The 72,089-nt window shown below is 38.4% G+C and overlaps 1 protein-coding gene across 1 annotated transcript; it reads right to left on the reverse strand.

Annotated features, from left to right (window-relative positions):
- Positions 1-19,767: 19,767 nt before the first annotated feature.
- Positions 19,768-39,670, reverse strand: GALR1 (galanin receptor 1). Its single transcript, XM_070749126.1, has 3 exons — positions 38,957-39,670; positions 24,037-24,102; positions 19,768-20,085 (listed from the first exon to the last, which is right to left on the reverse strand). Exons 1-3 carry the CDS (start codon positions 39,668-39,670, stop codon positions 19,768-19,770), a joined length of 1,098 nt encoding a protein of 365 aa, XP_070605227.1.
- Between the last annotated feature and the right edge of the window lie 32,419 nt (positions 39,671-72,089).

Consider the following 72,089-nt stretch of genomic DNA (forward strand, 5'->3'; position numbering starts at 1 on the left):
CCATATCCCATGGCAAGTTAGGCTCTACCGCCATCCTCATACGGAAACCCTTATCATAATGGCGCCATATGGTGCCCTTATATTCGAAGTGGGCCCTAGCAATCAAATCTATATACTTAAACATGGCAGAGGCCATAGCCGGCTGCCTTTGAATCACCACAGACCCATAAGTAAGAAAAGCATACAGCCAGGAGCTGAAGCATTTCGTTACTTTGGTCTTCTTCGCTTTCTCCCCCGGGACAATCTCTTTCTCCTGCTTAGGAACCTCTCGGTTCAAAAGCGAAAAAAGATCCACGTATTCCCCCCGCCATATAGCCTCCTTCACCGAAGGGTGAAGGTGGCATCCTAAAGGGGTGGATGGCAACCCGCACGGGATAGCCCCTGCTTTAATACAAGCGAACGGGTCCCATACCGAGTTGGCCGCCACACCAAAAACTCCCGCACCGTGGGGGTAGGGCAAGACGGGGAGCGGGGGCATGACAGCAGGGGCCTGGGGAACCCACCCCCCTGCCCCAGGCACCGCAGGTATCCCCGTAGGACCTGTCCCGGGCAGCGGAGCAGGGCCGGCCGCCAGCGGCCCCGAAGGAGGAACCGGCTGTGCCCAAACCTGCCCGCAGGTGCCCGTGGAGGACCCCAAAAAACTGGACCCGCTCCCAACCCCCGCCGGGGGAAAACCCGGGGTGGGGGAAGGAAGAAAGGACAGCGGTGTAGTGTGTGGTGCAGCCTCACCTGCCCCGTACGGGGTTGAAGACATCCACGGGGGGCCCATCGTTGCAGGGCCCGGGAAAGCCGCCATCGGCCCCGCCGGGGCCTGTTGTCCAACCGGAGCCATCTGCCCAGCCTGGGCCGCCGCAGGATCTCTCCCCAACGCCGCAGGAACTGGATCAAGGGACCCTCCGGAGCCCGCACCGCTTCTCCACTGCTCGAGCTCGTCGAGCCTCTCCAACACCCTGGCCCAAGACATGGCAGGAGAAAGAACAGGTTGAGGGGCAGGAGGCAACGAAACCACCCCCCCTTGCTCGGGGACCACCCCCGTAGGCCCCTCCCTACTGGCCCGAGCCCGGGCAGAAGGCCTAAGGGCCCTCCTGGGCCGCGCAGCCGGCGGAGCCGTAGGGGCAGTGGCAGGCCTCTTTTTTGGACCCATCCCAACTTCACAATTCGAGTATGCAGGGAACCACCCAAACTACCTAGGATTGACTCCCCACCCTCTGAGTGGCAAGTAAAGGTCCCCCACCACTGGGCCCTACCTAGGGCCAAGTACTGGAAAGGGAAGAAGCCCTTGCCGCCCCCAGGCCCCCTCCCTCAGGCGCTAAAGAAAAACCTCCCCTCACAGGTAGGCCTTAAAGGCCCGAAATCCGGCCTCCCACCAGCACTGGGGACCCCAGAACCAAACGCCCCCACCGCGCCCTCCTCCCGGCCGGGAGGAGGTTACCAGTCCCCCTCGGGCCCGAGGGGGGATCCTCTGAAGAAAGCTCCACAAGTCCTGAGGATTGGAGCCTCCAATAGCAGATTCGGTGAAGAGCCAAGAAAAAACTTTTCGCTCCCTCGGCAGGCCACAAAATGGCGGCCGCAACACGAGGGCAACCTAAAATGGCGTCAGAGCAGCACTCAGCCGAGTGTCTGCTCTTCGGCTAGGTCCGGGGCGAAAAGGCTTTCTTCCAGGCCTGCTGCCCTTAAATAGGGCCAGCAGGCCCCGCCCGGACCCAACGTCATGCCCAGCCACGTGGGCAAAGCATTCTCGGCCGAAATCTCGCCTCGCGAGATTTCGGTCGAAAACAAGATGGCGGCCGCCATCGGAAGGGTCCGAGTCTGCCCGGCCCTTCAGCAAAAGCGCCGTGGGGCCGGTAAGTCAGCCGGCGATATTCTGAGATTTGAAGAATTAAATGACTTGGACTAATGTAGATAAAATAATGAGGACTAATATGAGAAGATTTATGACTTCTTAAGAAAATTATGAAAATGAGTGTTGATCTTTATGGGGCATTTGGTTTTGATAAAATAGGAGACAAGAAAAATGAATGATGAATAAAAAGATTAAGAAAGGTGAGGAAGCAACATGGTTTAAAATTTAAAAACAAGAAAAAGAATAACTATCTTGGTAAATTAAGCTAATGTGGTCAATTTGGGAAAAACATTTTTTAATTAATTGGTAGAGATCTCAGAACACAAAATTAGATTTTTTTTCTTTTTTCTTTTTAGAAGCAGTACTATGGAATAAAGTGTTATATATTTTATTTTATTTATTTATTATTTGGATTTGTATGCCGCCCCTCTCCGAAGACTCGGGGCGGCTCACAACAAGTGAAAAAACAATCCAATACATAATCCAATTAATTAAAATATTAAAAGTTTTTTTTAAAAAAAAACACCCTATACTAACATACACACAGAGAGAATTTATGAATGATTGATTAAAATGTATAACTATTTCATTGTAATATTGTAATACTTGAAGATATATTGATTTATGTATGGAGTGATAGAGAAAAAATAAAAAAACTTTTTGCAAAAAATGCAATTTGGATGGACACGACCTTGTAGATGACCTGTTAAGGACCTTGGAGTACTCATCTCTAATGATCTAAGTGTCAGAGCCCACTATAACAACATTGCCATAAACATTATAAGTTGTTAACCTAATCTTGCATAGATTCTTCTTTGGTAATATACTTCTAACTAGAGCATACAAAACATTTGCTAGGCTAATTCTCAAATACAGCTTATCTGTCTGGAACCCGCACTACATATCACAGATAAATATAATTGGCAATGTACAGAAATATTTCAGAAGAGTCCTCCACTCCTTTGTTCGCAACCTTCGGTCGGACCGAAGCATAGCACATAAAATTATCTGCTACAATGCCTTACCTGTCAACTGCAGCTTCAACCATAACAATAGATGAGTATACAATCAGTACAATTTAAGGTAAACCGCTCCAAACTTGATTGCAGAAAAATAACTTCAGCAACAGTGGTGTCAGTGCTTGGAATGCACCACCTGACTCTGTGGTTTTTTTACCCAAACCCCCAAAACTTTAACCTTATATTTTCTATTGTGAACCTCACCCCATTCCTAAGAGGTGTCTAAAGGGCATGCACAAGACCTCCAATGTGCCTACTATCCCTGTCCTAATGTTCCCATGTATTTGTAACCATATTGTGTATTCATAAGCATGTTTATTAACTTTCTCTGTAATCTTATATATGCTTGACAAAATAAATAATAATATTAATAATAATAATAATTGTTATTGTCATTAAGTGGCATATATAAAATGAACTTATTCTGTTCTTGCAAGTTACAATATTGTAACTTTTTCCCCTTAAAAAAAAGCAAACATGCCACTCCAACAAAATAATAACAATCAACTATTTTGTCTCAAACTGGACATTGTTTCAGTTTTTCATCTGCATTTCCTCTGTCAGTCAAATTTTTTAACCCACATGCTTCAAGGAAGTGAATAGAAAAAGGCTCTAAAAAGAATAAATATGACTCACTAAGCTGGATTTCTCCCAATATTTTAATTAGCTTATTAAAATGCGGTGGTTCAGAGCTGCCTGTGTGGTTGATAAGATGCTTTGCTTGTTGTTCATTTGGTGAATCTGTGTTAAGCAAGATATGTAGAAACCAAAAAGATGCCTTTAGAAAAAGGAGTTTTGAGGTATTTATGATTTGTTAGCAGGAACGGGCTACCGTTCACTCCCCCCCCCCCCGAGCGCACACCTGCAAGCAAAATTTCTGGGTTTTTTTTTCATTTCTGCGCATCCACAGAAGCTAAAAAACCTGGAAATGGGCAAACAAATAAGTGCCCACTTGCCAATGCCCACCGCTGTTTGTCCACCACCACCCACTTGTCACCATTCACCTTGCTTGCCTCTCGCTCTTGGAGCGAATGGCGGCAGCGTGGGTGGAGCCGGAGTGAGAGGCAAGCGAGGGGCAAATGGCGGGGGAAGGCAGTGCTCACGACAGGGCACGCATCACCAGAGCTTCCCCAGACCTATGCCTGCCCTGCACGAGGCCGCCAAGAGCAAGAGGCAAGCAAGGCGAATGGTAGCAAGCGGACAGTGGGGGGGGGCAAATGGCGGCAGGCAGTGGCGAGCAGGCACTTACTTGTTTGTACATTTCCATGTGGGTGGTGGGGGAGCCGGTGCAAGTGGCGAGTCAGGGGCAAACGGCAGGGGAAGGTAACGCTCACGGCCTGGCAGGGCAGGCGTAGGTCCGGCGAAGCGCCGGTGGCACATGCATGTGCATGCATATGCATGCACACCCAGCATTGCCACTGAAGCTAGGCTATGTGCTACATGGCCGCCACCGGAACCATGTTCCCCACCATTTAGGCTGGGGCCCACCACTGCTTGTTAAGTACCATGAATATAGCAAAAACTCTATATCCTATACTGTAGTATTCTTCTCATAGAAGGGGACAGAATTATAAGACTATGAAGACCCCTAGGCAGACAATTTTGTTTGCGTGTGTGTGTGTGCAAATATATATATACACACACATTAGCATTGTGGACTACCTGCAGAGCTCTAACAGCTGGGAATATTACTCTAGTTTCTTTTTTTTACTTGATAAGACCTTCACATGGCCAAGTATTCAACTTTATGCATAGTCCCAATAAAGGAGAATATCTGTAACTCAGGGTTGAAATGAAGGGGTCCTGGGTCCTCTCTGAGCTTGCTTATTTTCTTGCAGACTTTTCATTGCCCTAACTAGCATTGATGACTAGCACTGATGATGTTACCTAGTTAGCGTAATGCAAGAAAGCAAGCAAGCTCCAAGGATCCCTCATTTATGTATAGTTTTTATGCAGCTATTTGAATAGCATACAAAAAAATATTAAGATTGGGGTTTTTTTGCAGGTGTACCATAATTATCTCTCCAAGATGGTGATGACGATGGCTGCCTCAGTGAAATGCTCCTCCAATGCTGATACTGTGTGCTTTCTTTGGCTGGGTGCAACAGAGAAGTAGATGCTCTTGCAGCTCGTTTGAATATTGGGAATTTCTGCATAGTGATGATGGAACATGGACTCTTATGTGTGTGCGCCATATTACACTCTGCTCCATGACCTGCGTTGGTTGCCAATCTGCTTCTAGTTCCAATTCAAAGTACGGTTTTTGACCTTTAAAACCCTTTATGATATATTAAATTTAAATTTACCGACAAAGAAATAAAGGGAGACTATTATAGCTATTTTGAACTTTTTACCTCTCATCAGCTAGCTTTCTGTGATTCGAATCTGAGCCACTTGCATATTAGGCAGATGTATTAACTTCTAGGCCACAGGCTCCTCTCTCAGCTGTACTAGGGGGGAGATTAAGTGTTTTTCCAGTGAGACTAGTCTATCAGGGCAACCTGGTCTACATAATTGTGAAGAAACAGAAGGCACAAGCAGTGTGCTCCATCCCATATTTGGGTAGACCAGGTTGTCCTGCTAGACCAGGGTTACTGGAAAAACATGTTTATGACATGGGATTGATTTATTTGAAGGGGCCACTTCTACCTGATCATATATCCCTGTCCACTCTTCTTAACACTTTGTATGCAGATTCTCAACCTGGGTTTGGGACCCCTTTGGGGTCAAATGACTGTTTCACAGGAGTTGCCTATGACCATGGGAAAAGACAAATTTCCCATAGTGTTAGAAACTAAAGCTTCTATACTGGCGCCTTGGAACATATTTTTACAATCTGACCAATCAGGTTTTACAGTGGGGGTGTTCCTCTGGCTAGTTTAATAAAAAGCAGGACCAGGAGAGACATGATAGCAGTCATCCAGTATCTCAGGAGTTGCCACAAAGAAGAAGAAGTCAACTTGTTCTCCAAAGCACCTGAGGGTAGAACAAGAAGCAATGGGTAGAAACTAAACAAGGAGGCAAGTAACTTAGAACTAAGGAGAAATTTCCTGACAGTCAGAAGGATTGATCAGTGGAAGAGCTTCCCTCCAGAAGTTGTGAATGCCCCAACACTGGAGGTTTTTAAGCAGATGTTGGATAACCATCTGTCTGAAGTAGTGTAGGGTTTCCTGCCTAAGCAGGGGGGGTTGAACTAGAAGTCTTCCAAGGTCCCTTTCAACTCTGTTGTTGTTGTTGTTGTTGTTGTTGTTGTTGTTATTATTATTATTATTATTATTATTATTATTATTATTATTCCTGCCAATCAGCTTAAAGCTCTGTTGGAAGACTTGGCTCTAGACTTGGGAGTCCCCACAACATGAGTAACCATATTATGGGGTCATGGCATTAGAAAGTTTGAGAACCACTTCATTGATTGAGAGTTGATTGGGATTGAGAGTTGGGTTGATTGGGAGCATCCTGTCATATGGCATTACTGCCTGTTTTGGAAACATTACTGCTTCAGACAGGAAGGCGGTACAGAGAGTGGTGAGGGTGTCAGAAAAGATTATTGGCAGTTCACTCCCTTCTATCCAGGACATAGCATATAAGTATTGCTTGAGCAAGGTCAATAGTATTGTCTAGGACACTACCCATCCTCTTCATGACCTATTTTCCTTACCTTCTGGAAGGAGGGTCCATGGTATCTGGAGAACATGAAGATTCAATCACAGTTTTGTTTCATACAATATCAACCTTGTGAACTCTTAAGCTTTCTCTTTCTGCTATGTATTCAAGATGGACAGTGATTAATATTTTATTTGTTTGTTTGTTTGTTTGTTTTATTTGTTTGTTTGTTTGTTTGTTTGTTTGTTTGATTGATTGATTGATTTTTATGCCGCCCTTCTCCTTAGACTCAGGGCAGCTTACAACATATTAGCAATAGCACTTTTTAACAGATTATTAGCATGCCTAATCAAAGCACTGTCGTCTTCAGAAGACCAGCGGAGACGTTTTTGGGGCAGAGCGTCAACTCTTAGGGTGTTCACCTCTGCTGGATACATGTGCTTTTTATGCATCTCCAAGCCTTGTTTGGTTCAGAACTGCTCGCTGCATTGGCACGGGAACAAAAGCTGAACCATCCTAACTGAACTACTGTCTCCAAGGCAGTCGGTGTCCATCATCCAGAGGTATTAGGACTATTCAATTTGTTATTTTGCAACCGACTGTAAACCTCTCCCAGTTTTACACCAGGCAGAGGGGTTGCTCGACTCTTAGCTCGGGTATCGTAAACGAACCCTCCCCGGTGGTCGCCACTAGGAGGTGCTCGAGCCCTGTAACTATGCCAGAAATTTTAAGTCTTAGCCAGATTAAGAGAGTCATAGTTATATGTATTTATATGTAAGGGTGTAGATATATACTGTAGATATGTATGTGTTTAGTGTGTCTATGTGTGTGTTATGTATGTGTACACTTTTGAGAGCAGATAACAGAATTTCATTTTTAACATGTGCCAGTGTGCCCACAGTTTTTTAAAAAATGACAATAAAGGTTATTTTATCTATCTTATATCTGCCCATCCTATCAGATCCATCAGAAGATGCTACAGATCCCATCTTCTAGGAAGCTATATCAGCAGGCCTCAGGAGGCAAGCCTTTTTTGCTCTAATGCCCCTTATGAAACACTGAGAAAGGCTAATTCCATCCCTGTAGATTTTCCCCCAAATCACATAAAATCTAGTTATGCCTTCAGGCCTGGAAACAGTGAAGTACTAAGGTGGCTCCATTGTTGTTAACATCTGCTGTCCTCTTTTAGCCTTTGTGTTTTTATTTTTTAAATATTTTCAAATCTTAAATATTTTACCATCCTATTGTAAGTTGCTCAGAGAGATTGGCAACCATATAAATTTGATTAATAATTAAATCAATAAAAGGTATGTTACGTTATCATTGCATTATCATTATGTTTTTAATATTTTTTCCATCGATGGACAATTGAGAGGAAAAGAAGAAAGGATGGCAGAGAAGGAGGTGGGTGGTGTCAAGCCAGGGGATAGAGTCACTGAAGCAGTCAGCGTGAGCTTAAATGGACTTAGGGGGATGGTCGAGGACAGAAAAGCCTGGAGGAATGTTGTCCACGGGTCTCAATGGGTCAGTCACGACTTCGCAGCTAACTGCAACAAAATGTTTTAAATATTTTTTCCATTAATGGAGAAGATGCTACGAAGGGAATATAGAAACACTTTTATGTACACTGGTTGGTCTCCAATGAACTTCCAGCACTTGTATTTATATAAAAGATGTAACACCATGAAAATAATGAGGTGATCTCAGACTGTATATGTATTTATAGTTTTTTAAACAATCTAGAAATTAAGCTGTACTCCTGAACTACAGCGTATTTTTAAAGCCCTCTCAAAGGGCTTGATTAGTATAAGTTATGCATATTCTTTTTTGTTTTATATAGTGAGCCACTTAAGATAGAGAAAAGCAAAAATTGGTACCATATTCCTCCTTAGATAAATGGATATGCTACAAAATGTGGCCTAATTAACAACAGGTACATATTAGATATTCAGGCTAATTGCAAAATATCTACTTTTTAAAAAACATTCTCCCCCCAGTGGGATCAATAATGTTTTGAGGCTTTGGTCATTTATTCACAAACTCTTCCTGAGTGATTTAATTTATTTTTATTTTATTCCGTTTCTATGGACATCCATCTCAAATAAATAACTCTGAAGGAAGTTATATCAATATAAACCAGTGGTTCCCAAACTTTTTCAATCCATCACCCCCTTGGTGCTACAAACTCATCGTCAGTGCTGTCCACCCCCATTCCCTTCAGGTGGGCATGGCTTGGTGGTCAGGTGATGGGGTGGGTGTGGCCAATTTGTAAAATGTGCTGAAACTTACTTTACAATGCTCTTGCTTAGCAACCAAAATTTTGGGCTCAGTTGTAGTCATAAGTCTCTTTCTTTCTTTCTTTCTTTCTTTCTTTCTTTCTTTCTTTCTTTCCTTTTTTCTTTCTTTCTTTCTTTCCTTTTTTCTTTCTAGGCCAGGGATGGAGTAGGTGAGCCGGAAGTGTCAAGTGGCAGGAAAAACATGGTGGGGAAAATGGCAAGTGGTGATTGGGTGGACATGAGCAGCAGGGGCATGGCGACTGGACCAGTTTGGGGGTGTGGTCCTCCAGCTGTCACCACCAGTATGGCAAACCACCTGCTGCCCCCTTGCTTCTTAGCATGCCCCTGCCACCCCCTCTTAGCCGCTCCGAGTCTCTGGAGAGGGGTGGCATACAAATCTAATAAATTAAAGTAGCAGCCCCCTAAATCATCCCACAACCCCCGGGGTGGTACCAGCCACTTTGGGAACCATTGCCATAAACTGAACATGAAAAATGAAAATTCCCAATTAAGAGTAAAAGGGAAAAAATAATAGTCAAATAAAAATATTAACAATATCTTGCAAGCTCATCTAAGCTCATCTAACCCACTGCCTAGGAGCTCATCATAGTGACTTTTTGGGGAGATTTCTATAGTCTCAGTAACCCTAAAAAAGAGGGGGCTCTTGGTAAGGTCAACATTGCTAGTAGGATATAAAACAGTGGTTGGGGAAGACAGATTCAGAAGACAATGGCAAGCCACTACTACAAGATATTGCTATCTAGAACAGTGATGGTGAGCCATTTTTTCCTTGGGTGCCGAAAGGGCATGCATGTGCGCTATCGCACATGTGCGAGTGCCCACACCCATAATGCAATGCCTGGGGAGGGTGAAAACAGCTTTCCCCTCCCCCTGTAGACCCTCTGGACACCGGAAATGGCCTGTTTGCCAACTTCTGGTGGGCCCAGTAGACTCATGTTTTGCCCTTCCCAGGCTCTAAAGGCTTCTCTGAAGCCCATGGAGGGTAAAAATGCCTTCCCCCATCCTCCCAGAAGCTCTGGAAGCCAAAAATGCCCTCCCAGAGCCTCTGTGCAAGCCAAAAATCATCTGGTCAGCACACACATGCACGTTGGAATTGAGCTAGGGCAATAGTTTGTGTGCCAGCAGATATGGCTCCACATTCCACCTGTGTCACCCATGCCATAGGTTCACCATCACTGATCTAGAACATTGTTCCGAATATGGTTGAAAATGTTAAGAGAAATTTGGGTAAAACATCACTTAGACAAATAGTTCCAGAGACTACAAGAAACTGGTCACTGACAGTAGAACCGAAAGTGGACTGATAGAATATGAAACACTTATGAACCAAGGAAAACTCGACACTGACAACATACCATTTACCAGATTGGATATTTTAAGAGAGTTTAGGCGAAGTGGAATAGGGACTTCAAATCAAAGGCTTTCATGGATTATCCAGGGCATAAAACAACATGAGAGAAAGAAGTGGCAGAAAGTTTATTGGTTCGTGATTGTTCAATTGTCAAACAGATGATGAGCGAATGGTGCAAAATATACAGAGAAAAATGTATAACAATAAAGTATAATGGAAGCTTTGACTTGAAAGTTGTCCAATCCAATAATGGAACCACACTAAGGAATAGATTCAGTAGACTTAGAAGAAGGGGGGAAAAAATCCTGATGAACCATGGGAAAAGGTAAGGGACATTGTGAAAATAGAAGCAGGGGAAAAATATTCTAGCACTTCAGATGAAAAGAATAAGCTGCAACAAAAGCAAAATGAAAAATAAAGGCCTTGGGAAACAAACATTCGTGACTAACAAATTAAAATTTAAAGTGTTATGCAATGAAAAACAAGGACAGACAGCTCAATCAAGAATGTCAACAACTAAATAATAATAACAATAACAGAAGAATGAATTTCATTAGAAACGTTATAAATGAAATAGAAATAGGAAAGAATAATTACGGAAGAGATTTAATAAAAGCAACTAGAAAGAATAAAGGAAAATGTAAAAACTACTGAAATCCATACCAATGGGATTATAGAATGACAGAAACATTTGTGCATTTTAAGCAAGTCGATACTCAGCATTATATCTTACCAGGTGGGAAATGGACATCAACAAAATAATATCTGGATTTCAAACCCTAACTTGCATAGGGTATCCCTAAAGTGCTTTTCAAAAGGCAACTGGATTTTTGTTTTTTTCGTTGAAGATGTTTCACTTTTCATTCATCACTTCTTATCTTGAAGCTTCTTGGATGAGAAGCAAAAACATTTCAAGGAAAAAAACCCCAAAAGAAAGTCCAATTGGTTTTTGAAAAACACCTTTGGACAACATATGACCTGGATGACTTAATAGCTCCATAGACACCTGCATAGGTTGGTGGGAGCACACTTGGGGTAAAACTGGGCTTTAGTGCTGTGCTTCCTCTTATATTGTTAAAGATACTCTCATGTTGACCTGTATAGTCCTTATAATTAGCAAAAAATAATGGACACGGCACAGGTTACACTTTCTGTAAGTTAGCAATTAATAGTATTATTTTAAAGCCCAAATTGACAAAGACTATAATTATGGGGCACAAGCTGTTCAATAATGTATATGGAAAGGTCGCACTAATGTAGGTTATACTGAAACTGACCAGGAAATATATCAACTCATTTGCTAAACATACGGTATATGTTGAGGACAGAGAGGTATTGAGTTGATTGTCAAGTATTGTAAATGGACATACAGAATATTTCTTCGCAGTGTTACTATCTTTTCATAAAATTTTCTTCTTATGTGCATTTTCCTTGTTTCCTTTTTTCTCTTCCTTCCTTCCTTCCTTCCATCCTTCCTTCCTTTCCTTTCCCCTTTCCCTTTATTTTTTTCTCTCGTGCTCTCTTGCACACACAACAGACCTCCTGTGTTATCCAAATTGAACCACATTCCAGATTTGCCTCGTTACAACTATAACTCCAATAAATTCTGAGAGTAAATGTAGAAAATACCCTCCTCCTAATTAGCATCACTGTTCTTGGTTTTGTAAATTATAATTTATAGTCATTAATCAAAGTTTAGTTGGGTTAATTCAACCATCATTTCCATTCTTTATCAAAGCTAAAATATTCCCATATTTGAAGTGAGTATCAATCATATCATATCCAGTAAATATTTACTGCTACTCAATCATATCCAGTACACATTTACTACTACTACTTCCAAAGTAATATGTAACATCTCTATTGCATCTTATCACATTTAGGTCTACAAGCATAATTTAATATATTTATCATTTTACAAAAATATTTTATTTAGCTCTTCTAGTGTTTGTGAACTATTGACATATATTAATCAGTATACAATTAACCTATCCATTCATGAGAATGATTATTGGCAGTAAAAAGTTAAACTTTTGATGATATTTCTAAGTAAGGATGGCATCTTAATGGAGAAACAAAGTGAAGTACCATATTTTTCAGAATATAAGATGCACTCCCCCCACCCTAAAAGAGGATGGACATGTTGGTGTATCTTATACACTAAATGCAGGCATTTTTGACCCCCCAGAGCCCCGCCCACACATCTCTGGAAGCAGGTAAGAGGAGATTCAGAGACCAGTGAATAAAAATTAAATATGATAAGACATATTCTGAAATGGGGATTAGTTTAGCACATGATTGACTGGCACTGGAAAAAAGAACAGCTGTATTCATGTATTTATGTATTATGTAAGGCAAAAGGGGAGGGAGAGAGACAGATGTGGTTTTCAAAAGGCATATGAAAGAGGTAAAGGTAAATATCCGTCAAACACCAATTTATGTCATGATGCATGATAGATAGATAGATAGATGGATGGATGGATGGATGGATAGATGATAGATAGATAGATAGATAGATAGATAGATAGATAGATAGATGATAGATAGATAGATAGATAGATAGATAGATGATAGATAGATAGATAGATAGATAGATAGATAGATAGATAGATAGATAGATAGATAGATAGATAGATAGATAGATAGATGATAGACAGAGTTTTTAAATAGGTTTATTTATCCTTTTATCAATGAAGTTATTACAATACAATTTGATGGCTCTTATTTATTTCCCTTATTCTTGGAAGCAGAATCTTCCACAAACAGTATAGCAATAATAGTTGACACTGTTATTGTACTTTAAAAAGTTAGAGCAATTAGGAATTTCAGCTTAAAACAATGTTCATCAAGTTCACCTCTCTCTCTCTCTCTCTCTCTCTCTCTCTCTCTCTCTCTCTCTCTCTCTCTCTCTCTCTCTCTCTCGTACAGGATAGGTAATTGTCACACATCATAGACGGAAAGCCAGATGTTTGTGTGATGTAGAAACACTTCTTTCATTGGTGCAAATGAAATTATGATTATATGCAAGTGCTGTTTGAGTCTCAATTTGAATTGCATCATTGGGCTTATATTACCTAAATCTAGACACTAATAATGTTGGGCCATGTAAGTAACAGATTACCAGGGAGCACCAGACTTGTTGGATACCCTGGGAAATCAAATCAAGTATCTAGAAGAGTACTGTGGCAAAGCAGTTCTGTATATAGTGTACACTACCTGTATGCACTCTTATACTACTGTGTTACATATATGACTGCATCTATATCAGGTGTGAAATCCAGCAGGTTCTGACAAGTTCTGGAGAACCAGTAGTGGACATTTTGAGTAGTTAGGACAGTAATTGGGAAACTTCTTTTTGCTCGGGTGCCAAAAAGGTGCATGAATGCACAATAGCATGTGTACATGTACCCACACCTATAATGCAATGCCCTCCCTTCCCTACATGCATGCACAATTCCCCTAGTCTCCCCCCCCCCCTGCGATACATGAGCACAGGCCTCACTGAAGCCTCCGGACTTCCAGTAGGCCCATTGGGCCATTTGTTGGCTTCAGGAAAGCCTCAGGAGCCTGTGGATGGTGAAAAACACTTAGCAACAAACTTCTAGTTGACCCATTTGGCTGTTTTTATCCACCCACAGGCTCCAGGGGCTTTCCTGAAGCATGGGGAGGGTGAATATGGCCTCCCTCCATTCTCTAGAAGGCCAAAAATCAACTGGCCATAGTGCATATGCATGCTGGAGCTGACATAGGGCAACGCCTTGCATGCCCTCAGATATGACTCCATGTGCCACCTTGCCATAGATTCACCATCATGGAATTAGGAAAACGGTAGTGGAAATTTTGAGCAGTTCAGAGAACCAGCAAATACCACCTCTGGCTGGCGGCAGAGTGGAGTGGGAATGGAGATTTTGCAGTATCCTTCCCTGCCTTGGCCACGAAGCCACGCCCACAGAACCAGTAGTTAAAAAAAATGGATTTCACCACTGATCTATATATATAAAGGAAGTCCCCAGGATTCAACCTTGATAAAGAGATTTTATATCTTCGCTATAACAGAACTGCTGCTTTTGTACAAATACACACATCGGCTAAGAAATTTTAGGCCAGTAAGATAATGCAGAAAGATGTATCACTACATAGCTTTGTATAACCAATAACCAGTGAAAGGCTACCAAAATTTTACTACCGCACTGTGGCCGTGGCTTGTGCAGGATGCCCTGCATTTTTTTTCAACATCTTTCAGTGCAAATTGGGTGCTCTGGGGTGGAGCTCCATTTTCACTACCCCTCTACGTCCCCCCCCCCATCTGGGCAGTAGTCCACCCCTGCCAATAACTAAGTAAACTAAAAACTAAAAAGACAACAACAACCCAATGCCTGAGACATTATAAATAAACGCAATAATAAGACATACATGCAGTATCAAGCAGTGTTTATATTTTGTGCTATACAGTCAGGTACAGAATTACATATGATTTTTTTTCAATGGAAAAAACAAAACACCAGGAATTAAACAAGTAACACAATCTGCTTAAAGTCATTGCTTTGTGATATTTTGTGCACAGCTCTGAATTAAATTCAGTCTTGGCAGCATCCATTTCTTCTCATTCTTTACTTGTCATGTTCGGGATGCTTCTTTTTTCAGTTTGCACGAAACACAACTATGAAAAATATTGTTTTGTAAGTATCCAAAAGAGAGTAATGTTCATCAACATGCATTTTATTTTGCTTCAGTAGTTCGAATCACTGAATCATTCAAGGTGGAAAAGAATTATACATCTCTTCATCTTTAAAACATACTTATAATCGGCATGCCTATTTATATATCTATTTTAGCAACAAAAAAAAAATTAGGCACCTAACTATGATCTCTCTCTTTAAAAAAGGCCATTTTCCTAATGCTTCCATAAGACAGCATCAACTATCTGCTCTGAAGGTGTTAATTGAGATGTTCTCATTATCACATTCAAGGATATGTGGAATGTTAAACTCATGCAATATCAAGCATTAGAGAAAAACAGTACAGGGCACAGATTTCAAAGGGCTAAAGTGCCTTTCCCTGCTCCCATTTATTGGATGTTGATGATTAATTGGTAGAGTATGATAATGAAGTAATCTTGAGTACCTAACATTTTTATAAAATCCTTGAGCAAAATGGTATATGATAAATCTGCAAAGAAATGAGAGAATGGGATGTGTTGTTGCAAATACCTAATAAGTCACTTTTTTCTTTTTTTTAAAAAAGAGAAAGATGCTTTACCAAAAATGTTTTATCTCACTTTAGATTTAGTTTTAGATTTTAAATTGGATTTAAAATCTGGCACAAGTAGTCATTGTGCTTAACAGCTTTTCCTGACAAATGTCTTTCCATATCATGTGGATATATCAGTGAGATAAATATCCACCTAAATTTAAATATATTCACAAGACATGTCCATCACCTATGGAGACAGTTTGGACTAGTGTTTAAGACACTAGGCTAGAAACTGGGAGAATTTAAATTCTAGTACCACCTTAGGAATGAAAGTTGACTAGGCGATCTTGGTTCAGTTATTCTCTCTCTCTCTCTCTCTCTCTCTCTCTCTCTCCCCAATTCACATGGTGATTGTGATGGTGAAAATAGTGGAAGAATAAGTGTTAGGTATGTTTTCCACCTTCAGTTATTCATAGAAACGATAAAGGCAGGAATAAAAGAATGTTTAAAAAATAGTCTTTTATCAATAATCAAATATGCATCAGTGAGAAATACACTTACACCATGATTGATGTGGGCTGAGAATAGTGCACCAGTGATATGCAATAATTCCTATGTGCTGAAATTAACAGATTAAAAACACATCTAATTAGAAAATCCCTAACACTAATCCACCCAGTGGGGTATATACAGGCTGTTTGCCTAGCGAGTTCACTGCTCCCAGCTCCAAACATGCTTGGGCTACAAGCACCACAGCATTACTTGTGATATGTATTCCCCACTGGGTGGCTGCTTACTCTCTTGTAATTTCTTCCTCTTCAATAATTCCATTCTACAATGGGATAAAAACAACAATAGGTTAGGCACAACACAACGTATACAATGTAGATCACCACTGCAGGATGCTGCAAAGTTCACAAATGCAAGTATTGGTTGTAAAGTTATGTTTTAAGCATTGTCATAACTTCAAGCAGTCAGTGAATGAGGCCTTCATTAAGTGGGGCTTACTTATGTTTTTAGTTCTGCATTTTTTCTTTCTAACACTGCCTGTTGTCATCTCATCCTTCTTACAGTTGGGCTTCTGGCATCTGACTTGCTTTGTTATTATTCTACAATCTTTGGAACATTTTGACTGTTTGTTTCAAAATGATCAGAGGCAAGGAACTCATCAAAATGGAGAAACAGCATTGTGTAACATGCAGCAATGAACTAGGTGCTCCCTCATTCACAGGGGTGGGTTCTAACTTAGCTAGCTGCCAGTTTGCTTCTTCCTATGCCACATGACCACATGTACATTGCCTGCCACGTGGGTGCATTCTTTGCAGACATGGGCACACATGCACAGTGCTGGAAATTCAGGTTCTCTGCATGCACAGAAGCAAAAATTTGCTGAGCACCCATGGACTGGCACAAACAGAACCAGCTCTGTGACATCATCACCAGTTTACCAATGGCTCTAAAGAACCAGTTAGAACAGGTAGGAATCCTGTTGAACGATCAAGAAGAATCAGAATTTTATAAAATTTGGCAGAAGGTCTATATTTGGTGGAACAAAAAAAAATGCTTAATAATATCACACTGTTTAATGATGTTAAAATAATAGTTAAATGTATTACACATATAAAGCCCTTTATATGTTAAAATAATAGTTAAATGTATTACACATATAAAGCCCTTCATGGCACCGGACCAGATTATCTCAGGAACCGCCTTCTGCCGCACGAATCCCAGCGGCCAGTTAGGTCCCACAGAGTGGGTCTTCTCCGGGTCCCGTCAACGAAACAATGCCACTTGGCGGGACCCAGGAGAAGAGCCTTCTCTGTGGCGGCCCCGGCCCTCTGGAACCAACTCCCCCCAGAGATTAGAACTGCCCCTACCCTCCTTGCCTTTCGTAAGCTACTCAAAACCCACCTCTGCCGCCAGGCATGGGGGAATTAAGACTTCTTCTCCCCCTAGGCTGATACAACTGTATGTATGGTATGTTTGTACGTATGCTGGTTTTATATATTAAGGGGTTTTAAGTTAGTTTTTTAGTATTGGATTTTTACTGTACATTGTTCATGACTGTTGTTAGCCGCCCCGAGTTTTCGGAGAGGGGCGGCATATAAATCCAATAAATGAAATGTTCTTAGATAGAGTTTGGTAATAGATGAGTTTATTTTTCTGAATTGATCTAACCTAAAATAGTTTTTCCTTTTTGTATTAAGAAGACCTCTATCCTGAGCAGAGCAATTGTAGCTCCTTTTTATGTTATGTGTTTTGTCTGGTCTTTTCATGTTTGTTTGTAATGTTTTGTCTTTTTATTTGAAAAAAATAAAAACATATTTAAAAAGAGCAGGTAGGAATCCACCTCTGCTCATTCAACTTGTCAGATCTGTAGAACAGATTTGAAGTTTTTTAAAAATGTAATTTTTTAAAATGCTCGATAGGACCAGTTTTGCATTATAATTGTATTTCTTTCAGTTCACCACAAACTGTAAAGGAAGCAGTGGTGGGTTTTGCTGGTTCGGACTGGTTTGCCCAAACCAGTGGTGGTGGAAATTTGCCCCCGCTCAATGAAGCAGCAGCAATGGCCATCTGGCCATGTTGCCTGAACCAGTCCTCTGGTCACTGCTCCTTGAAAGCAGCTGGCAAAGAGGGTCATTTCCACGATGTGACACACTTCAGATGCAATGCAAACTAGTAGGGAAGGTAAGTGGAACCCACCACTGACAAGAAGGTATCCCATGTCTTTGTCAAGCACACTTACAGTAGAAGTAACTGGTAGATCTGAAACAGGGGTGGGCGGCTATTACCAGCTGCTATGGGTGCACTATGCATGCAGCTTCAGTTGTCTTGAGCACATGCATTCGTTCCCAGCATGTTTTTGCTTCTGCACATACACAGGAAGCGTGCTGAAATCTTGCAAGAGGACACAGGCATGGAAGCAAAAAATCACCAAAATCTCTCTCATGCCTGCGTCCCCTCATAGGATTTTGCTTCTGCACATGCACACAAAGCAAAAAATACAAACAAAATGAAGAAAAAAGATGGTGGCGCCCATAGGACTGCCACCAGAGCAGTCGAATACAAATTGCACAATTGGCAGCCACTACCAGTGTACAGTCCCCTACCACACTGGTAGCAACCCACTACTGGTCTGAATGAAAGCCGTTATATATCAGCTCAATATTCTAGTCCTCCTATAAAAATGCATATGAAGCACCTTCGTTGCAATTATAGAAAATAATCAAGTTCACCATCCTAATTTGTATCTCTGGCATTATACACTTTATGCAAATATCAAGTACCAGAAAAAAATCCACTAGTTTGAAATCCAATCTAATCATAAACCAGGCAGAGAAATAGTTACCGTGGATCCAAATTACAGAATATGCATAAAATTATTGACAGAGGCAAAATGTACTGCTCAAAAGAAATTAAGGGAACACTCAAATAACACATCTTAGATCGGAATGAATGAAATATTCTCATTGAATATTTCATTTGCACAACTATTCCATTTGCACAACAGCATGTGAAATTGATTGTCAATCAGTGTTGCTTCCTAATTGGACAGTTTGATTTCACTGAAGTTTGATTTACTTGGAGTTATATTCTGTTGTTTAAGTGTTCCCTTTATTTATTTATTTTTGAGCAGTGTATAAATTACAATACTATTAATTTTTAATTAAAGAAACAGATTAACAGAGTTAGAAGAGACCTTGCAGGTCATCTAGTCAACCTCCTGCCCAATCAGGAGACCCTACATCTGCCTCTACCTAGGATCAAATTCACCCCCTCCTGATTGTGAGGCAAGAGCTCCACATCTGTGCCAAAGCAACTTGTAACTTCCGATGGTCACTTAATGTCAAATGTAATTTTGATAGATAGAGTCATTCCACAATTCATGAAAATAATAGGGGTCCTCAAACTTGGCAACTTTAAGACTTGTGGACTTTAACTTGCAGAATTCTCCAGCCAGCTGTGCACAAGTCTTAAAGTTGCCAAGTTTGAAGACCTCTGATAATAGGATATTCCAGTTCAACTATTCAATTTCCCTTGTTTCAATTTGAACTCCATTTCATTTGAGATGTAGGCAAACTGAAATATACATATTGAGAATAAAAATGTCTTAAGTGATTTACTTAAGCCATTTGTATATTTATACAGGAAAGAAAATAACATTTTAAACATAACATAAAATAACTAGAGCAATATGAATTTTATATTAATCTTATTTGATTTCTTTTAAATTTAAAACAACTCTGGTATTAAAGTATTTTCTCTATGAATCAGATTTTCCAACTCTTTTCAGTAATAAAATAAATTGAACTTTGATTAGTTGCACACCAATGACCAATACAGAACTTGAAACATTTGCTCATTTTGGGAATTGCCTTTTTTAAACAAATAAAAGCAGCTAGAGCAAGTCCATTCCCATGAAACTGCAGTGGAACAGCGAACCACACTCATTCTTCAAACATGTGTAGAATTAGTAAATGGAGGTGTGTCTATATTACTTTTATTATCTTTCACTTCATTCAGAGGTGAATTGTGACCAATCTGACACTCAAACACTTGCTTATAGGCTTTCCTAAAATTCTCAGAAAGGAATGCATATATAATAGGATTCACTGAAGAATTACTGTAAGCCAGGCAATGTGCTGTTATTCTGAAGAAAAATGAAGCTTGAGTTAACGGAAAGTCTCCAAATTCAGCCCAGAGGTGGACAATGTGATGAGGCAGCCAGGATATTCCAAAAACCACTACAACCACAAGGACAGTTTGAGCTGTCTAAAAGAGAGAAACAATAAATAATGTGAAAAGGCTGTTACACGATTAAGTTATACAAATAATTACTAATGCACCATAAAAGCAATGAAAACAGAAAGGATATGTGGTAAGCAAATGCTCCAGTGAGTTGAGAGGTTTGATAAGAGCAAGGTATTATTTTATGATAGGAATTGATACCTTCAAATCCACAGATAACAATCCTAAAAACACTTGAGTTGAAGTAAGAGCCATTCAATTCTGAATTATATCCTTAGGAGTGCTTTCCAAATTATCCATTGGCATGATGAAGTTTCTGTATTAACCTTGTCAAAATTTTTAAAACAAAAAGCCCCATGTAGACTCCTAGATCTTAACTAACCATGAAGAAATTTCAAACCAAGATATTATAATCACTGGTGCAGAAACCTTTGAAACAAATGTCTATGCGGATAACCAATAGTCAATTTTCCATAGATTATTTGAAATGATGGTTGGTATCACTATAAAATTGAATAAAACTTAATTTATCTTTATCTAAAAGGCTCTGATTGTCATTAATTGAACTAATGATTTTTTTAAAAAATCAATCAACTTGTGTGGTATCATCAGCTGATAATATGGAATCATAATTCTTTCTGTCCATCAACCCAGCTAAAACAAAATATATACTGCTCATACAAATAAAGGGAACACTCAAATAATACATCCTAGATCTGAATGAATGAAATATTCTCATTGGATATTTCATTTGCACAACTATTCCATTTGCACAACAGCATGTGAAATTGATTGTCGATCAGTGTTGCTTCTAAAGTGGACACTTTTATTTCACAGAAGTTTGATTTACTTGGAGTTATATTCTATTGTTTAAGTGTTCCCTTTATTTTTTTTGAGCAGTGTATATTACTTACATTTAATTTATAGGTATCTTTCCTTTGTCCTTTTTTAAAATCCTGAGGTATATATGTTATAACCGATGACAGTTTAAAAAATGAGAAATGAGCCCTTTGAAAGTAGTAATTGCATATAATAGCTAAGAATCTCTTGCAATATCTTATTACATTGCAGCCATTATAGTCATTATACTGTTGTTGACAGGCAACCAGAGAGATTCTGCACTACTGTTGTTTATTTATTGTAATTTTATACATTTTCCTTAAAAAGCAAATTATGTGAAGAATAATTCTGCCAAACATGAAGTACTGTACATTTTAAAATCATTTATGTTTACCTATCAAAGCCAGGCTGTGAATTCTTTTTTTAATCAAATCTTGTAAGGACTCCAACATCTTATATATTATGTAAGATTTCAGCCAGTTGTATTATTCTAATTTAATTATCTGAGATTAAGGGGCGTGCATAAGTGCACCAGTGTGCCTTCCTTCCCTTGTCCAATTGTCTCTCCTTATCTCATTTATCTTTTCTTCCTTTCAAATATGTTCACCTATACTTTTATATCTTATCTTCTATTTGTTTCTTTACTTATATTATTACATATCTTTCTCTTCAATGTGTATTATGTATTGGACTGAATAAATAAATGAATGAATGAATGAATGAATGAATAAATAAATAAATAAATAAAAACTATCTTGTTGGGACTCTATTCCAGAAATGAGGTTAAATCCATATGTTAAAAACAACATATGGAGAAACTATTAGACTTTTTTTATGAAAGTGTTGATGGAGCATTAAAATGGAGTGTTCTGCCCACAACTGGACAGGATTTCTGAGAAAAATACTGAAATTACTAAAAGTAAATTATCAAGTTGTTTTTAATTTGATGGACTACTCATATTTTTTGGGGGTATAACACACATGGAGTATAAGAGGCACCTTATTTTGGGGGGAGGAAAATGGGGGGGGGGAATCTACCTACCAGGTATTTAACTGGCTAGTGTCCTTAGTCTGTTCAGCTTCAGCACATTATTTTATCCCCTGGTTGTTCTGTCTGGGTTTTCCCAGACCTCCACACCCACTGAAAAAACAGCCAGACACTCTGGTAAAATCCAAAAGTAATTTATAGCAGGAAAAAATAAGCACAAAGGAAAACCTGTCTTCACAGCAGACAGGTTACAATACTTTACAACAGGGTCCTGATGTCCAGTCAATTCCAAAAGCTTCTTGCTGGCACACCCCCCCAAGGTTTCAAGAGTCCAAGGCACAAACCAGGATTGTAGCCACCAAAGTTCACAGACAGGTCTCACGAATCTCCAAGATAAAACTCCACAAGCCAGGAAGGGTGGGGCCGCCTTTTATCCTTTCCCAAGAGCACCACACCCAAACCCAGCTGTGACCTCTAATGCTGGAAATATCTAGCCAATTGCGTTCTTCTCTCGTTAGCTCTCCTCTGTCGCATATCTATGAAGTCACTAGCATCTTCCCCCAGGGAATCCAGGCTGCTTGCTGGGGAGAGCTCCCCCTGGTGGAACTCTGGCTGTCCTTCATCTTCAGCCTGGGATTCAGCTTCGTCGTCAGTCTGCCCCTCCTGGTCCTCAGCCTCTGAGCTGGACACCGACAGCAAATCAGCCATTCCCGGAGGGGTCCCAGGCTGAACCACAACACTGGTTAGGGCTGGAAAAAACTTTTTCAGAGGGAGTAGGAATGAAAACAAGTCTGCAAAGACTTAGGGCTGGAAAAAACCTTCTTCAGAGAGAATAGGAATCTGGGAATATTATTAGCACCTAGTTAGGGATGGGGGGGGAAGCTTCGAAAGACCACATTCTGAGTATAAGATGCACCCAAATTTTAGCGGGGGGAAGGTACGTCTTATACTACAAAAAATATAGTATTTATTGTTAGCTAATTTAGGGAGGCAAAATGGCTAGTGACAAATTAGCTAACATAGGACGACAAAATGGCTAATAAAGTGGCTAATATCGGGAAACAAAATGGCTAATATAGGTGTTGTGTTTGGGCTTGGGCCAGCTGTTGCTCCCACAGATGGGAGAGATGCGGCACAAAGTGAGTGCGAAAGCCTGGCTGACAGCCAGGAAGACATGGCAGACAGCCATGAGGATGAGGCCACTGGTTCAGAGGAGTTGGCAGGCAGCATTTCAGGACCCAGCAGACATCCCAGGGGATTTGGCAGGCAGCCACTCAGTCAGTCTATCCTCCTTGGATTCCACTGCAGACCAGTTCATAGACATGTGTAGCCGGGTAGCCATGCAAAGGAGGGCTCAATTAAAGGACTATTACTGGTGATCAGAGTAGCACCTGGGCTGGGTGTGGTTCTTATACTGAGGGCTGGGTGTGGTTCCCCTAATGAGGGCTAAAGGTATAAAAGGGAACAGAGGCAAAAGGCAAACTGTGGCTGTTTATCAGTATGACTTTGTGGTTCCTGCTCTGAAGCTTCTGTTCCGTGCCTTTGAATTTCAACCCAGCCTTTTCAGGCATGTGGGAGGTGAAACCTCTGGGACTAGCTGTTTGCTCTCAAGACTCCAAGATTCAAAGGACTCCTGAAACGTTTCTGCTCCGTGCCGGTTGTCTTTGTTTGCTTTTTAATGTGCTTTGTATTTGGCTGACTTACGTATTGCACTATAGTTTATTCCTGACAATAAGGACTGTTTTGGTTAACCCTTTTTTGTTTGTTTAATACAAGTTTGCTGATTAGAAAAGCATGTGTGTGTTTGATTTCTTTTCCTTAGACTGTTACTAATCGCCTGAGCCCAGTCAGGCAGAACAATAGGGAGACAAAAATGGCATTTCAAAACAGTATACTTATTTTTTAACAATTCTAGTACACCCTCAGAAATCTGTAAAGCTTAGTATCTGTTACCTGTTGTTTAACTCATACAGTAATTTGAACTGGCAACTCCAATATAAGCTATCATTTTTCCACCATTTTTTCCCTTTTTTAATCATAGTATGATGAAGGGAACTCAAACACATACAAATTATTTTGTGACATACTAATTGGTTTAATAAAGATATTGTTCAATTATAGTTTGTTTTATAAGAAAAGCTTTCTACCTTCTTCTTGGATGCTTCTGACTTCTTTGATATGTTCCTCAGCTTCTTATGCAGATGATTGAGGACCTGAAAAATATAAGTACCTTTCATATAATTAGTTTATTTGTACTTTTTTGGCATTTTCTTTTAAATAGGTATTAGTTGATCTTCACAGCAGAAATACCTGAACTGTATTCTACAACTTGCTAAATATATCTATTGTCCTCAAATGCAGACAAATGATGTTTGAAGCACATGGTTTGCAAAAATCTATTGAAAAAAATAGAACTATTGTTCATGCAATTATTGTATAAAACATAATTAATCAAATCAGTAAATAAATCATGTTTTAATTTGATTCATACCATAACATTCACACTGTGTAATGGCAACACCTTAACATGTGATTGTTATTCACCTTGATTAAAAGCATATATGCACAGACCTGTCCTCTGAAATATTGGTCTGATCCTAAATCACCTTATGAAAATCCTGTTCAGATTGGCATCAGTTTATAAGTATTCATCTCATACTTCAGGCTACCATTTTATCCCATTGGACAATTTCCCTGTTGCTATGCCGACCAACTTTTATCTTTCAAACTACCCCTTTTTATTTCTATGGGTGGATCTTCTTGGAGATCAGTATTTTTATGTCTGTAAGAACGCGCGCACACACACACACTCTTATACATACAGTGCAGACACATATAAATGATTGATATAGGTATAGATAACATAAAAAGTTAAGTTGAATTTATATATGCAAAATTATCAAAATCCACATAGATGCAATCATTACTTTCTTTAAAAAAGAAATAGCATCCCATAGCAATAGCAATAGCACTTGGACTTATATAGGTACTTCTTCACAGTGCTTTATAGCCCTGTGCAATTTACAAAATATTGCCCCCAGCAATCTGTGTCCTCATTTTACTGACCTTGGAAGGATGGAAGGTTGAGTCAACCTTGAGCTGATGAGAATCGAACAGCTGAACTGCAGGCAGCCTGCAATCAGCAGAAGTACCTTCCAGTATTTCATTCTAACCACTATGCCATCGGAACTCATGGTTACGTCTATATCTGCTTCATAGAGCTGTTTTATTTCTATTATACTCGTAGAATAGAATAGTAAGTAAAACTCTGTTTTATATAAGGCCAGCAAATTTTGTTAATTAAAAATCCATCAGAAAAATGATTTTTAAATTATTGTTTTTCTTGTTGCTTTATTTAATAAGTGCAATTCCATCACTCAGTTTTCTAAATACCTGAGATAGAACACTCACTCAACTTCCAGACAATAGGGTCCTTGGTTTTTGGAGAAACTGAGAATGAAGTCTTTCCTTCAGGTAACTAGAAATTGTTGATTTGGTGGAACTGCATTTATTAAGAGGAAAAAAAGGAAGAGAAAAGCTCAGAAATTATTATTAGTACAATTGTTAGCACAGTCAGTTAGATGTTTAGATCCATGCTGGCTGGGGAATTCTGGGAGTAAAAGTCCACAAGCCATAAAGTTGCCAAGTTTGGAGACCTCTGGTTTAGGCTGAATTTGAGATTTTTATCCACCTAGCAATCCCTTCCCAAGAACAACATCTGCGATAAGCAGATGTTTGATAGTTTTGAATGTATTGTTACAGGGTGTAAGCTGTTCCAAGCAAAACCACCGTTTGCAATTGACATGTGATGATTCTCTGCAGAGCAGCTATTGAACTCCTGTAATTGGCTAGACTGAAGCAAACTGTAAACAGTCTGGAGATGCAGTGCTCATATTTTTATTTGAGGATAATGCATAGTACAGATGTTTCACAGCAACTTCATGATGGTTAGTAACACAAACCAGACTCATCAGCCACTTTAATAATTTTAAAACTGAAAAATATTGGTGTTTACACAAATAGTTTAAAGCTAGCCAAACCTTTTAGTTTTAGTTTTTAAACATTTTAGTTCAGTGTAAAAGTTAAACATTATATCAGGGGTGGGTTCCAACTTATCACGCATGAGCATTGCCAGAAAAAATATTTTAAAAAATATTTTAAAAGCCATAAACAAGATGGCAATTATTATTATTATTAGTATTTATTAGACTTGTATGCTGCCCTTCTCCGAGGACTTGGGGCGCAATGCATGCACAGTGTCAGAAACTCAGTTTCTGCACATGTGCAGAAGAAAAAAAATCCCTCCCCCAAAATTTCCCCCCAAAAAAGATGGCAGCGCCCACGGATCGGCACCGACTGAACCCATTCCGTAACATCATTGTGACATCATCAGTGGGTCACTACCAGTTCAGACAAGCTGGGCCAAACCGGGAAGAATTCAGTTCTGCATTATATGTCCGTTTAGATCCCTTACCTTTCCTATAAAATAAAATCAGAGGGATATATTTCCTTCTTTTAAAAAAAAATCTTTAACCCCAAACCTACATCCCCCCTCTATAAGCTTAACATATTAGAAATGTGTGCCCATTGTTTATTATAGTGACAGAGGAAAATGTCATTTATTGTGGTTATTGATGTTGACAGAAAGATGAATACACTATGCAAAAATTATCTACATTTATTCTCTTGAAATAGAAGCAAATCCTTGTTTTAAGAATAGATGCAGGTTTTTTGCTAGCATGACTACTGCTAGAAATAAATACTATTATAAATTATTATACCTGTGTACAAGAACATAGAACTGTAATTTGAAGAATACACGCACTGAATCCTATAGAATTTATATTCAAGTAGACTTATATAAGACTGTGCTGTTAGAGAATCAGAAAAAAAAATGATTTTTTTCAGTTGACAAAAGAAGATTTTACCATACAAAAGAATGGATAACATAGAAAATTAAGAAATAATATATAGGTGCAATTCTCAAATATTTAGTAGAATCATCAGGTTAATTTTCCATATTTTCCATACTTTACCATAACCATTAATTTTTTTAAGGTATAGATTTTCATTTTGTAGAAAAAACTCCTTCTTATAGATCTTTTTTCTATAAATGCATGATTGATGCCTGTATATGTATACTACAAAGTTAACATGCTCCTTTGTTGAGATTGTTTTTTAGAAAAAATATATGCAGAGATAACTTAGATATGTCTCATTGTAGATCACTGCAAATCAATATAACAAAATATTTCAATATTCACTTCCTTCCTACTCTTTGAATTTAGGAAAACTTGAGGATAATTTCAATATGTTATTTTCATACATAGTAGTGGATGAAAATAGATTTCATTAAAAGACAGTCTTCTCTTAGAAGGAACTTATAATTAATAGAGAAAATTATTCCACTTATAAAAATGCTGCTTAAGTTTCAATGTAATGTTCTTTAATGTTGTAAAACTTTATTACTGGAGTGTTAAGTAAGGAAAATATATAGAGAAGGCAGAAGAACTGTTGGAATTTTTGTCAGGAAGCAAAAATATTTTTCTTGGAAATAAGATTAAAAAAATATAGTGCTGGAAGCCATTAATAATATTTTACAATTAATTATTTCAAATTACTAATTTTAAAATCTGTAAATTCAGCAATGTTTTTTTAAAATAAAAGGATCATTATTCAGAATTATTCTTGTTATGATTTATAAGTTGCGCCATCACTTACTGCTTCATTACTTCCATTATAGACTACATTACTGTACTGGACATAATAGCTTCTGTTCATGGACTGAGTATATTGAGATCACAGCCAACTCTAATAGTTTCCAGCACAAAATATGGTACAATACCATAACATTTCCAAGGAAAACAGCCTAAATTTCCCTATATATAGCAATTTATCTATTTTATTCATATACAAATCTCTTTGGATCCAGTTCTCATTTTGATTATTGAATTAATCCTTCTGTACCATTTCAGCATTCATACTAAGAAACTGCTTTTGGAAAATATTTTTTTCTGCAACTTTTAAATTGTTTGTTGAGATTATGAATCAGTGAATGAATGGGGATTAATTGTATAATGCTTTTTTCAGAATCAAGAATAAATAGAAATAAACATAAAATGTTTTTATCTCTGGAAAAATGTAAGATAATAAATTATATATAAATTGCCTAATTAGTATTTAAATGCTACAGTAAAATTATCATAATCATATCTAAATAGTATTGCCTAAAATGTCCAAAAATAAAGCATTGTCTCACAAGATGTCACCAGTGGTTTTAGATAACTGCTTATAATTAAAAAGAGTAGGTATCATTTAAACATAGCTAATAAGTTAATATTTCTGGAATCAATAGGATAAATTAAATGGAACTGTCTATCCATCTATCCATCCATATTCATTCCTTTCTTCTTTCCTTCATTTATTTAATAGCAGAAAGGAAAATGATAATTGAAGACCATCCTCAGGGAAACAAGTCAGACTTTTGCAACTAATCTGTCCTTCACTGCGATATAAAGATAGATTTTTTTAAAAAAAAATTCCTGTTAACAGGCACCTAAAGTAATTTATCACTGCTTGCCCAGTAAGATAAGAAAAAAAGATTGTTTCTTAAATGAAGAAGAGGGGCGGAGATGGGCGGCATATAAGTCTAAATAATAATGATGATGATGATGATGATGATGATGATGATGATGATGATAATTGGTGTTTGAAGCAGAATCAGCTATTTTCCAGTTGAGAAAAATTCACCCCAGTGTAAGAAGGCTTTCAGATATAGGACTGATTCCTAAATTGCCAATTTTGCCATCCACCTTTATATATCAGCATTAGAAAAAGATCTCTTTGCAAAGTTCCTAAAAAGGTACAATATCAGGACACCTTACAATACTAAAAGAAACGCTGATGTAAAAATGTCCTGATAATTCTAACTGAATTTGGAGAAAGGATGGTAAAGCAAATTAAAAGAAAATGGGATAAAGAAATGGGGAAAGAACACTACTTCTATTTTCTCCATGTTCCCAGTGATGTTAGTAGTTAAGGCAAAGAGGTTATAAAGCTCTCTTTGAAGGAGGTAGTATCATTTGCTTTGAAAGAAGCTCTAATGTCCTTTCTTGAAGATATCAAGGCTGGAACCAGAAACAGCCAGCCAGTTTGATATAGTGGTTAAAGTGATGGCTTAAAACCTAGGAGACTGTGAGTTCTAGCCCCATTTTATGCCTCCCAAACTGACTGTAGCTTTAGGCCAGTCACTATCTCTCAGCTCAACCTACCTCACAAAGGTCGGTGGTTGTTGTTGTTGTTGTTGTTGTTGTTGTTGTTGTTGTTGTAGTGAAAATATGAGACCCAGCTGTACATCTCCACCCCATGTCTAGTCAGTGAAGCAGTGGAAGTGATGTGCCGGTGCCTGGAGGCTGTTGGGGTCCTCCTCGATCCACAGCTCACATTAGAGAACTATCTTTCAGCTGTGGCGAGGATGGCGTTTGCCCAGGTTTGCCTGGTGCACCAGTTGCGGCCCTATTTGGACCGGGAGTCATTGCTCACAGTCACTCATGCCCTCATCACCTCGACGTTCGACTACTGCAATGCTCTCTACATGGGGCTACCTTTCAAAAGTATTCGGAAACTTCAGATCGTGCAGAACGCGGCTGCGAGAGCTATCATGGGCATTCCCAGATATGCCCATGTTTTGTCATCACTCTGCAGCCTGCACTGGCTGCCGATCAGTTTCCGGTCACAATTCAAAGTGTTGGTTATGACCTATCAAGCCCTACATGGCATCGGACCAGAATACCTCCGGGACCACCTTCTGCCGCACGAATCCCAGCGACCGATTAGGTCCCACAGAGTTGGCCTTCTCCGGGTCCCGTCGATGAAACAATGCCGTCTAGCGGGACCCAGGGGAAGAGCCTTCTCTGTGACAGCCCTGGCCCTCTGGAATCAGCTCCCCCTGGAGATTAGGACTGCCCCCACCCTCCTTGCCTTTCGCAAACTTTTGAAAACTCGTCTATGTCCCCACGCATGGAGGAATTGATATATCCTTAGCTGCCTTTCATTTTATGGATGGTATGTTTAGGCTGTATGACTGTTTTTAATAGGGGTTTTTTAAAGAGTGTTTTAACATTGGATTTGTATATGATGTTTTATTGTTGTGAGCCACTCCGAGTCCTCGGAGAGGGGTGGCATACAAATCTAATAAATTATTATTATTATTATTATTATTATTATTATTATTATTATTTATTTTATTTATTTATTATTTAGATTTGTATGCCGCCCCTCTCCGCAGACTCGGGGCGGCTCACAACAAAGTGAAAAACAATTTACAACAAATCTAAATTACTGTTTAAAAATATTTAAAAGACCCCATTTTCTAAACACACATACATACAAGCATACCATTAATAAATTGTATATGCCCGGGGGAGATGTCTCAGTTCCCCCATGCCTGACGACAAAGGTGGGTCTTAAGGAGCTTACGAAAGGCAAGGAGGGTAGGGGCAGTTCTAATCTCCGGGGGGAGTTGGTTCCAGAGGGCCGGAGCTGCCACAGAGAAGGCTCTTCCCCTGGGGCCCGCCAACCGACATTGTTTAGTTGACGGGACCCGGAGAAGGCCCACTCTGTGGGACCTAATCGGTCGCTGGGATTCGTGCGGCAGAAGGCGGTCTCGGAGATATTCTGGTCCAGTGCCATGAAGGGCTTTAAAGGTCATAACCAACACTTTGAATTGTGACCGGAAGTTGATCGGCAACCAATGCAGACTGCGGAGTGTTGGTGAAACCTAGGTAAGCCCATGACTGTTCTCGCAGCTGCATTCTGCACGATCTGAAGTTTCCGAACACTTTTCAAAGGTAGCCCCATGTAGAGAGCATTACAGTAGTCGAACCTCGAGGTGATGAGGGCATGAGTGACTGTGAGCAGTGAGTCCCGGTCCAGATAGGGCCCCAACTGGTGCACCAGGCGAACATGGGCAAACGCCCCCCTCGCCACAGCTGAAAGATGGTTCTCTAATGTGAACTGTGGATCGAGGAGGACGCCCAAGTTGCAGACCCTCTCTGAGGGGGTCAATAATTCCCCCCCCCCAGGGTAATGGAAGGACAGATGGAATTGTCCTTGGGAGGCAAAACCCACAGCCACTCCGTCTTATCCCGGTTGAGTTTGAATCTGTTGACACCCATCCAGGCCCCAACAGCCTCTAGAAACCGGCACATCACTTCCACTGATTATTGTTGTTATTATTATTATTATTATTATTATTATTATTATTATTATTATTATTGGAGGATGATATATGTTCACTTCATTGATTTATTTACAAAATAATAAAGAAAGGATAAGCATCTAGTAAATAAAATAAATTAGAATAAAATGGAGTGGAACGGAACAGAACAGAACAGAATTCTTTATTGGCCAACTGTGATTCGGAACACAAGGAATTTGTTTTTGGTGCATATGCTTTGATTATACATAAAATAAAAGATGTATTTGTCAAGAATCATGAGCTACAACACTTAGTGGTTATCATAGGGTACAAATAAGCAATCAGAAATCAATCAATATCAATATAAATCGTAAGGATACAAGCAACAAGTTACAGTCATATAGTCTTAAGTGGGAGGAGATGGTTGATAGGAACAATGATAAATGATAAAACAATGAATAGCTTGACAGTAGTGAGGGGATTATTTGTTTAGCAGGGTGATTTTTTGGGGGGGAAACTGTTCTTGGTGTGCAGTGCTCTATAATGACATTTTGAGGGTAGGGTTGAAACAATTTATGTCAAGGATGCGAGGGGTCCATAAATATTTTCATGACCCTCTTTTTAACTCATGTAGTATACAGGTCCTCAATGGAAGGCAGTTTGGAAATAATTGTTTTTTAAGTAAGCTAGTTGCCAAAACTATTTAAGGCCAAAAGAGTAGACTGCATGGTGCTCACCAACTCAAGTCATCTCTTTAACTCCTGAGAGAAAGGTGCAACATAAATCTAGAAAATAAATAAAATTGGCTACTCATTTTGTTCAAATTTGTATAGGCCTCTTGGAAAATGCTGCACCTGATTAAACAGAGTATCTTCTGATGAACTATAATTAAGTAACAATGCATGGATCTGCCCTTAACTGTCCTAGTCCATAGCATTCACAGACATGCAGATGAAGTCTTGTATTTTTATTTAAAAAGTTTTCAAATAGAACTCTTAATGGTAAAAAGAGTGGAACATAGTCCCTTACACGCAAAATATCAAGCCCATAAAACTCAACCAATTTAAATTAAAAACAAGAGGGTCAAATAAATATGACTTGAAGGCCTAGGATCACTACTTGAAAAGGCAGGTTAAAGAAAACATATTAGTGAAATAAATAGAGAATTGCCTCCAACGGTTCTCCTTATATAGAAGTGGCAAAACCCTAATTTCTTTCTTCAGAGGAGCAAAGGTCTCTTTGGCCAATAAGCTTTTGTTCAGCCATCCTCTCTTCAGGAGCTAGAGTGCAGTACTGCAGGCTACTTCAGCTAACTGCTAGCTGTATAGTTCAGCAGTTCAAATCTCACCACTGGCTCAAGGTTGACTCAGCCTTCCATCCTTCCGAGGTGGGTAAAATGAGGAACCAGATTGTTGGGGGTAATATGCTGATTCTGTAAACCACTTAGAGAGGGCTGTATGTGAGATGAAGCAGTATACAGTGTTCCCTCGATTTTCGCGGGGGATGCGTTCCGAGACCGCCTGCGGAAGTAAATACACCATTTTTGGCTATGGACAGTATCACAAGCCATCCCTTAACACTTTAGACCCCTAAATTACCATTTCCCATTCCCTTAACAGCCATTTACTCACCATTATTACTGGTACTCACCATTGAATAAAACAGTGATCTTGATATTTATAAACATAATTATTTATTAACAATAATTATTATTTTTTGTTATTTATTTGCAAAAATTATTAGTTTGGCGATGACGTATGGCATCATTGGGCATGAAAAACTGTGGCATAGAAAAACAATTGCGAAGTATTTTTTAATTAATATTTTTTTAAAAACCGTGGTATAGGCTATTCGCGAAGTTTGAACCCGCGAAAATCGAGGGAACACTGTATACATAAGTCAAAATACTATTGCTATTGATTGGGGGGTGGCCTTTAGCTCCACTCTTTTGATCTCAGATGCTTTTTCTGGCTGCTAGGCAAGGATGGTTGAAATTTTTCCAACTTAGTCCCTTCAGACTGAACGACCTACTATAGCTCCTCTTCATCTGCTGAGTGTGATATTAACATCCACACACTTCAGAAAGAAAACATGATCAAGCTGAAAATGAAAAATGCATCAAAAATTAAATAAGATAAAATCGCCTTCTCATCTATTCCTTGCTGAAATTGGGATGCTTCTGAACTGGAAAAAAAGTATTTAAAGTAAGCACGTATAAATTGTGCTCAGAAAAACCTTTCCATCTGGGAAAAGCCCTTTGAGGGTTTTTATGCAGTAATAGATCAGATAGATCTTGTAAATACACCATCCACTCACTGGCGTTACAACTTCCCTCCCAGAATCCTGGGACCAATATATTATATATGTTGGTGTGATTTAAGGGAATTTAAAATGATGAGATGGTCTCAGATATATAAACATTTAATTTTGAGTCAGTGGATTCTATGTAGGCCAAGAGATTGATAATTCCACTAAAATATAACTAAGTATTAGTAGAAAGAGGTGTTTTACTTCCTTCAAGGTTTAATAAGGTGCACAGGGCCTAATTGGAAGATGGTAATAACATACTATATAGTAAGCCTACCTAAATTATTTCCAGTCATACCACTTCCAATAGAAGAGAATGGAATCAACAGCTGTCCGAAAGTTGCGTGGGGGCGGATGAACTCGGCCACGGTGCGCTCAATGGTTTGTTTATGGGCAATCTCGCAAAACAGCTTAGTGATCATGTGACTAGGAGGGTGTGGCCAACTTGATCTCACTCATGTCAAGGGTTAGGATTAGGGTTGGGGTACCTCTCTTCGCATCAAAGGCCTCAGCAAGATACAATTTCTCCATCTATTTGCTACTACTGTGTATCCAAAATATACTATTTAATCATATGTATATATGCCATATGTGTACATACATATTAAAAACAGGTACACAAAAATATAAACTGTCTACTAAATATACTCTGTGTCTATTTGTACACACACACACACACCTCTTCTAAAACTATACACATTCAACCTCACTTACTGCGTTTGGAAAACACATCCAGAGTCCACTTTCTGCTACACATTTAACCAGTACATTAGAACATTACTTATGCCTTCAGATGCATTGTCCTAGTTTGAACATGATTGTTAGAGCCAGGAGATGTCATGGATTGAGTAAAAGTGGTGAAACACACTTAACAGTGTTCTTGCTTAGCAACCAAAATTTGGGGCTCAATTATGGTCATAGGTCAAGGACTATCTCTGCCTTCCTCTGCATGGCAGCTGCCTTCTCCTTTCTGGAATTTTTCCTCTCTGTTAGAGGCACCAAAATAATTGAGACAATGTAAGGTTTCCTTCTAAAGCAGGGTGTTAGGCTAGATGAATTCTCAGATATCTTCCAGCCCTAAATTGCTGTGCTATTTCAAGGTGTCTTCTGAAGCCACGTCTAGTGCCAGGGTTTGTAATGCCCTCTTCCTCTCCTCTCTCTCTCTCCCTTCCTTCCTTCCTTCTTTCTTTCTTTCTTTATCTTTTTCTTTCTCTCTCCATTTCTTTCTTTTTGTTTCTGTCTCTCTCTCTTTCTTTCTTCTCTCTCTCTCTCCCTTCCATCCTCCCTCTCTCTGTCTCTCTTTCCATTTCTTTCTTTGTCTCTTTCTCTATCTCTTTCTCTCTCTCTCTCTCTCACACACACACACACACACACACACATACAGAGAGAGAGAGAAACACAAAAACACACCCCTACCTGGTCTGGGCACAAAGTATCTGTTGTTATAGAAGTTTTCATTTATCTCTATAATACATTTTATATTAATCAATACCCTATCTCTCAACTACGTAAAGCCTATATACATTTATTTGGCAGTAAGGCTATTCTCTTTCAGTGGGATTTACTCCTAATAGATACATGTGATTGCAGGCAGGCAGCTAGCTCCGATGTTTAATAGGCTCTAAGTAAAATTTCTACATTAACAAAATTATAGAATGGACAAACTAGTTTGATTTAGCTCTGGGTGACATATTCAGCTAAAACACATCTTTATTTTACTTGGTTTAGACACAAATGTCACTCTACCTCCATGGTAGAGAAATATTCTAGAGGAATTATTTCTACTTCTTAAGCCATTCTTTCTGGGAAACTGAAGAAATTAATACCACCATAGCTATTCATTTTATAACAAGCTTATCAGAACAAGTAGAAAATCAATACACAACATGAAATGATGTTTCCTCTGTTGTTTCCTTGAAATCAGTTTCCTCTGACTTCAAAATTACCTTAATACAATTAAAAGTTTCTTTCATATATACTTGGTTTTTGATTCTAGATCAACTGCTTTGCATTAAGACTGCATACCTTCTTAGTTATAATCACAGCATGTGCAATTTATCAACATAATCTACAATTTCAAACTTTCAGGCTGAGGATTGGATAAGAACAATTATTACAAAAATCTGAAAATATTGCTTTGTGTTGATATGTATTGTTTGTTAATATTTGAATTTCCTTCTCCTTTTCCTTTTTTTTACAAATGGAGAAATGAATGACTTTCAAACTATGTGATTGCTGACCAAAATTCTGTTTGTTAAAATTTTCAGGTCATCTCCTTCTTTTTCCATTCTTCCTTCCCCCCCTCATTAGCTATGATTATCCATTCAATGGCTTGTTAATCATTTAATGTTACATTTCTACTCATCTTAGTTTTCATGATAAATTTACTGTGCAAACTAATAAAATACAGTTATTATGTCTCATATCCCGCCTGTTCACCTTTTGATACCTTACTGACATCTCAAGTGCCCTAATGAAGACATCCGTTCCAACAGAAGAGGGTGACATTCAGTTCTCTCTTCTAAGGACACTGTCTGTGATGGATTGGAAGAAAACACTTAGATGTGGCAACCAACCAAAATCATAGGACATCATCTTTAGAAGTAATGAGGGAATTAAGGCGAAGTGGAGAAATTCTGCTACTGTAATTCCATTTCCCACCAGTATCTACCTTATACTTTTCCTAATGGTAAAAATTAAAAAAAAGATCCTATACAGTATTTAACTCTAAATATACAAAATACATTTCTTATGATATATTTTATGGGTTGAATAAAATAGAACAAATTACTACTAAGTATATAATTCCTTTTGCTTCTGGAAAAATAGCAAAAAGAAAAAAAATTTTTTACGTACCTTTAGATCTCGTTCTTTTCCTAGTTTTTCTATAAAACAATGTTATTTCAATGAACTTTTTAAAAATAGTAACAATTCCAGATGTTAAGATGGAGAAAACAGAAGTCAGCATGGATGTTATTTCCCACACCCCCATCCCACCCGTTCACAAACAGCTACATCAGGTCATAGCACTGAAGAAAAACTTTTGTGGCCAATCTGCGCATAATGGTTGTGTAATTCAAACAGCGGAATTTGAGGATATCTTGTGCCAGCAAGTAAAAAGGGAATAGGCAAAACAAGCAGTATTGCCGGAGCATTCCAGCCAATGATATTTGCAAGTAGTATTAATATTATCTAAAAATAGATAGCTGTTGTGTTGATCTTTCACAAGACTTTTCATTTGCTGAGAAGAAAGCTTGGGCTTGGTTTTAATAGATCTTAAAGGGAAACATCTAACATTCAAATCATTTTCTCCCATTATGAATGATATCCGTAGCATTGCTACATATAGTAATTTGGAAATGGTGGCCAAAGGCTGTCCTGGGTTACAAATTGAGTCAACAAGAATAGCTTTGTGCTTTGCTAATCAGATAATCCTCTTTTAATTCTAGCATGCAAAGGTATCCAATACTAAAGAATATATGTAGCTCCGGGTTGGAACCGTTGAGTTCTTGGTGTTCTCAAAGCTTAGTTATTTTCCAGCCAAGCTTAGAGAATGCCAAAAAACCAATACATCAAGGTATGTGCATGGAATTCCCACTCAGAGGTCACATACTAGGTACTAACAGTCTCACCTCACTGAACATTAATTAAATATAGATATGTCCCCTGAACAGGATACAGAATTTTGTTCCATTCAAGCATTCCCCATACATGTATCTTGAAGAGGATATACAATTAGCCATACTTTCTATTATCCACACATAAGGCAGGCAGCTATATAAGGAAAGATTTGCAGACTTCTAACAGCATAGACATCCTGCTACATAAATAAGACTGCAGATAGGTCAACAGAAGTGACCCATTGCTTAATTATCCATTAACAAGATGTGAATGGGCATAGTGCATTCCCTCTCCACCTCCCAAAAATATTGTTCTGGTATTTCTGGTGTTTAAAATGGAATATTTTCCTATTTCATTTTATTTTTCAGCTTTCCAGCTATTTTTCCCCCCATTTAATGCAGATGATAAATCAGAACAGGTGCATGGTATTTAACATGTTTTTGTTTTTGGAAAACTTGGACTTACAGGCATTCCAAGTGAAACTTCTCACTGTTATTCTGAAATTAACAGATGTTTCATTAGGCGGTTGAAATAAACTTTGTCTTATCTTCTCTGCATCCTTCCAATTTTAGTCTTTGTGAAACTGAAGCGAATGCTTCAAAGATAAATGATCAATATTACAAACTGGGATGGTTTCAAGTAGGTAATAATTTATTTTCATGCCAGCAACAAGTACTAACTTTAGAGAAAGAACTGTGTGAATTGTTCCAGATTCAAGGGAACCAGATTCAAGATTCAGAGAAAGCGAATCGGAATCTTGAGTTCTCAGGATTTCTGTTGATTCTCTCTCATTCAGCCAGATATATAAATAAGTTCATCATTTAAGGATTAAAATCAATAGCAGATTTTTAACTGAAAGTCATAGTGCAACATTAGGATCAGATAGACCAGCTGGCTTTCTTGGGGTCACAATTCATACTTTACCAAACATAACAGAAAATTTCCTTTGATAATAATAATTTATTCAAGGCTCAGTCAATATTTCATTCATCTAGCCACTGATGGCAATTCTGGGATATATTTCAAGAACCCTTACTTATTGTCAGCTCTTAATAGATGATTCAGAAAAGCAGAGGTTCACAAGCAACTTAAAGGAGGAAATCAAATAAAACAAAAAGCAAATAATCCTGATTAAATACCTGTATAGGCAAATAGCAAAACTTGCTCTGGGTACTGCTTCTTCCTTTAATGGGCAACTATAATACTGTACTACGAAGTTGAATAACCCTATACTGTATATAGATTAACATTTAATTAGTGCTACATTGATTTCTTTTTCAAACTTAATTCTAACAAATCTCTGGGTTTTCACTTTTAAGGAAGAACCTGACATAAATTCATTGATCTTTTGAGAGATCAGAGTGCTACAAAACTTGAAATCTCCTGCTCCAAAATATCCTCCAAAATACTTCATCTATAACTTCCTTAAGCATCTATACATCTGAAGGGGAATAGAATAGAATAGAATAGAATAAGAATAGAATAGAATTTTATTGGCCAAGTGTGATTGGACACACAAGGAATTTGTCTTGGTCTTGGAATTTGTCTTATGTACTCAACAGAATATCCCCAAATGTAACTTTAACCCTGGTCACTGTTGTTCAATATATAATAATCCTGCATCAGATTATGTGCTGGAATTGAAAAGCACTAGAAAGTGTGGTTAAAACATTGAACAGTACCTTGTACAATCCTCTCTCAACTATTCACTCAAGTGTTTGTTATTTACTTTGGCATTACAGAACAACACACAAAAGAAATAGAAAGAAGCACCATTAGAGGTAAGATACAAGTTGCACATTTCTACATTATCACCTTGTATAGACACTGGACAAACTACAGTACTGTGTATTCTTGCTGCATCAGGTTTCTGTGATTCTGGGAGAGGGTGTCTCATGTATTTGTAGGTTAGAACCTCCATCCTTATGAACCTCACTTACCTTAGCATAGCAAAAGGAGATGAGCAGCAGAGGTAGCAAATAGCCAAAGATGAAGGTACACAAGACATACACTTTCTTGTGCTGGTGATTGGGCCAGACTTCCCAACAAAAGGTCTGGTTGAGGAATTTTTCATGGACAATGCGTTGGTGGTGAGCCACAGGGGAAGCCATGGCAATAGAGAGAAGCCAGATGACCCCTACCCCCAGTAGTGCGTTACGGGACACCCGCACGGATGAGGAGCGCCGGGAATGCACAATGGCCACATAGCGGTCCACAGACATAGCCGACAGGGTAAATATGCTGACCAACATGGAGACCGTGAAGAAGTAGTGAATAAACTTGCAGATAAAGGTCCCCAGAGCCCAGTTGGGCAACATGTACACGGTTGACTGGAAAGGAATGCAGAAGAGCAAATAAGCCAAGTCAGCGATGCTCAAGTTGAGCACAAAAATGTTGGTGGTGCTCCGGGGTTTGCCCGGCTTGCTCCTGGCCAGCACCGTGATGACCAAAGAATTGCCCAACACGCCCATGGTGAAAATGAGACCGAAGGCAATCAAGGTGACAAAATTCTCGACGCCGATTGCAGAGAGCAAGCTGGCTTGGTCCTTCTCCGAGGACCGGTGGAGGGAGGACCCGGAGGCATTGAAGTCCAGCCAGGGCGAGTCCCAGGTCTGGTTCCGTTCGCCGGGAAGGGCAGGGGCTTCGGCTGCCATGCTCCGCTGCGCCGCCCTTGGGAAGGAAAGCAACCTCGGGAGGCGACAGGGTCCCGCGCGTGGCTCGCACCGAAATCCACTCGGAAGGATGCGCTGGCCAACCACCTCCGCTAACTCCGCGTGGAGACTCTCCCGAAGGCTGAGCCCTCTCTTTCCTCTCCTTGCCCCCTCGTCCCTGCTCCCCCGCCTACTAAGTAGCAGCTCCAAGGAGGGAAGGGGAGAGATGCGAGCCGGCGCTGCTCCTGGCTTTTCAAAGAAAGCTCCGTGCGCACCCAAGACTGTCGCTTCCCCACGACCCACGCTGCCCTCCGTTCCAGTCCGTCCCCAACCTGCTTTGCTCCCTTGCAAATGGGAAACTTCCCACTACTTAGCCGGGCTGAGCTTGGAAAGACTTCTTTTTCTGTGTGTCTTTTTTTTCTCCCCTGAGAACGACTACCAGCCCTTGGACACACTCCTGAGCTTCCCAAAACCGACGCGCTTTGGGTGCCTTTTTTCCCCTTTGCCTGCTTTCCTGGCTCCCAGCGGCCGAACGCGGAGCTTAGCCGGGGCACTGACTGTCCAGCGGCAGCCGGCAGTGTGTTGCCTGGCGCCCTCGCTGCTTTTTTTTCTTCCCCCCTCCTCGTTTCTGCCACTGTCACGCTCCTCCCTCGGCTTGCTTGACGTAGGGTGAACTCTGGCAAGCCAAATTCAGGGGCCAGGTCGGCTTCCCACGTTTCCTACACCCACGTTCAATGAGTAAAAAACCCGGGTCTCTTACTATCTCCCCACTCACCCACCCTCCTCTAGGAAACGCTGCCCTTTTCCCCTGCCTGGAATTAGCACCATTTAAGAATCCGGTGGGATCGATGTCCCTTTTTATGCTGTTCCTTTCCTTTTTCCACTTCATTTTGGCGAAGGCCACCTCAACCTAGCCATATAGTAAATTACACTCAGGATAATGGAACACTCGGAATAATGTAACTGCCGTCTGGACATTTGTTATTATACTTCTAATATGCCTTTTTTCTCAAGGAGCTCAGAGCTGCAAGTAAGCTTTCCCTCCCATCATAAGCTGGGCAACCCAGTAAGGTAGGTTGGGTAGAGAGACAGAGGAGCCAAACAAGCTAAGCATGAAAGCATCCTGGTTTGGTTTGGTTTGGAAGTCAGATTTGTAACTCTCTTTTCACACCAAGCAAAGAAAACAGCCCCAGTTCAAAAAAAAAAATTCAACCAAAGGTCAGTTGTTAGCTCAAAACTAATGGTGTTGTTTTGGCTGAAAATTTTAAATTATAATCCTTTTAGCATACAGAAAAATGCTTGGTTGTAATGTAAAAACAACGAAAGCAAATAAAAAACCCCTCTCTCTGCGATTGATGTCGCAGACAAATACCGTAGGTAGGAAAAAAGTTTGCTGTTCTAAATACCTTGTTATTCCTATTCTATTAATCTGCTTCTACAGTAGAATATAGTAGTAAAAGTAGCGGAGAGGGGCGGCATACAAATCTAATTAATAAATAAAATAATAATAAATTAGTTGGATGCTGCATTTTCCTTTCAGTCCATGCTCTGTATTGTAACTTATCTCAATTTGTGGATCTAAATCCTTTCATTAAAAGAAAATGCATTGTTAGAAGATTATCTTCAAGCGGCTTCCTTCAGTTATTTATAAGAAATGTGAACATAAGTAAAAATATCTTAGAAGATTATCTTCAAAAGGCTTCATTAGTTATTTACAAGAAATGTGAACATGTAAAAATACCTTCATCTTTTGCATCCATGTTTTCCTGCATAAAACTTTACCTTGCTTATTTTTTATCAAGTTATTTAGTTCTTTGTAGTGAGTGTCCTTCTCCCCTCAGAACACAGTGCCCTTGAATTTGTTTTCTCTCTTAAAAATGTCACCAAAGTTCCATTTCCTGTCTTCAATAGCCGGCAAAAGACAATCTGTGTCCATTAGCACTCTACACATTACTGTCATTTTGCAACTGTTTGTTAAGTACTAGAATATTTTTTTAAAAAAATCTGTGTCTTTGATATATCGAAGTCTACATCAGTATCAATATCAAAGACTAACACGAGTCAGTACAATTTGGTTCATCATTCTTGCCGACTGCTCAAGAATATGATTTAATTTGTACAGTAATATTGAATATAGCATTAAACTGTGGTCATGAACTGAGCCCCAAGATTCTATGCAATAAATTATAAATAGACAGAAAATATAGCTTTCTTTTAAGTATTTTTATTTAATCTTTTTCTTCTTGTCATCTCTTCTTCTTCTCCAAGATCGAGTTATACTCTTCAATTGTGAGTGGCATGTGAAATACAGTAAATAAATTTGTATCTGTGCATGTATCTATCTCTAATCTGTATGGAAATTATCACTAAAATATTCTGCTATAAGTGGGATTGTATGACTGCTAATCTATTCCAATATTCTTATCAAAATTGTGTTAAATTCTATGTGTTTTGGAATTTGGACAAATAAATCAAAAGTACTTTACATTTTTATTTTCTTTCTTCAATTATATTTAAAAGCCAAGTGCTTGGCTGTAGTACTATAAATTCTCAAGTACTGTAGTTAGAATGTCTACATTTTCAGGGTAAGACCCATTTGTAAGGCAATTCATCAGGAGCATTTTTAAATTGCAATTGGTTGCATCATCTGTACAAGAAGCAGGATTATAATCAAAGAGAGGATCAACCTAGAAATAAAGAGAAACTTACTAACAGAACAATTAATTAGTGGAACAGCTTCAGAAGTTGTAGGTGTTCCAACAACTGGAGGTTTTTAGGAAGAGATTGGACGACCACTTATCTGAAATGGTATATAAGGTCTCCTGCTTGAGTAAGGGCTTGGACTAAAAGATCTCCAAGATCCCTTCTAACTCTGTTATTCCATCTGGTAATGAAGAGAGACTTTCATAGTACAGTAAATGGCAAAATCATTGGAAGTTCGATAGCATACAAATTCAATAATATTTTGTAAGACATTTTTTATGGGAAATCTTTAAAAAGGAAATATAGTCAATAGAAAAATGCTTCCTTTGGGTAATCTGACAATCCCCACGTACAAATACTGTTTGTTTCTTCCCAAACTCAAATCATTCATCAAATTCTAAAATTGCTGCTTCTGTCACCTACTTTAGTGAAGTGCATCAAAAACAAGGCCTGCCCAACTAATTAAAACCCAACCTGTGGAATGCACATTAGTGAATTTGCACCTCTATAGAGTTATCTATAGACCCCAAGAACAATTATTTCCAGTACAGAGAAGACCAATATTTGGAAGGGCACCAGTAACTTCCAAACACCACATATACTGTAAATATAGCGCCGGCGGACTTACCCGCTGGCGGAGTTTGCAGGAGGGGCCGGGAAGACACCGGACCCCATGGCGGCCGCCATCTTGATTCTCGGGCGGAGTCTCGCAAAGCGAGACTTCGCCCGAGAGTCAGGCCTGCATAGGCCTGGCTGCTGATTGGTCCGGGCGGGGCTTGCTCGCCCTATTTAAGGGCGGGCAGGCCCAAGGCTCTGCCTTTTCGCCCGGACCATCGCCCCGAGCAGACACCCGCCCGCCCTCCCTATTTTGCAGTGTGCTTGGTGGGTCGCCCCTAGGGGAGCCGAATGGGAATTTTTTGCGGTTCTGCCTTTTAGCCGGGATGTTTTTTCGCCCATTCCACACTGGGGAGACGGATGTGCGGTTAGGGGGTGCTTGCACTTATTAGGCTGATTGGCTTACCTTTGGTCATTTGGGTAGGCAGGTTAGGGGCGGAAAACTGGGTGGTGGTCTAGCAACTGCGTGTTCTCCCTTGGGCATCTTTGGGGATGATTGACAGGTTCTCTCCAAGCTTGTGGTGGAAGCGACCTGAGCAGTTGGGGGGAACCTGTCTTTGGGTCACGCACCTTTAAGTCCCCTGTTAGGGGTTAGCCGGCGTGACCCCCCTCATGCAAGTGCATGGCAGGGTCTCAGGTGAGGGAGGGGTCCCTCACCTGGGCTAGTATGGAGCTACGCCCATAAGTTGCCCAGGAAGTTTATGTGACGTAACTTTTCCGCCCCGGAAGCAATTGTTTGACCCTGCAGGTCCATTGTTTGGGTCATAGTTGTTTATGCTAATTTTATGCTAATTTAGTTGAATAAATTATGCTAATTTAATTTAATAAAAAATGACCCAGTTAAATCCAGCTCTTGTGTCCGTGTCGTTACTCCACCTTTCCTGCAAAGGCTAGTCTGCCTTTCTATGTTCCGGTCCTATTCACACCATCTTGAACAGAATATGAGTAGTATATGAATACTGTTCTAATTCAATGAAATTTGTCAGTCAGGTATCCTTCGGCACATGCACAAAGCCAAAAATGTGATTGTTTTTAAAAGCCAATAACAATTAGCAGAGAGGAGTTATAAAAAGCTCAGAAGGTCAGTGTAATTTTTTTTTTTGTCTTAATATTTAGCTATCTGAAAATGAAAACAGATCACATTTCTGTTTATTTTATAATTTCCCCTTTCAAAGCAATTGATTGTAGATTTTATTTTTTTAATTATGTTTTTTGATAGTTCTTTGAAGAATATTTAGATATGGATAATAATCTAAGAATGCTTTTGCTTTTATTATTTTCTTGTAATTTTTTTTAAAATCTTCCTTTATGGTTTTGTATATTCTTTGATAATTTAAGAAAGCTCTGGACCTTTTGTTGCTTTTTAAATTTAAAATGGCTTTAGTATCGACCTTTATGCTAATGAAATTATACCTAATTTTGGCTAATGATGTTATATCTAATTGTCTAGTTTGCTTTCTGAATAATGCATTGCCAATTTTACAGACAAATGTAAGCCTAACAGATTGCTTTTTAAGAATCGAGTTATTTGCCTCAGTTTCCTTCTTCTGCAGTAGGGTTTGTTAGGCTCGGTAGCTATATTCATTCACAAATGATACATAATATATAAATATATAGATATATTATTCAGTAGCTATATTACTCATAGAAGAAATAAAGGAGGTCCAAAGAACCATGAAAATCATCTACCAACCAAGGCTTTTCTATAGAATCAGTCATTCCTATGCATTTAGAGAATTATTTTACGTGGGTTGCATTTTTAAAATCTTTACTCACACTTTTAAACATTAATATGGCAGACATTTTAATACTGAGCTTTATTTTAAAATCTGGACAAACTCTCTGACAGTTCAAGTACCCAGCTTAGTCCAAGCAATGGTATAACTAACAGTTGGGCTACATTGGGATGGCTATAATGGTTATATAGATTTAGTCCTTCCAATGCAAAAGCTAGTATGACAATCAACTTGTTGCTATCATAACACAAATCTTACTTGGTTTGGGGATCTTACAAAAGAGGATGATAGTGAGATCTAGTTGGCTTCATCTATATTGATATTGAGCCCCTTGAATCCAAAGAATCACTCAAAATAACCCACCGAATGATTGCGTGCCAACTGCCACTGTCTCCAAGTTCTATAAGATATATTATTTACAAAAAAAGACTTAAGCAATTATTGATCTGCTTAATTACTACAATTGTGCTGAGATTTAATTGGTTACTTTGATGAAATGTAAATGGAATGCCTCTGAGAAACAAAAACATTAGATCACTCACTCTCTCACACACACAATTTCTAAATAATTGACTCCTTGAATCTCTACTTCAACTGACCAAAGGTGATGCAATAGCTCCTCACACACTCATACTTCAGGAAGAAACAAGCAAACCAATTCTCAACATTTACATATTAAAATTGGTTTACACAGGATTGTGGATCTGCATGATTCATGTATCATAATTGTGCATTAGTATGGGCTATTATTTGGTGTGAATATTCTGCTACCAGGACGATCCTTTCCTACTTTACGTTTCTCAAAGATCTACCTACTTTCTTTGAGAGACTTGTCATCAATGAAGCATGGATCAACCACAACAAATCAGCAAATACTGTATGTTTGAGTTTCAAAATCTAAAAATCCAAAACACTTCAGTTTGCTTCTCATGTCTATCCTTCAGTTCTCACTCCTCTCCTGATGCTAGGATTCTATATATACATTTAGCCAATAAGTTGTCTCACTGATCTTAACCTTCAGCCTGGCAGAATTCAGAAAATGTGATGTGATTTCATGACATTTTAGCTGTTCCTAATAAAGAGAGTAATCTGACGTCTGGACAAGAATAGAGCTGTAAATACACTTCTACAAAAGCTGATGGAATGTTATTTTTTAAATAATAAAGATATAATCATTACAAACACTTTAAAATTGGCTTTTCCTTTTTTTTTTTTGTTTCATAGAATATTCATGTAAATGGTGAAGCAGCAGTATTTGTACTCATTTTTCCAGAAAAGGTGTCTCATTTCAAGATTCCCAATGGGATGAAATATGACAAGCAGTATATACATATACTGCTGTGAGTCTTTATAAAAAAAGATGCACGCACTGATAAAAGGATTTATTCAAAGTGAAAATGTATATTATGTTAATAAGATAGTAGGAAGGGTATGCAGAATCTTTCAGGATAAAGAACCATCATTTTAGAATAAAAAGTTAAAAAAATAGATTTGGAGCATCCTTAAAAGTCAGACTTTAAAAGACACTGTTGAACATAGCCATTATCAGCTTTTTTTTAAAAAAAATGCTCACCATCAATCTTTATTTAAATAGAAATGCATGGATGAAGCAACCAAAGTTTTAACAAAAATAGCATTTGATGATGTTTTTCAAAGAACGGATGCGTATAAAAAATTCAAATGATATATATTTGATTGAGTAAAAATTACTGGTAATAATATTCATAAAACTGATGAGATAAAGTAAATATTCAATTTTAATCCAATTAATTGAATATTAATCAAAGTACATTGTTACAGATACTCTCTAATAGGAGTAATTGTCTGTAAAAATTTAGAGAATCATATTTTATCCAATTTACTATTCATCCTTTTTTTCATATAAGATGTTCTTTTCATTCTATTTATCACTAACAAATGTTTAAAAGTTTAACTCAGAAAATAGTTTAACTCAACAGTTTATAGAATAGAATAGAATAGAATTTTTATTGGCCAAGTGTGATTGGACACACAAGGAATTTGTCTTGGTGCATATGCTCTCAGCATACATAAAATAAAATATACATTTGTCAAGAATCATATGGTAGAACACTTAATGATTGTCATAGGGGTCAAATAAGCAATGAAGAAGCAATATTAATAAAAATCTTAGGATATAGGCAACAAGTTACAGTCATACAGTCAACATGGGAGGAAATGGGTGATAGGAATGATGAGAAAAACTAGTAGAATAGAAGTGCAGATTTAGTAGAAAGTCTGACAGTGTTGAGGGAATTATTTGTTTAGTAGAGTGATGGCGTTCGGAAAAAAACTGTTCTTGTGTCTAGTTGTCTTGGTGTGCAGTGCTCTGTAGCGACGTTTTGAGGGTAGGAGTTGAAACAATTTGTGTCCACGATGTGAGGGGTCAGTAAATATTTTCCCCGCTCTCTTTTTGACTCGTGCAGTATACAGGTCCTCAATGGAAGGCAGGTTGGCAGCAATTGTTTTTTCTGCAGTTCTGATTATCCTCTGAAGTCTGTGTCGATCCTGTTGGGTTGCAGCACCAAACCATACAGTTATAGAGGTGCAGATGACAGACTCAATTATTCCTCTGTAGAACTGTATCAGCAGCTCCTTGGGCAGTTTGAGCTTCCTGAGCTGGCGCAGGAAAAACATTCTTTGTTGTGCTTTTTTGATGATGTTTTTGATGTTAGGTGACCATTTTAGGTCTTGAGATATGATAGAACCTAGAAATTTGAAGTTTGATTTTCATATGATTATTAATATTTACTTCAAAATAAACTCCACAGGAAACATTATAATTTATAGAAAACAGACCTTGGAGGTCTTCTAGTCCATTTCAGACAAATTTTTATCTAATATCTTCTTTAAAATATCCAGTGTTGGACTGCCAGGCTGTCATTTACATTCATAAGAGTATGCATGAAATGCAATTTTAATAATGTCCCTTGTATTTCTAACCTCTTTTATATTATAACAGCATTTTTTCTAGCTGACAATATTGATGTGTCTCTGCTATATGGTAGGGCAGAACTGCAGGTCTATCGATATTTTTCATATCAAAACACAGCAGCATTTGAAGTGGGGCATTTATTTTCTTAACTACACAGTAACTCCTTATTCAATCTTCCTATTTTTCTCTTACCCAGAAATGTAGATTAATGGAGTTACTTCTCATCTATATGCAATGTATTTGCTTTTCAATAACATGCACTACACAGCTGTGTTAATAAAAGGTTTCTTTTAGCTGGCGTATGTGTTTGCGTGTGTATGTGTAAGATAGTATTATATATCTTTTTATTTTATTTTGTGTAAGCCGTTAGTTAGAAGTCTGTTTGGATTGGGATGGGGCATAAATTTGATGAATGAATAAATGTAAAGATGCTAATTACGAAGCTTTTGAAAGAGTATACTGAAGGTTTGAGTTGGGGGAGTGGCTCATGTGCAGAATACTCAACATGCTATTGCTGTTGATTTAGCTATTTAAGATCTACATTAAAACCTGATAGTAAAACTTGAATAGTGCATATACATGTAAAAAATCTGCTACAATCTGTCACAAAGCCAAAAGCATGCCCTAAACAGTCGAGGTGGCGCAGCAGGTAGAGTGCAGTAGTGCAAGTGACTGATCTGCAAGTCAGCAGTTCAAACCTCATCACCAGCTCAAGGTTGACTCAGCCTTCCATCCTTCCAAGGTGGGTAACATGAGGACCCAGATTTTGGGGGAAATATGCTGGCTCTTTAAAAAAAGTTCTATTGCTAACATGTTGTAAGCCTCCCCGAGTCTAAGGAGAAGGGCGGCATAAACAATTGAATGAATGAATGAATGAATGAATGAATGAATGAATGAATGAATGAATGAATGAATAAATGCATTCATTCATACGTACGTACGTACGTAAGTAAGTAAGTAAGTAAGTAAGTAAGTAAGTAAGTAAGTAAGTAAGTAAAGTTATTAATGAAGGGGAAGCTATTTTGTCAAACCCTAGCTATTTTTTTAAAAAAATCTTTCCAAAATGTTGAAATAGGAACATTGATTAACAAAACTGGGAACATTTTCCTAATAAATTAGATGTTATGGAGCAGAGGTGAGAATGTAGTACTGCAGGCTGACTGCCCACTGCCAGGAGTTCAGTCTTGATCAGCCCAAGGTTGATTTAGCCTTCTATCCTTCCAAGGTTGCTGAAAAGAGAACTCAAGACTGTTGGAACATGTTGTAAACTGCTCAAAATGCTGTAAAGCATTACATATGTGGTATATATGACTTAAGTTTTGTTTCTATTTTTCACTTAGTGCAATTTATATATAACATCTTAGAAGTAGGCTGCATTATTTAGTACTAGTAACTCAAGATACAAGTAAACAGTAACAATAATGCTTTCTCTGTTCTTCCATTAGTCCGAGTGACCAAGCTCATTAGCCAATATCTAAAACAGTAGTGGGTTGCTGCCAGTTTGGACTGGTTTACCTGAAACAGTGGCAGAAATTTTCCCTTGCAAAATGCGTACTTCCAATGCAATGCGAACCATTAGGGAAGGTTATTTGTTTATTTATTTTATTTATTAGATTTGTATGCCGCTAGTAGAACCCATCCCTGACTTAAAAGCTAGCTACTACTGCTAATAATAATAATATTGTAACTATGTTGCTCAGTTCAGTTTAATAGGCAGAATAGCACATTTTCGGCTATGTAAAAAGATTAGTTATCAATTTTAATTTGTCAAGTGACCGATTCTGTATGAAATATATTTCATTATTATCGGCTAAGAACAAAATTTTTACTGTTAAACATAAAATGTACTCGTACAGTCCAACTAAATATTAGTTTGTAAACATTTAAATTGCAGCCAGAATAATGCAAATTGGGATCAAAATGATACCAAGCAAGGAAATGTCCTGATTAAAATCTTTCATTCCCAAACCTATCCTCGTTAGTCCTGGCACACTGTTCAAAATGTCCTAGTTTTATTAATTTAATGATTCATTAGTTGCGTTCATGAAACTAGTATGCAATTTGGCACTCCAACTTTCCCAATGCTGTATAGCATTTTACTCATAATATTTCAATATTTGCCATAGGTGCCAGAGGTGGGTTACAGCAGGTTCTGGCCAGTTCTGGAGAACCAGTAGTGGAAATGTTGAGTAGTTCAGAGAACCTGTAGCATATATTTTGAGTAGTTTGGAGAACTGGTAAATATTACCTCTGACTGTCCCTGCCCCAGTGATTGGCTCCTACGGGTACGGTCAGGTACGCAGAACCAGTAGAAAAATTTTGGTCAGGTACACAGAACCAGTAGAAAAATGTTAAATCTTTCTTTTCTTTATTTCCCTTCTGGGCTCTGGTTATGTTTTTTTCTATAGTAGTAAATGAGGTTGAAAATGTGTAATTTTAGAAGAGCTGTGCATGCATGTGTGTGTATACATACACATACAGTTTAAATAGTAAATAATATATATTTTTGTGTGCATGTGTGTAATATGTATGAACACATACGGCATATATAAATAGAATTAAATAGTATATTTTGGATGTTCAGTAATAATAAATAGATAGGGAAATTGTATCTCTTTGAGGCAAGGAGAGGCCAGACACCCTAACCCTAACCCAAACCCTTGATGTGAATGACATCAAGTTGGCCACCTTTAAGCCAGTTACATGACCTTTAATCCACACCCAGTCACATGATCGTCAAGCCACTCCCACTTGGTCACATGGCTGGAAAGCTACACCCACAAAATAAGCCACGCCCAGGGTGTGCTATTAAAAATTTTTTGCAACCCTTCACTGCCTTACCTCCATCTATTCTCTGCCACCCAAGTCTCAACTGATCAGGAGCAAATGGGAATTTTGCAGTAACCTTCCCCTGGAGTATGGAGGGAATGGAGATTTTGCAGTATCCTTCTCCTGGCAGGTCCAGCAAGCCATGCCCAGCAAGCCACGCCCACATAACCAGTAGTAAAAAAATTTGAATTCAACCAGTGAGTCACATGCCCACCAAGCCATGCCCACCAAAAAGCCATGCCCACAGATCCAGCAGCAAAAGTTTTTTGAAACCTATCACTGGTATGTATGTATATATGCATGTATGCATACATGTATGTATGTATGTGTACACACACACACACAGAGAGAGAGAGAGAGAGAGAGAGAGAGAGTTATAGATTTTCTCAAAGGTTTGCATGTTCTCCTACATTAAATGGAAGATGGACCAAAATTGGTACTATATACTGTATTTTGTATCTGATATTTCATTAAATATGAAGAGCCTTGGAAAATACAGATAGGATGATAATTTACATTTACGTAAATATGCTGCCTAGACAACTGGGTGAAACAAAATTCTTGTGAATAACAAAATCACATAAAATATATACTGTATTTATGTTTTGTTTCCTCAAACATTTTCAGAATGTTATTCTTATTTGCCATAAACGATAGTATATTTTTGGTTTATCTCATGAGCTTTAGAATAGCTTTATTCAAAAACTAAATATTAAGCTACATCCGCATGCCTTAAATATCTTAATTCAAAAGATATCACAAAAGCATCGCCAGAGATATTTTTATTACTGTATCATATAACATTTTTAGCAAGCAACATTATGCTAAATAAAAAATATGTAAGAAATATAAGCAAAAAGAAGGCATAAATTTTAAAACAAGAGGAGGAAATGAAAAGGAAAAATATTGCAAATAGTTTACATCAAATCTTTCAATATCTCTCTCAAAACGAAAATGATTGTCACAGAGAGAGGGGGGAGGGAGACAAAGACAGACAGAGAGGGAGAGAGAGGGAGAGAGAGAGAGAGAGAGGGAGGGAGATAACATGGGAATCACAAAGCTTTAATGATGTTGACAAAAGTTTTCAACATTCTTTTATGCCATACTTTTCCATTTTTGTTCTACACGTCCATACACCCTTTTAGGGTTGTTGTTTTTTTCGCTTTTAAACTTCTTACCTTTGTCTATTTGGGGATCTAATCATGTCTATACAACCATGACTTTCTCAATCCTCTTCTTTCCCACAGTCTATTTATTATCCCCTCAAAGATCAGTTTATATTTTTATCATTGTCTACTTTCTCTGTGTGACCAAAGCACCTCAATTATTTTGTTCATACCGGTTATTCACTTTCACATTCAGTCTATGTTTATTCAACATCCATTCATGCTTGACTCTGTCTCTTCTAGTTTCTCACTTTCACGTAACAATGCCTGCAAGAACAAGATCTTATGCACAGTCATTTTTGCTTCTTTAGGCAAACAATAATTTATTATACCAGACCACATAAGTCTAATTGCACTTGATATCCTGATTTTTGCTCATTCTCTGTTTTATTCTCTCAGTTGATGTTCTGCTAAATATAGCCACAGTCATTCCAATCTTCAAAAAGGATGACTCCAGCCTAGTTTAAATTTACAGACCAATCTCTTTACATTGCATCACCTGCAAAGTCATGAAATCAATCATTAACCAATCTATTATTACCTTCCACTTAAAAACAAACAAGCTACTCTCCAACAAACAATTTGGTTTCAGAAAAAAATTATCCTGTAATCTACAACTGTTACACTGCAAAAACATATGGACTATGCATCTCGATCAGGGCAAAGCAATAGACACAATTTACATTGACTTCTGTAAAGCCTTTGATTCAGTGGTACATGACAAACTACTTCTAAAACTAAAATCTTATGGCATTTCTGGACTCTTACATAACTATATAGCTGCCTTCCTTTCAAACTGTTCTGCCAGCGTGTCCCAACTGCCCGTAATTACAGGGTAATTGGTCCAGAAAGACACACACCACACGATAGAAGGAAAACCAAAAGACTTTATCGATAGAAAAGCAGAAAAAACTCCCTTTTTAAATGTCAAAGGGATTTTCTGGTACACACAAGGCACAGGTTAAATGCAATCCAATTTCTCACCCAGTAACTGGGAAATTGAGTCCAATTCCAAAGTCCAGAAAGTCCACTCACAATCTTGGACATGGAAACAGCAAAACCACGATCTCGATGAAACTATGAATCAGATAAACTTCCACAAGGCTAAATCAGCATGCTGCTCTTTTTATCTGTAGCACTAATTACAGCAGCCGCACCCAACCACAGATGGCCTCACTTATCTCCTGTAATAATCCTTCAGTTGTTCTCTTCTATGCATCACTCTCCGCATGCGTGGGTCTGTCATAAGTTCTTGTTCAGAATCCAGGGATGATAAGGAAGATTGATCTTCTCCTGGGCTGTCTGCCAAACTCCCCTCTTCCCTGTCACGCTTCCTTGGTCAGAGGAGACTTCGTCGGCAGATTCTATCGGGAGAAAAACAGGCCTGTGGCATGTGGATGTTTCCCCCACATCCACCTGCACATTCCTTGGGGCAGGAGCTGGACCAGAGCTAAACACAACACAAACAGACAACAAATGGTCAAAATAGGAAGCACTCTATGAAATCCTGTACCTGTTAACAGTAGTGTTCCCTAAGGCAGCGTTTTAGGACCAACACTCTTTATACTCTACATAAATGACCTTTGTGATCACGTTAAAAGCAACTGCATTCTCTTGGTTGATGATGTAAAACTATTCAACACCTCCAACAATGCTACCACCCTTCAAAAAGACCTTGACTATGTGTCTGATGGGTCAAACAAGTGGCAACTTCAAATCTCAACCAACAAATGTTCTATCTTTCACATTAGCAAAAAAAAAAAAAATCAGAACATAAAATACAAGTTAGATGGACATGATCTTGTAAACAACCCTCACTCTGTTAAGCACCTTGGAGCACTCATTTCTAAAAATCTAAGTGCCAAAGCCCAGTGTAACAACATTGCCAAAAAGCATTAAGTTAACCTAATCTTGCTTCTTCTCTGATAATATTGTACTACTAATTAGAGCATGCAAAACATTTGCTAGTCCAATTCTCAAATATAGCTCCTCTGTCTAGAACCCACACTGTATCAGGCCAAAGCCATTGTTTTGAGTTGAAGACTGCCACAAGCTAGAATGTAGTATGCATTAGTACTTTAGGAAATTGGGAGGTGTGGTTGCATGAGAAGGAAGAATACTAGGTACAACAAATTCTTTCCAGAGATTCAAGCTTTTTTTCAGCACTTGCCCAGAAGTCAATGGGAGGATCGTGGACATTGGGAGAACCAGAGTGGTCCATGTGATGAACGTGTGGATGTAGGGACCAGGAATGAACTTTAAACTGGGTGGAGAATTCTAGGGGAAGTTATATTTGGGTTCTTACAGTTTGTGCCAACATGACTCTGTTAATCAATTGGAACTTGAAAGAAGTCCAAGCCTTGGACTCTGATTTATTTCTCGGATATTAATTGGAACACTGACACACTGCATATCCGACATTAATACAATTGGGAGAGTCCAGAGATATTTCACGAGAAGAGTCCTTCATTCCTTTGCCTGTAATAAAATTATGGAAATTCTGGACTTAGACAAATTAGAACTACACCACCTTCAGTCTGACCTAAGATTGTACATAAAATTATCTGCTACAATGTCATACCTGTCAATGACTACTTCAGCTTCAATCACAACAATACACGAGCAAATAACAGATACAAATGTAAGGTAAAATGCTCAAAACTCGATTGACTTCAACAACAGAATGGTCAATGCTTGGAATATACTACCTGACTCTGTGGTTTCTTCCCCAAAGCCCCAAAACTTTAACCTTAGACTATTTACTGTTCACCTCACCCTGTGCCTAGCACCCCTGTCCTACTGTCCCTATTTATTCATATCCATTTCCTGCATTCAAAATGTTTATACTCTTCTGTTACCTTATATATGCCTGACTAGATAGATAGATAGATAGGTAGGTAGATAGGTATGTAGATAGATAGGTAGGTAGGTAGGTAGATGGGTAGATAAATAGATAGATAAATAGATAGATAAATAGATAAATTAATTAAGATAGTCTCCTCAGCAAACTTAATAAACTCAATCCTCTTTGATATTTCCGTTTAATCTTTCATATTTTCCTTTGCACAAAGGAACCATCTGTATCTTAAACAAGTCAAAAAAATGTTCCATAAGCCAATATTTTAATATTTATTGAACTATAACATCTATAACTTTCTTAAGTAGAGGTACCACTGTACTATGAAACACTACTGGTAAATTGTTACTGTACTTGTTTTTAATTGGTTGCATAACTGCTAATGTTATTTATTGTTAGCCACCCAGATATATTGTTTAACTAATTAAAGAAATCCCACTAAATCAGGACTCTTTTATTAAGATCTGTTGTAGTCTTCTCTTTACATTATTTTCACAGACACACAACACATATTTTTCTTCTCCCTCCCCTTTTTGTGCAGTGATAAATTTATGCAAAGTATAGACGCTTTGGTCATCATCCATAATGCTTATTATAGCTTTGGACAATCTATGTTTTTATAAAGTAGCTTTTAGTAAGAGAGATAAGATAGAGACTAGATTACTAGTTTTAGTTTCACCTTTGATATACGAAGGATTTTCTGCTAATGGTAAAGCAAATACTAGTTGGTTTTAGTACATTAAAGCTATATTTCTCCCCTGCAAGTAAGGACAAATCAGATAGAGTTGATAAAAGGCTATCCTTGCCCCTGGGTCAGTGTAAGCTTCAAACAAGGTTGTTAAAGAATATGCCGTTGGAACTGAATAAATCCTGAAGCCCACTCCTTGTATTTGTAACTTTTTTGTACCTGTATGTTTTTTGTTCACATTTAGCTGCTTAATGAGAAAATGACTGAGGAATTCACATCTTCAGCTTCTTGAAATAAAGCCAATATCTCTGATTGTTTTTCGACTGCTAAGCCAGTACCAATTTTCATCATTTGCTGCATTGTATTGGGGAAGGCATAGAATATTACACTAAAATTGGAGATACTGTGAAGTAATTAGTGTTAGGGAATACAATTAGTCATAGAAAGAAAGTTCTCCTATGATGAAAATATTTGAAGTTGTCATCACTAAATACAGCTGACAAAAGTCATTAAAAATAATGGACATAACCTAGGTGTACACACTTATGTTGCAGTTCTTAAGGTGCTCTGTTTTAATAATTAACAATTACTGGAGCTAAGGATCAAGCAGATTATCCAATTGAGCAAAGTGGAATCGTTGCTGCACATTGGATTTGGATTAACCTAGTACTTTCCCAGCCACAAAAAATCAGAATAAAAATCATGGGAGATTGGATATTCCCACCCATTTTGCTTGATGGGCTTTGACAATATAATCCCAAGTTCTAAGAATACGGAGTGGCTATATAGTAAGTAATGGGAAAGTGACATGATAAACACTATGGATATATAGATACAGGACTCTATTGACAGGGAATCTGTGTATGTGACAAACATGGGTAATATCTATTGTAATCCAGGCTGTGGGTTTCAGTTCTGTAAATTACTTCATTTGCGAAATAAATTTCTTATGGAATAAAATACTTTTATATATAAGTTCAAGGCTCAGCTTTTTGTGACATTGTATCTAAATGTAGGAAGGTAACTATATTCTAAATTGTGAAATACCAAAAGATAAAAATTGTTATGATTCCTTATAATCGTTTTATTTATTTAAACTTCTTTCAAATCTCAAAATTCAGTGCTATATTATAAAACAAATTCAAATCTTTTCATCTTGAGGTTTTGAAGCATTGTTCCCAGTTAAAAACCCAAAATTCAGGACTTAAGAAAGTCAAATAATCACTTAGTTTTCTGATAATTAGATACTGATTTTCCATTATGCTGGACAGAATGATGTCATTAATTCAGCTGTCTTGTTAAAACTTTTTCTACTTCTGTTGGCAGCAATACAGTAAATACTTACTATTGAATTATTAATAACTCAGTGCGATATATTTGGATGTAATGGATAACTAAAAGTTTGTTAAAAGTGCATTCTTGATAGAGCAAGAATATATTAACGTGGAACTGTCAGCGAAATTTAATTTCTATAGCTCTGGAAATCTGCAGAGTTTATTGTCATTTTTATTTTCGTCTTTTCTTCTATGGTTATAAAGGTAACCCGAGAGCAAAGTATTCCTGTGTCTGATTGTCATTATCCTCACAGTGACCTAAGGAGAAAACTCATTCAGTATTATTATACATTCAGTTAAGACTTACGGTTTGCAGAATGAATTAACTTGAAATTAATCAAAGGGCACAAAATATTTCAGAGGACATTACACAAAAACGACCGTGTATTCTTGCTTAAAAGTACTATACATTTTTCAAAGGCTTTTTCTTTCATGGCAAATTTCTCAACGAAAGCTTTTCAAATTAATCTTACCATGCAGGATATTCAGAAGTAGATTACAAATTCATTCTGTCCCTGGTTGTGGTGCATCAGCATGTGAAACTAATGATAACATACAAATATTAATCCTTCCTTTGCAGACTGCTCTCAGAAACCCAAGTGATGAGTCATGTGTCATGACTTATATAGTTACTCCATGCCCTTTACAAAGTTTTAGTAACTGCAGACAAAAGCTGTGTGTGAAAGGCAAGAATTTATCCCGCTGCAAAGTAGCTGACTCAAAGCTGCAATTCCAACTGTATAAAATGCAGTTCAACTGAGCTGTAAATAGTATAGCAGGATGTTTCATCCATCCCACCCACCCCCCGCAAAAATACTTCCTACATTAAAACTACAACATGGCCAAGAATTCCTAACTGTGGCAAAATGCAACAGGTAACTTCTAGAGTATAATTGCTATATCGTTTCTTTTTTAAACAAATGTGATAATCCCTCAGGCATGCTTTAGTTGCTTCCCAAATGGTAGCGTTAAGAGATTCCTGGCATCTAAATTTTCAATTTCTCTTTACATTTCTATAGAACATTGTCATGGAGTATCAATCTGTCATTTATCTTCCAGGATAAGTTTTTCTCCAAAGTGCCATTGTGCCGGACGTGGAATAAGAACAGGAACACAAGAGCTGGGTTATATGGGTCACTTTATTAAAGTTAAATGAAGTTTAACTGATTATCAACCAATAAACAGGACTTGCAGAGGCCACTAAGAATTTGGGTGGAAATAATTCACGAATAACCTTCCTGGGCAACTATGGGTGTAGCTCCTTGCTGAACAAGGTAAAGGTACCAGGCCTTCACCTGGTTCCTGGCCATGCCTTGGCATGTGGGAGGGCTCACCATCCCATCCCCTTGCATTTATTTGGATAGGTGAGTCCCAAGGGCACCCCTTCTCCAATTGCCCCAGCCACATGGTACTTTGAGCTCCTGGCTGCCCATCATCTTTCAAAAGATGCCTTAAAGGAGAACACACAGTTGCTATCACTGCCCATTTCTTCCCCTAACCTGCCAACCCCAGTGACCAAAGGAAGAGCCAATTATAAAATTGTGACTAAATGCACCACATCCCCTAATCAGTCCATCCTCACTCCCCAGTGTGGAATAGGTGGAAAAACGGTCGCACCTAAAGTGCTGAGACCACAAAAAATCCTATTCGACCCCTGTGGATGACCCCTTCACGGCACACTGAAAGATAGGGATGGTGTCTGTTCTTCTACAGCCAGGGGCGAAATGAGGAAGGTGTGAGGCACAGCCCTATTTATAGGGCTTGCCCGGCATGCCAGCAGCAAAAAGACGGCATGCACAAGGGCGCGGAGCCAGCTACAGCAATCTTGCATTACTACGCAAGACCGCCAACATTCAGGCCGGCAAAAGTGCCCAGGCACTTAGCCGGCTCTGAAAGGCTGCACGCAGGGGCAGGGGGCGTGTTCTCCCTGCCCCGGAGCAAATTCTGCCCGGCTGTTAAATTGGCCGACCGTGCAGTATTATTAGGTTACTGAGTTGTGATCTGCATTTGCAATTGAAAGAACCTGTATTCTTGATGTATTCATGTATTCTTCTTGACCTATACACCTCTCTGTTGTAGCGTGTGATTGATTCCTTGGTGAGAAGAAAGTATAGTTTATGTTATGTATGGCCATGCATAGCATGGATTTGCATAACCGCTGCTAATTGATTAATTCAGGAGAAATAAACTGGTGTCAGTGGCCTGCTAGATTACAGGGATGCCTATAAAAAGAGGCACCCTTGCAGCCTGCCAGTAGTTCATATTGATAACAGCTAGGAGAAATAATTATTTCCCTGTCTTGTTCCTTCTTTCATGCCCACATCTAACACTGGTGACAAAGGTGGAATTCTGAAGGAGGACAACAAAGGCACCTCAAGGCATCCAAGGCCATCTTTGAAGCAAGCATCATCATCCTCCAGCCAAATTTGAGGATGGCTATTTATATCTCCCTCCTCCAGCAGTCATCAACTCAAAGATGGAAGAATGACACACCTACATAAGCCAATTCCACATGTTCCTGGAAGCCAACAATTTCCAGGATCTACCTGACAACAGAAAGAGGGCTCTCTTTCTAAGTTACTGTGGTCCAAAAATTTACAAAATGGCAGACCCTTGTAGTACCCACAGACATCGGGTCTATCTCATGAGAAACCCTATAAATGACCCTTAAAGAGTACAAATGCTCCAACAGCAACCCCTGAAAGAATCAATCAGTTCCTACTGTCCCAACATATTACACTGTGTGCAGGCACAAATAGAAGTCCAGCTGAGACATTAATGGGACAATGTTGCAGCTGGACACATTGAACCCAAATTACCACCCAGAGAAACCTTTGGACTCTAGCAAACAAATCAGGTCACTAGAAATAGGCGACCTGGTATTAACGCATCATTATGCCAGAGATCCCAAATGGGTGAAAGCCAAAGTGGTTACAGTAATCAGGCTGAAATCATACCAGATCAAACTTGATGACGGTCAAGTATGGGGGCGACTCATAGCCCAACTCAGAAAGAAGCTGGGAAAATCTTGGCTATGCCAACTGGACAAGTCCCTGTCTCAAATAATCACAAACCAAATCTCTGAGCAACAAGAGGCTTTGCCCCGGCAAGCATACACAACAAACGAACATGAAGACCCAAATGGAAGTCCGGCCCCATCCACAAGGAACAGAGAACCCCTACTGTCAAATGCGGAGGAGGCAAGCAATCACCTACTGAGAGTTGTTGGAGTCCAACAGCATCATCTGGCACCAGAGGATGAAGACGCGACAGCCCCCATTCCCAGCAGCAGGTTACAGATAATTCCACAAGGGGAGCCTGGAGCAGCCACATGCATGACCGCACCAGACAAGGTTCCAGAGACTAATGAATCATGTAGGGCCATTAGGACTGTATGATGCCCTGCCTACTTGTATATAAAGATGATTAGTCTATCCACAAACTAAGACGGAAGGATGTTATGTATGGCTGTACGTATTATGGATTTGCATAACCACTTCTGATTGGTTAATCTAGCGGCAGGAGAAATAAACTACTGTCAGTGGCCAGCTAGGCTGCAGAGATGCCTATAAAAGAGGCATCTCTGCAGCCTGTCCGCAATTCATATTGCTAACAGCGAGGAGAAATAAAGGTGCTGAACTATTCCCGCATCTCGTTCCTTCTTTCGCGCCCACATCTAACAGCCTATCTCTTGGATTTTGCAATCTTCTTATGTCTGTTAAGGCCAAGTCATCTATACAGGTAGTCTTTGACTGGCAACAGTTCATTTAGCAACCATTCAACGGCATGAATAATGTGACTTACAGCCATTTTTCACAGTTACAACCTTGGCAACATCCCCCTGGCCATGTGATCAAACTTCAGATGCTTAGCAACTGATTCATACTTAGGACGGTTGCTGTGTCCCAGGGTCATGTGATCATTATTTGCAATCTTCTGAGAAGTAAAATCAATGGGGTAGCCAATTCACATAACAACTATATTACTAACTTGAAAACTTCAGTGTTTCACAACTGTGGCAAAAAATGTCATTAAATGGGTCAAAATTCACTTAACAAATGTCTCGTTTAACAACATAACTTTTGGGCTCAATTGTGATCATAAGTCAAGGACTGCCTGTATATTACAACTTTTTTTCCCTGAAGCTTTCTATCTTTCCTCCCTTGCTACAATCCAAAGTTGATACTCCATTCACATCTCCAAGAATAAATGTTCTGTCTTTTTCCACTTCTGCAACAACTTGGAAAAGCTTATCCATTATTATTTTACTCATTTTCCTCCTCGTTCAAGAAAGGGCATATATGAACTTTAGGCAATATCTGCCAATGCTTTTATCCAAACAACGAAAGCGCTGCTGTGCTCTGGTGTCAACCTTCTGAAGTAGACCAGAGAAGAAACACAGTTCAGATGAGCCAATCCTATTTTATTTTAAGGTTACATTAATAGAAACTTGGAAGACTGCAAGTACATTTCTTCCCTGTCCCAAAGGTGCTTTTCCCACAAGGCAGTTCGACTATTTTGGGTTTTTTTTTCTTTGAAAATGTTTCACTTCTGTAGTTCTGAAGTGAACAAGTGAAGAAGCTTTTTGGATGGGAAACTAAACATTTTCAAAGAAAAAAACCAAGACAGTCCAGTTACTTTTTGGGAGGGGGAACACATTTTGGGACAACTATGACCTGGATCAGGGGTGTCAAACTCAAGTTCATTAAGGGCCACATCCAGGCTGTGTTTGACCTCGGTGGACCGAGTGGGCTTGGCTGGGATGGGCATGGGCATGGTCAGCTTGACATTCTGCAGCCCAGGTCCTCCTGGGCTATGTTTTATGCTACGACTGCCTCCTGCAGCACTCTGCCAACAAAAACAGAGCATGGGGAGGGCCCTGAGCTCTATTTTTGCTGGCAGAGGCACTGTGGGCCAGTCCTTCACTGTTTCAAGGGCAGCCCCGTGGGACAGATCTGGCCTTCAGGCCTTCAGTTTGCATGACTGACCTAGATGACTGAGAATCTCCACAGACCTTTCTTCTTTATCTCTTTCACAGCCCAAAAAACTAGAGAGGGTCCATTCTAAGATGCTTGCCACAGCTATTTCCTTCTGAGGTCTAGTTTCTACTTATCTGACTAATGAAGCCTAATGTATTCTTATAATGTCACTAGACAGAAGAGGCATTGTAGCCAGTTTCCCAGATGCACAGAAGCATCTGTCCCAGTAGTTGCAGTCATTGAACATGTTATTAGATTATAGAATAAAATACAAAAAGACAAAAGCAAATAGGAAGACACTGTGGAGAGGAAAAAGGGAAAGAAAATGAGAGGGAGAGAAAAGAAAGAAAAACCTATTGACTTCCAACTCCCTCTGATGCAGTAGAATAAAACAGTAACATCAAGTCTGAACTTTTTACTTTCCCATCATAATATAAACTAGATGATAACAACAGCAACAGCAACAGCAGCAACAGCAACAACAACAACAACAACAACAACAACAACAGAGTTGGAAGGGACCTTGGAGTTTTTAGTCCAACCCCCTGCTCGGGCAGGAGACCCTACACTACTTCAGACAAATGGTTATCCAACATATTCTTAAAAACTTCTAGTGTTGGAGCATTCACAACTTCTGGAGGCAATGCTATTTCTAGATGCTGAGAAAGCCTTCGATAACCTCAATTGGAACTTTTTCAAAAAATTAATAAATACTATGGATTTTGGAGAGAACTTTGAAAATACAATAAATAAAATATACTCCAAACAAAAGGCAAGGATAATTATAAATGGAGATTTAACCAATACATTCGATATTAAAAAAGGAGTGAGACAAGGCTGTCCACTATCTCCCTTAATATATATAATGTCTATAGAAATACTATTAAACCGAATTAGAGGGGAATCATCAATACAGGGCACCCAAATTAAACAACAAATTTATAAAACACAGGCCTTCGCTGATGATCTGGTCTTCTTCTTAGAGAATCCAGTTAGCTCAATGATATATTTAGTAAAAGAATTAGAGAACTATGGGAAAGTGGCCGGCTTAAAAATAAATAGGAACAAAACTAAAATATTAACCAAGAATTGTAATCAAGATTTAAACAAATTATTAATAAAAGAAACAGGTTTTCAAATAGAAAAGAAAATTAAATATCTAGGGATTTGGTTTACGACAAGGTATTCTTCACTGAAAGAACTAAATTATACAAAATTATTAACAAAAACAAAAGAAGATTTAGAAAAATGGTCAAAGTTAAATCTATCCTTAATGGGAAGGATCAATACAATAAAGTCTAATATACTTCCAAGGTGGCTCTATCTCTTCCAAACAGCACCAATACAACTAAACAAATCGTTCTTTGCTAAAATAAATAAAATAATTTCTAAATTTATCTGGTGCAATAAAAAACCTAGAATAAACATGAAAGCCCTACAAGATTTAAGAACAAGAGGAGGATTCGGTTTACCCAACTTAGAAATATACTACCAAGCCACTAAATTACTGTGGATTAAAGAATGGGTCAACCTTGAAAATCCTAGAATTCTAACAATAGAAGGCCACGATATAAATGAAGGATGGCACGCACATTTGTGGGAAAAAGAACACTCAAAACATTCTCACTTTAAACAACACCAAATTCGGAATACACTATTGACATACTGGCGGAAAGTCAGGAAAAAATACTATAATGAAATTCCCAGATGGCTATCCACTCTAGAAGCTCAAATTCATCCAAACATAATAAGCCAAGAACAAAAAATAACCTACGAAGCCCTATTAAACACTAAAGGAAGTCTTAAAACTAGAGAAAGACTTAAAGAGGAAGGTATAGTAATAGATTGGCTTCCATATTATCAAATTCAAAGCAGATATAAAAGGGACTTGGTACAATTTGGAATATGTAATAAACAAAATGAAATAGACAAAATATTGACAGGATCTGACAAAAAATTTATAACTAAAATGTATATTTATCTATTAAACTATGAAAACATTGAAGAAATTGTTAAACCTAACATGATATCTTGGATGACCAACTTTGGATATGCAATTCAGCTAGAAGACTGGGAAAAACTATGGTCAGTTAATTATAAGATGACTTTGTCAACACCATATAAAGAAAATCTTTATAAAATGTTCTTCCGATGGCATTATGCGCCAGCACGCCTAGCCAAAATGAATGTAAACATTAGTAACAAATGTTGGAAGTGTAAAAAAGAAGTGGGAACATACTACCACATATGGTGGCAATGTAACGAAGCAAAAAAATTTTGGATTCAAATTAGGGCATGGATGGAAGACAACTTCTGGAGGCAAGCTGTTCCATTGTTCTAACTGTCAGGAATTTTCTCATCAGTTCTAAGTTGTTTATCTCCTTAATTAGTTTTCACCTATTGCTTCTTGTCCTACTCTCAGATGCTTTGAAGAATAGCCTGACTCCCTCTTCTTTGTTGCAGCCCCTGAGATATTGGAACACTACTATCATGTCTCCCCTAGCCCTTCTTTTCATAAAACCAGACATATCCAGTTCCTGCAACTGTTCCTGCTTTAGCCTCCAGTCCCCTAATCATATTTGTTGCTCTTTTCTGCATTCTTTCTAGAGTCTCAACATATTTTTACATCATGGTGACCAAAACTGAATGCAGTATTCCAAGTGTGGCCTTACCAAGACATTATAGTGGTATTAACTCTTCATGTAATCTTGATTCTATCCCTCTGTTAATGCAGCCTAGAACTGTGTTGGCTTTTTTGGCAGCGGCCGCACACTGCTGGCTCATATTTATATAAAACAACACATCAACACATCAATCTAATCAGTAAAACCCAAAATCAAAGTTTCACCTCAAGCAGAAAGTCCAGAAGTCATCTCCATGTAGCAACAAAAGTATTTATATTATTTTCTTTGATCAAAACGGTCAATTTAGCCATCTCTCTGCCAATTCCATAAACCTCTGTAGCCATTCATCTGTGGTGGGGATCGAAATGTCCTTCCATTTGTGCATACAAAAATATTTTGCTGTCAAAATATATAAGATCAAAGTTCTATTTTTTTTCCTGCCAAGTCTTTTTCCATTAACCCTAAAAGAAAAGTTTCTGGCTTCATCTTTTATCTTTCTTTCAAGAATTTTCTGTGTTAAAATATCAATCTTACTCCAAACTTTCTTTGCTTTATCAAACGTACATCATAAATGATGAAAGGGCCCCTCTTTACTTTTATTCTCCCAACATTGATTTGAAATACCTTTATACATTTTAGATAAATTATCCAGTGTTAAATACCCACAATATATTATCTAATAAAACTTTTATTTTAAATTATAGTTTAGTATGAATTTTAAACCTTTCGTCCACATATTTTCCCGTTGTTCAAGCATTACATTATATCTGAAGTTCCTTGCCCATTGAATCATACAATGTTTTACACGTCCACTTTCCAGATTCAGATTCAAAAACATTTCATAAATTTTATCAATAATATGCTCATCACTACCACATGTAAGATTTCCAATTCATGTTTTACAAAATCAAACCCATAACCAGTGATGGGTTGCTGCTGGTTCAGACTGGTTTGCCCATACCAGTGGCGGAAATTTGCCCCCTCTTGCCAAGCCAGCAGAGATGGCCAGCTGGTCATGCCCCCAAACTGGTCCTCCAGTCGCCACTCCTTGAAAGCACTTCCGAACCAGTAGGGAAAGTAAGTGACCCACCCTTGACCCATAACTCTTTTTATCTAGTTTAAATCTTTCTTTTAGTTGTTGGCGTGTAAACCAATGGCAAAGGGTTCTAATTTGAGCTCTTCCTTTCACGGTAGGTACATTAGAGTGAAAAGATACTATTTTACCAAAAGTCTATCCACCTGGCTTCACCACCATTTCTTTTCTTTAAAAAGCTTCCTGGGGAGAAACCAAAGAGGCAACTTCATAGAGACCCTTGTTTTATATTTATTCCAAACTCAGTATGACATGTCTAGCAAAGTGATTATTCAAATCAACATTTAACTTTAACTTTGTCATACCATAGATAACCAGGCTATCCAAACCTTAATTTATGGCCCTCTAAATCTCTTGGATGAGAAGCGAATAATTTTCAAAGAAAAAACCAAGACAGTCCAGTTACCTGTTCGGAAAAAAAAACACCTTTGGGACAACTATAATTTTTCTTCCTTGCCTCTTTTACACTTAAAAAAACTAGAGAGGGTTTAGATGTTTACCACTGCTGCTTCCTTGTGAGGTCTAGTTTCTACTTATCTGACTAATTAAGCCCAATTTATTCTTATAATGGCGCTAAACAGAAGGGGCATTGTAGCCACTTTCCCAGATTCACAGAAGCATCTGTCCAAGAAGTTTATTGCTCATACATTCCTTTTTCTTTCTTTATTTCTTTGTAGGAGTTCTGTTTTCTATTTAAGTTGACACCTGCAAGTTGACTTATGTATGAAGTTTTTAACATTAGCATATGTTACTGCTCAGTGCATGCTAAATAACTTAAAAATAGTGGAGCAATGAATACAAATTCCCCAAACCATTCGGCAGGGTTCCAGTTTTTCATGTTACAGCTGCTCTGTATATGTGTGACAGAGTTTTTAAATATTGTGTTTGATCATCTTTTATTCTTAGACCTTTTTGTACTTGCTTTGATGGAAAAGAGTACTTGGTGTATTTCAGATAATTGTTGCTTGCATCGCTCATCCCAGTGAAGTGGTGACTTTGAAAATTAGGCTAAAAAATAATTTTTAGAGCTAAAAGGTGATGTTTCTTATGTAGGACATCTTAATGTCTTGGGTTGTAGTTTTAGATAACTTGTCTATTATTACTATATTGCTATACTTAAGATTAGTTTCTAGTCCTGTCATTTATTTTCAGAGGTCCCCAAACTTGGCAACTTTAAAGACTTGTGGACTTCAACTCCCAGAATTCTCCAGACAGCTATGCTGACTGGAGAATTCTGGGAGTTGATTGATTGATTGATTGGTTTATTTATTTATTTATTTATTTGTTTGTTTGTTTGTTTGTTTGTTTGTTTGTTTGTTTATTTAATGAACGTATTGGTAGTATACAAAGATATAACAGTGTTTATATATATGATATTAGTAAGAGAGAAACAGGACAGGATATAGAAGGCACGCTGGTGCACTTTTGCATGTCCCTTACTGACCTCTTAGTAATCGGATCTTAAAGTCTTAAAGTTTAAAGTCTTAAATTTGCCAATTTTGAAGAACTCTGATTTATTTATTTAAAACATTTATATAGCTGCCTATCCTAAAGACAACTATGCGCTGCTTGCAATCAATGAAGCAATATAAAACAGTGCAGGTAGTCCTTGACTTACAACAGTCTATTCAGTGACAATTCAAAGTTACAACAGCACTGAGAAATGTAACTTATGACCATTTTTCATACTTAGGACCATTGTAGCATCCACATGGTTACGTGGTTTATATTCAGATGCTTGACCATTTGCTCACATTTATGAGAGTGGCAGTGTCATGGATCCATGTGATCACCTTTTACAACCTTCTGAGAAGTCAATGTGGAAACCAGATTCACTTAACAACCATGTTACTAATTTAACAGCTGCAGTGATTCATTTAACAAAAGTGGCAAGAAAAGTCATCAAATGGAGGGAAATTCACTTAACAAATTTCTCACTTAACAACAACATAAATTTTGGGCTCAATTGTGGTCATAAGTTGAGGACTACTTGTATAATGGTAACAATACAATTAAAATCAGAAAAATCTGGCACTGCACCCATGCTTCTCTAATACACCTACACATTTTTCTAATATGCCACATTCTCATGCCCCACTGGCCTTTCCTTATCCCACCACATGATGGAAGAAATGAATTTTAAGTGGTCTCCAGAAGAATAGAAAGATAGATGTATCTCATATGTCAGGAGAGAGGGTATTCCATAAGGCAGGGCCAGCAACAGAAAAGACACATTTCTGTGATAGAAATGTTTAAGGGAAAGGACTTGAGTGTCAAGCCGGTGCAGAGGTTGGTGATAAATTAATAGCTTGCCTTCTATCTATAGAAGGCCTGATGTTTATGGGAACTTTTATGATGTTATAACATTTCTAAGGGGCATGCATAGAAACATAGAAGATTGATAAGTACACCATTATGCCTACTGTCCCTGTCCTACTGACCTATTGTCCTCCTTTATCGTTACTTTTTACTTGTGTTATGTTTATACAAACAACTACTATCCAACATGCTTGACAAATAAATAAAATAAATAAAATAAAATAAAAACTAGGGAGAGGTGATTTTCATGAGGGGACAGGTACAGCCACAAAGTATTCTTTCAAGTACAGGAGTTCAAGGCCATCCTATGCCCACCCACCTGAGCGGAAGCAGATGTCACCACATTCTGAATCAATTTTAACTTCCAGGCGGCCTTCAAGGGAAGCCCTATGCAAAATAAGTTCCAGTAATCTAAACGGAAAGTGACCAAGATATGAGCAATTAGAAAAAGGTGCAATTATATATTTGACCTAATAAAATAATTTCAAATGTACCCCTTTGTGAAAATAAAGAAAATAATCCTTCCTGTAACTGCTCACTGGGGACACAAAATTATTTATTATTTGACAGGCTTCCTTCTCTTAATTCTAAAAAGTCAATTTCCAATTATTATCATTATTATGTCAATACAACACAGCAAACGAGATCATTATGCTGGATTTTGTATTTCATGATTTGTTTCACTTGTTGTGAGCCGCCCCGAGTCTTCGGAGAGGGGCGGCATACAAATCCAAATAATAAAATAAATAAATAAATAAATCACCAGTTGGCGCTTCCCAAGCACCTAGGACTGCATGATGTAGCGGCAAATTATGTTTGCTGATCCCAATAAAGCGGCCTTTTGCAATTGACAGATGGAAATTTTGTCAATTCCGATGGTTTTCAAATGTCCGCTGAGATCCTTTGGCACTACGCCCAGCGTGCCAAGTACTACTGGGATCACTTTCACTGGCTTATGCCAGAGTCGTTGCAGCTCGATTTTTAGATCTTCGTATTTCATTAATTTCTCTAGCTGCTTCTCCTCAATTCTGCTGTCCCCTGGGATTGCGATGTCGATGATCCATACTTTCTTTTTCTCCACAATCAGGATGTCTGGTGTGTTATGCTTCAGAATTCAGTCAGTCTGAAGTCGGAAGTCCCACAGTAGTTTTGCTTGCTCATTTTCGACCACTTTTTCGGGCTTATGATCCCACCAGTTCTTTGCCACTGGTAAATGGTAGTTCCGGCACAAGTTCCAGTGGATCATCTGTGCCACAGCATCATGTCTATGCTTGTAGTCAGCAGCTGAGTATGTGATCGATTGTTTTATCTGTTTCTTAACAGAGTGTGCACTTTGGATCGTCTGTTGATTTTTCAATTCTGGCTATTATTATTATTATTATTATTATTATTATTATTATTATTATCATCATCATCATCATCATCATCTTAATTTAGCAGAGCAACACATTCCTTGCTACCTAATAAAACAGAAATGAAGTGACACTTTGTTCTTCGTGAAATGGCTTCCTCAGAGCCTGTGAAAATAATCTACAGCACAGAGAAACTAAATGTAAAAGATTTCACTGGCTGCAGTTTTGTACTATTCCATTTGCTTCTTCGCTTTAAGATAGGATAGGGAGAAAAGCAGAAGTGCTAAATTGGGAGTCTTAACAAAATATTGGTGATATATAACATCATATGTGAGACAAAAACCTATCTCCAATACAAAATACACAACTCTTGCTGGTGTAGGAAATGAAACCCACAAAGGCCCGTATAGATGGCAGTATTTTCAGGCTGGCACTATTTTACGATTAACAAAATGTTCTTGCTTGTTAATCTAACACTTGCATTATGCAGCGGGTGATTTATTTATTTGTAGTTTATTTGTAGTGGTATAACTCTCCCATATTTTGCATTGCCAAAAAATAAATCTTTGTGGCTGGAGACATTCCAAATTGACAGACATGCCTCAGCTAGTAGCAGTACTTGATTCGTGACATGATAGCAATAACATCGATCTATTTAAAGAGAAGGGTACTACCTATGTTCTGAACAAGATGAATAATAACACTTTATTTTTGGTTTGGAATAATGGCCCAATATGTTATCTTATATCTCTTGCATTACTGACTTCAGATACGTGCCCAGCCTATCTGCAGCTTCATTTATATTGGAGAAGTAGAATTGGGCATCATCAACTAATAACATTTCATATCAGACATAATCAGACAGATTTTAACGTGTGGGTTTGTACACATGCATATACATACAAATAAAGTTTGACAGTCTAACACTACCATTTTTTCTTGCCTCCCAAAAGCAATATATTTCACATATGCATGGATGCAGATCCAAGCCACTGCTAGATTTTGTTTTCCTGAAAAAGGCAGAAAATATCCAGGAAGTCCTTGATTTGCAACAACTCATTTAGTGAATGTTCAAAGTTACAACAGCAATGAAAAAAAATATGAGTTTTTCCCACTTACAGACATTGCCGCATGAATTCCAGCGATTGGTGAGGTTACCACAGAGTCAGCCTTCTCCAGGTCCTGTCAACTAGACAATGTCGCTTGGTGGGGCCTAGGGGAAGAGCCTTCTCTGTGGGGGCCCTGGATCTCTGGAATCAGCTCCCTCCAGAGATTCGCACTGCCTTCCTCAAGAGTCTTAAGACTCATCTATGCTGCCCCCTGGCCAACGAATGTTTGATTGTTGTTGAATGGGTATGACTGATTTTTAACAGTTGGGGTTTTTAGATTGTTTGTTTAATTTTAATTTAATTGTATTTAGCTATTGTAATTGTTGTTTTTATATGTTGTAAGCCACCTCAAGTCCTCTGAGAGGGGCAGCATATAAATCCAATAAATAAATAAATAAATAAATTGCACTATCCCTTGGTCACATGATCAAAATTTAGACAGTTGGATGGTTGCAGTGTTGGAGGATAATGTGATCGCTTTTTGTGCCCATCTGACAAGCAAAGTCAGTGAGGAAGTGAGATTCACCTAACCACCATGTCAGTCACTTAACAATTGCAGTGTGTTATTTAACAACTGCGGGAATAAAGATAATAAAATTAGACAAAATTCACTTAACAATGATCTCGCTTAGTAACTGTTCTGTCTCTGGTAGAACCCTTCCAAAAATTCACAGATACAAATTTCAGACACACACACGTTTGAAAATTCAAAACAATGTTCTTTATACTGAAAATTCATATAAACTAAGCACTCTTTTTGTAACGCAAAGAGCATTCGCTCCAAACAAACTGGTAATTTGTACAAGTCCCTTATCAGTTCTGAGATACTTAGCTTGCAGCTGTGAGGTGATTCACAGTCCTTCTTCTTTCACAAAGTGAAACACACTTTGCTCTGGTTTAGTTTCAAAGCGGGGGGAAATCAGCACACAAAGATCGAAGTCAGCAAGGTAGGCACGAAACACAACGATCAGATAATCCTCCACAATGGCCAAACCCACAGGCTGCTATTTATAGCAGCCTCACTAATTACCACAGCCCCACCCAACCACAGGTGGCGTCATTTTCTTTGATAATAATGTCTCAGTTGTTGCTGCCTATGCATCACTGTCCTCATGTGTGGCTGTATCATTAACTCTTGTTCCAAATCCAAGGAGGAGCTAGATAATTGATCTCCTTCTAAGCTGTCTGCCACACTCTCCTCCTCCCTGTCACTCATGTCTTCTTGATTAGAGGAGCCTTCATCAGCAGATTCCACCGGGAGCAAAACAGGCCTGCAGCATGTGGTTGTCTCCCCCACATCCACCGTCCTTGGGGCAGGTGCTGGGCCAGAGCTAACCACAACAGTAACAGCAATGTTGCACTCAATTGTGGTGGTAATTCAAAATCATAAAATGGGGAATAATCAGTTAACAACTATCTCACTTAGCAACACAAATTTGGGGCTCAGTTATGGTTATAAGTCAAAGGTTTCTGTAATTGTTTTCTCATCACTTGGAAACCTGCGTTCTTGGTTGAGCATCATTTTAACAACTAGTTTCCTTCCATATCCCATTTTTAAGGCAATAAACTAAATGGAAGATTTGAGCAGCATGGTGGCATAGTGGTGAAGACAATCACCTCCCACTCAGAAGTTTGAGATTCAATCCTATGTAGTGGCAGATGTTTCTCTCCGACAAAGGCACAAAGAAAAAAAATATATACTATGAACTCTGTGTGGAGTCAGGAAATGCATTCGGCCAGTAAACAGATCCATCCAGTCACCCTGACTCTACTCTGAATTAAGGGATTACAGGGTCACAAAAGTTTTAACTAAATGGAAGGTTTATATGTGTTATCTAATGATGCAGTCTTTTTTTTTTTACATTTTTATCCTTTCCATTAAATTTAACCACTTGTCCAATGAAGAATTTGACCTAATATAATAATTGCTATAATACAGGTAATGCAGATTTTATTTATTTATTTGTTTGTTTGTTTGTTTGTTTGTTTGTATGCCGCCCCTCTCCGTAGACTCGGGGCGGCTAACAACAGTAATAAAAACAGCATATTAAAATCCAATATTAAA

Source organism: Erythrolamprus reginae, chromosome 3, assembly GCF_031021105.1.
Source record: "Erythrolamprus reginae isolate rEryReg1 chromosome 3, rEryReg1.hap1, whole genome shotgun sequence".
NCBI classification, from domain to species: domain Eukaryota; kingdom Metazoa; phylum Chordata; class Lepidosauria; order Squamata; family Dipsadidae; genus Erythrolamprus; species Erythrolamprus reginae.

Coding starts and splice junctions, on each gene's coding strand:
- GALR1 (XM_070749126.1), bottom strand. CDS start 39,670: ATGGCAGCCGAAGCCCCTGCCCTTCCCGGCGAACGGAACCAGACCTGG. Junction 24,103..38,956: donor TCTCCTTTTGCTATGCTAAG/GTAAGTGAGGTT, acceptor TATATTTTTCAG/GTCCTCAATCATCTGCATAA. Junction 20,086..24,036: donor CAGAAGCATCCAAGAAGAAG/GTAGAAAGCTTT, acceptor TCTCTCTTTTAG/ACAGCTCAAACTGTCCTTGT.